The following is a 72,089-nucleotide window of genomic DNA, read 5'->3' as shown; positions in this document are numbered from 1 at the left end:
AATTTGAATGCCTAATAAGGCCTCCTACCTCTCTCCTGTGCCCTCCAAGATCCTCCGTGGTGCTTTTATATTCGGGGGTGAAGGTCTCAACCTGTGAGACGCGTCCGCAGAGCCAGTTCCAGATCTTAAACTCCTGGTCCCTGCTTACTGGTCGGGGTATTACGTACTCCCCTAGGCCTTTCTTTTGTGCGAGGCTGCAACCTGTGGCAAAAAAACCCCACTCTCTTGCGCTTCAATCTCTCACCGCCGGATCCGACATGGCGGCATGCTGGATCAGCCGCTCCAAATGGCCTTTCTCCGGCTGTGGTATGTCTCCCTGGTTCTCAGCGGCAAACGCGGCTTGTAAGCAGTTGTCTCGTCTCCACACTCTCACACCAGGAGCGCAACTACGTTGCGTGTTGACGTTGCCCACGCCTCAATTCCCCTCACAGCTACGTCTTCAAGAAACAGAGAACTTAATAACGAAATTGACCAGGAAGCCTGGATCAAAGCATTTACCTTGGCAAAACGTTCCTCAATTTCAGCCGATGTACAAGAAATTCAACTTAAATTATTATGTAGATGGTATCTCACGCCAGTAAGGCTGTACAATTTTTTCCCTGCAGGAAACTCATTGTGCTGGAGGGGCTGTGGCGGAGATGGTACGCTCCTTCATATATGGTGGTCTTGCCCAAGACTGTTGAGTTTTTGGATAGAGGTGATCAGCCTCATGTCAGAAAAAATACATGCTGAGATCAAAATCACACCCGAAACCATAATTTTCCTACATTTACCGAAATTTTATGAAACACATAAACAGGCCCTCCTCCTGATTATGCTCACAGGAGCAAAGAAACTTATTCCAAAGAAATGGAAATCAGCAAACACCCCAACCCAAGACGAATGGCGCTCATCAGTCTATTAACTGCTAACATTGGAGAGATTCCACTACTTTAAAACCAATCAAATACATATTCATGAGATGATGCTGGCCACATGGAAGGACACTCCATTATAACAGACAGCACTTCCTCCCAAAAATGTAGAAAAGGGACAACATTCTGGAATGCAATTTATTTATTTATTTATTTATTTTCTTCCCCCTCCTCTCTCGCTCCGTCCTTCTACTTTTCCAACTCCCACATGACATTAACCTTTCTCTTGAACCCCTCCCTTCTCCCTGACACAAAAAAAAAAATTGGTTGAAAATTTAGTAGTTTGTGGGTTGTGATTAGGAGTTTGAGTATTGCGTCAAAGTTGGTGGGAAGTATTATGGCAAAGTTGGTGATATTGGTATGGCATCAGCTCAGGAGAGTGGGAAGACCAAATCTGGTCGTAATGTGCAGTTCAACTTCCATCAGAATGAGTTTCTGGTAAGAAAGGTTCTGCAACATTATCATTTCCTCTTTGTCATGGAAAAATAAGATATGGATAACCATAAGGGACAATGTTTCTGCCAAGGGAAGATTTCCTAAATTGGTAGAACATTGTCACAAATGTTTCTCTGATATAAAGAGAATACTTAAGTCAAAGTTGGCAAAGGAGAAAAGGTTGGCACATACGATAGGTGGTGGCGCCCAATATGTCACTGAGCTTGCCACATATGAGAATATGCTGATGGAAAAATTTGGGGAGTAAAATGGCTCACGGTTTGGACAAGGTTGGACATGATATGGATGAATTGGCAGGTATTATACTTGTATTACATGTGTTAAACATGATGTGAATAGATTTATCAAAAAAAGAAGTTACCCACTTTCTTTTTTTAGCTAAATATATTATGTAGTTTATTTATTTCTCTTTTATCCCTATATGATTTACAGCATCTACTATTGCTGCTGCCAGAAAGGCAATACCGGCAGAAGCAGCAACCCAAATTTAAGCACCTGCCACAGTGGAGCCAGTGACAATAACAAATGAATACAGTCATAGTTTCTCCTCTGCACACACCCTGCTTGATATAATGTGTAGCACCCCTGAACTGACAGGTAGTTCTGTTAATGAAATTTTTAGTTTAATTGAAATGCTATCGTCCATATGAGTTAAAATCCATTTTAAAAATTAAAGTCTAAATGTATATTCCTTTTAGTGGAAGTAACTTGTATTTTGGGACCACCTTCAACGTCTTCAATATCTTCAGCAGGTAATAAATTACAGTATTAAACAACACTGTTATATTAAATGTATTTGTCAATCTGTGATTGGTTAGTAACTTAACCTCTACAAACATCCCGCTAATCTTAAAAATGTTTATGTATTTAAAATTTTAAAAACTGAAAATAGCTATCTCAATAGAAATAACTCAATAGGGGGCGCTCTAGAACAATAGAAAAGTAAAAAATAAAAATACTGTTAACACAATATAGATAAATAATGAATAAAAAATGGAATACAAGATGTAATATGAGATGTCTTAAATAGCAATAAAAGCCAAAAGGGAAAGTCAATTGTTGGTAACAGTCCCAAAAAGTGACAAATAGGTGGGAATCACAGGAAATATTCCATGGATATATGACGACAGCAGCACTCTCCTCACATCACCAAAGGAAGACGTCTATGCAAAGAAAAATAGAACAAAAGAGAGGCGCTTTGTGTGTACCAATACAACGGATGAGTGAGATAAAGATAAGCCCACAACAGGGTACTCACATTCTGCATGAGAACTCAAACAGTGCTATTAGGTGCAGACAGGGTACTCAACAGCAACCCAGCTTGCTGATACTTCCAGCGTGTCTCCAGGGGCAATCCAGGAACACCCTTCCAGGACTGGAAAGTTAGACTGTCCAGGTGATCAACTTCAGAAGGTCAGGTAGGTGATGCTGGTGATATCCAGAGCCCCCACAATAGGCCGGAGCAATCCCAATAATGGGAATAGAGGGGGTGTGTTTGGTAGAAATGATCAATAGCAGTTCCAAGTTAATATGTAAAAAGATATGGTTTATTAAAACAAATTTTTAAAAAGGTTTTAAAAAACTGGAACAATAGGATAGGGCAAACATATCCCTCCTATTCACATGCAACGCGTTTCTCAGCTATAATGCTGTTTCATCAGGCATATATGGCAAACTGATCATAACTCTACTATATATACCTACAAACACACCAAAAAATCAATTAAGTAATTAAGCAGTATAACAAGCACCTGGAGTTTTCCAACAGGGGGAGGGTACACAGGTTATTAACCCTTCATCTATAGCATATACTTCACAAAATATAATTAATTAATACAATGTGATTATAAATGTTCATAAAAATGTGAGGGATTTTTTTAACCATTGAAGTATTTTATAGAATTAATAATGTGATAGGATAAAAATTATGTGAAGGGATGAAAATTAATAAATATAAATAGATGCAGCAAAATGTATTTAAATGTCTAAGACAAATGTCATAAATCTAAATAGTTGATATGCACTTAAGATAGATTGATCACCTATCTATACATATTCAATAAGGTGTCAAGTGCAAAAAATAGTTCTCTGTATTGCTTACACAAATCAAAAGTCTTGTTTCTTTAAAAAACTTATATATATATTGGATAATTAAATTGTACTAAACCAGATCGCTCGACCTACCGGTAGATTACAGTATGGAGCCACTTACATGGAGTAGTCTTTTGATATGATCGTGCACATAATGATTGTGTTCCTCACTAAACAACGCTAAATGAAAGTACAGATGGTCAATGCTACTGCATAATCACAAAGAAATTCTGAATAAAAGCCATCCAATCTGAGGATACCTAACAATCATGACCAATCACTGTGTAAGACCCGGACAATGAGGAGTCGTCTGGTAAAAGGTGTGTTTGAACAATCGCAGACCATTGGTGGAAAAGAAACGCCTACCAAAGAATCACAATTTTAGCATAACAATAGATCCGTCATACTAAACAATGTCAAAATTGAGGCAGCTAGCATAGCCTAAGGAGCCAAATCTATATTGTTTAACAGATCTACGTGGATGTTCATTTTTAATGTATGGTATAGCATCCCCTTAGATATCTGATTGTTATTACTTATGATTCATATATTCCGAATATACTGATGTTTTCTTTGCTTCGATAGGTTGCATGTCACTTGGTAAGTGTCGAGCTCCCTCCAATCAGCAGGCTTATTCATCACACACCACACATGCAGTTATCATTCGCTGCTTTGTGATATTATGTATGCCTCACTTTTATGTTATATAGATTTGGCTCCTTAGGCTATGCTAGCTGCCTCAATTTTGACATTGGAATAGGTCATTTTGACACCTATATCGCTTCATATTTTGACATTGTTCAGTATGACGGATCTATTGTTATGCTAAGATTGTGACTCTTTGGTAAGCATTTCTTTTCCACCAATGGTCTGCGATTGTTCCAACACACCTATTACCAGATGACTCCTCATTGTCCGGGTCTTACACGGTGATTGGTCATGATTGTTACGTATCCTCAGATTGGATGGCTTTTATTCAGAATTACTTTGCGATTATGCAGTATGCATTGACCATATGTACTTTCATTTAGCGTTGTTTAGTGAGGAACGCACTCATTATGTGCACGATCATATCAAAAGACTACTACATGTAAGTGGCTCGGTACTGTGATCTACGGGTAGGTCAAGCGATCTGGTTTAGTACAATTTGATTATCCAATATATATATGTTTTTTTTAAAGAAACAAGATTGTGTAAGCAATACAGAGAACTATTTATTGCACTTGACACCTTATTTGTATGTATAGATAGGTGATCGATCTACCGTAAGTGCATATCAACTATTTAGATTTATGACATTTGTCTTAGACATTTAGATACATTTTGCTGCATCTATTTATATTTATTAATTTTCATCCCTTCACATAATTTTTATCCTATCACGTTATTAATTCTATAAAATACTTCAATGGCTAAAAAACTCCCTCACATTTTTATGAACATTTATAATCACATTGTATTAATTAATTATATTTTCAACATATTTCACATCTATATTAGATGCAGGCATACCAGTATGAACTTTTGTTGCCACTAGGGATGTGAAGTATATGCTATAGATGAAGGGTTAATAACCTGTGTACCCTCCCCCTGTTGGAGAACTCCAGGTGCTTGTTATACTGCTTAATTACTTAATTGATTTTTTGGTGTGTGTTGTAGGTATATATAGTAGAGTTATGATCAGTTTGCCATATATGCCTGATGAAACAGCATTATAGCTGAGAAACGTGTTGCATGTGAATAGGATGGATCTGTTTGCCCTATCCTATTGTTCCAGTTTTTTAAAAACCTTTTTAAAAATTTGTATTAATAAACCATATATTTTTACATTTTAACTTGGAACTGCTACTGATCATTTCTACCAAACACACTGCCTCTATTCCCATTATTGGGATTGCTCCTGCCTATTGTGGGGGCTCTGGATATCACCAGAATCACCTACCTGACCTTCTGAAGTTGATCACCTGGACAGTCTACCTTTCCAGTCCTAGAAGGGTGTTCCTGGATTGCCCCTGGAGACACGCTGGAAGTATCAGCAAGCTGGGTTGCTGTTGAGTACCCAGTCCACACCTAATAGCACTGTCTAAGTGCTCCTGCAGAATGTGAGTACCCTGTTGTGGGCTTATCTTTATCTCACTCATCCGTTGCATTGGTACGAACAAAGCGCCTCTCTTTTTCAAATTTTAAAAACTGTGTTCAAGAAGTTTTAATTCTTATACATTATATTAAAAGAACATTGTTGGTTATGCAAAACTGATTAATGGCTAGTCAATGTATTATATACCTTTGAAAACCATACAAAATTGAGAGTTGTCTGTCACTTTAACATACATGTGATCGAATATTTGGAGATTAGTAAGAGGAAAAAACTGTATCAGGTGTACCATATAGTTAATCTTTTGTTGTCACATGTAAAGAGTTAATAATTAATTAGAAGCATTGCAAGTTTAAATTAGAAAAGGGTGTGGTTTAGTCATTCTAAACTTACATAACAGGCTAAAATGATTGGGAAAAAAATAAGAATAAACCAACAAATTTTAAAAATGCTTTCCAATTTACATTTGAAATGTATCTGCCCCTTAAAATTACATGTGATTATAATATTGTTATTTAACATTTTATTTAGATACTGAACATGCACACCTAACAAACTCGGAGGAGATCACCCTTGCACTGAGGGAGCTGCATGAACCTGTGTATGAGGGATCAGAGGACATATTTAAAGACCTCCTGTCTCACCAATCACAGGAGCAGGAAACATCTGAAGAACCAATGACTTCAGTTCCTGCTGTCCCTGTACCTCCTGCCTCTGAACCAGGTCAGGCAATTTATCCAGATGATGCAGCAATGCATGAAATGGTGAATCTGGGGAGACATCACAGGACTGATAACCATAAGCAGCCAAGTGATCTAGAAATTGAGATGAGGAGCCAGGGGATCGGTATATGACTTCAACACGTAAAGAGAGAGGGGAGAATAAGCAAATCATGTGGGTTTCAAATGAAGGAAATGTGAGTGAAGAGATGGGATGTATGTGTTGAAAGGTGTAAGGAGAGGAAAGTAAAATACCTATACCACCTCCTTGTCTATTACCAGACCTAGGAGTGTGGCTGAAGTGGAGACCCCCATGTGACAGAGCGGCAGTGGATGCTGTGTCTAGGGGAGAGAGACAGGTTTCTGTTAGGGCCAGAAGGTTGAGGGAGATGAAGAGATCATGTATAGAAGTGAGCTTGTTGCAAACAGAGCGAGAGTTCCAGAGTGCGCAAGTGAAAGGGGTAGTGACTTTTGATTCAAGAGGAATGTTAGTAAGGTTTGCAGAGTTTTGTTTTCAGAGTCTATGGGACGGTACACATGGATGTGCACGGCTAAGCAGTGGTTGGGGACCAGGATTAGGGGAGATGTCCCCAGCGGTAAGTAAAAGCAAGAGGGAGAGGACATGAGATGAGATATGGATTTGCAGTAGTAATACTGTTTTTGAGACGAGCTGCAGGGGGGAGAGAGAGTGTTTAGGAATCGGTAAAGTTCATGAGTACAAAAGTAAGGTGAGTTTAAGAGAGATGGGTTAATGAACAGTGCAGGTGGAGAGGGAGAAGGAGTAATTGAATAATGCAGTTTGTTATAGAGACAATATATTGCAACAATGATTATGAATATATTGAGCATTTTTACAAAAGTGGGAACCAGTTAAATATATAAGACACAGGATTACAGTAGCAATTGAATAAGAAAACAAAAAGGTATATGAATCATAATATTACAAGAGTATTTGCCTTGTATCTTGCCCCTTGCCCAATCCTTGTTCAATTCTTGTATAATTCTATTTTTAATTCCTCACTTATAAAATGTTCACTTTAAAAATATTTTAGATTTTTAGTTTGTCTGTAGCTTACTTCAATCTTTGGTCCTATTGACTCCTTGAGGATATGGTCCCACTGTAGTATGTGCCAATGTTTTTGGACTATTTCAAGGACATCTTGGCTCGGTGAGTTAGGGGACAGGAGGGAATCTGTGTAGATTTTCATGTGAAATGAGTTGCTTGTAAATCTGCGTAATAAAAAACATTAATAATAATATTCTAAGTGGACTGCAAATGTATGTGCATGCCCACTGTTCACTTATAACTAGGTGTGTTGGAATGTGTAGCATTTTATATCTACAGATGTCCATTTTTGTAAGTAGAGGTGATTAACCCCTTAACGACCAAGGACGTACGCCACACGTCCTCAAAAAAAATACAGTTAATGACCAAGGACGTGTGGCGTACGTCCTTGGTCTGGAAAGCAGCTGGAAGCGATCCTGCTTGCTTCCAGTTGCTTTCCGGTTATTGCAGTGATGCCTCGATATCGAGGCATCCTGCAATAACCTTTTTTAGCAATCCGGTGAAGAGAGAGCCAATCTGTGGCCCTCTCTGCACCGGACATCACCGGCTAAATCCGTTGGTGGGTGGGAGCGGGTTCGGGAGGCGAGTGGCGGCCATCGATGGCCCTGATGATGTGGAGGGGGGCGGGATCATGGGCGGGGTGATCGGAGGTGTGCACGGACGCGCACGGGGAGGGAGCGGGTGGGAACCGCTACACTACAGAAAAATTATGTATTAAAAGTTTTAAAAAGTAGTAAATATTTATATAAAAATACATTAGTCAGGGGGTGGGGGATTGGTCTGTGGGGGGGGAAGCTACACTACAGAAAAAGAACATAACAATAAAAAAAAAAAAAATTCTCTTGCAAACTGGGTACTGGCAGACAGCTGCCAGTACCCAAGATGGCCCCCAATAAGGCAGAGGGGGAGGGTTAGAGAGCTGTTTTGGGGGGGATCAGGGAGGTTGGGGGCTAAGGGGGGATCCTACAAAGTAGCATATGTAAATATGCTAGAAATTTATTTTTATTTTATTTTTTTTAGAAAAAAACTTTTATTTTAGTACTGGCAGACTTTCTGCCAGTACTAAAGATGGCGGGGACAATTGTGGTGTGGGGGAGGGAAGGGAGCTGTTTGGGAGGGATCAGGGGGTCTGATGTGTCAGGTGGGAGGCTGATCTCTACACTAAAGCTAAAATTAACCCTGCAAGCTCCCTACAAACTACCTAATTAACCCCCTTCACTGCTAGCCATAATGCACGTATGATGCGCAGCAGCACTTAGCGGCCTTCTAATTACCAAAAAGCAACACCAAAGTCATATATGTCTGCTATTTCTGAACAAAGGGGATCCCAGAGAAGCATTTACAACCATTTGTGCCATAATTGCACATGCTGTTTGTAAATAATTTCAGTGAGAAACCAAGAATTTTGAAAATTGTAGCGTTTTTTTTTTAATTTGATTGCATTTGGCGGTGAAATGGTGGCATGAAATATACTAAAATGGGCCTAGATCAATACTTGGGGTTGTTTACTACACTACACTGAAGCTAACATTAACCCTAGAAGCTCCCTACATGCTCCCTAATTAACCCCTTCACTGCTGGGCATAATACACGTGTGGTGCGCAGTCGCGTTTAGCAGCCTTCTAATTAGTAAAAACCAAAACGAAAGCCATATAAGTCTGCTATTTATGAACAAAGGGGATCCCAGAGAAGCATTTACAACCATTTATGCTATAATTGCATACATATAATTGTTTGTAAATAATTTCAGTGAGAAACCTAAAGTTTGTGAAAAAAATTGTGAAAAAGTGAACAATTTTTTTTATTTGATCGCATTTGGCGGTGAAATGGTGGCATGAAATATACCAAAATGGGCCTAGATCAATACTTTGGGATGTCTTCTAAAAAAATATATATACATGTCAAGGGATATTCAGGTATTCCTGACAGATATCAGTGTCCCAATGTAACTAGCGCTAATTTTGAAAAAAAGTGGTTTGGAAATAGCAAAGTGCTACTTGTATTTATGGCCCTATAACTTGCAAAAAAAGCAAAGAACATGTAAACATTGGGTATTTCTAAACTCAGGACAAAATTTAGAAACTATTTAGCCTATGGTTTTTTTGGTGGTTTTAGATGTGTAACAGATTTTGGGGGTCAAAGTTAGAAAAAGTGTGTTTCAATTTTTTCCTCATATTTTATAATTTTTTTTATATTAAATTATAAGATATGATGAAAATAATGGTATATTTTGAAAGTCCATTTAATGGCGAGAGAAACGGTATATAATATGTGTGGGTACATTAAATGAGTAAGAGGAAAATTACAGCTAAACACAAACACAAACACAGCACACCTAAAAGGTGGCGAGGCAAAAATAACGAGGTGGGAGCGGAAATTGTACAAATAGATTTTTTAGTACATTCGTTTTTGGCGAGTTGGTGGTCAAATGTGTCTAATTACAGTGAAAAATGGAGAGGTAGCAAGGTTTGGCGGATAAGTACGCTCGCAATTTTAAAGATGCGAGTTTGAACATAGTTGACGACTTTGTACATATCAGTTTGCGAGTTTTGACGCGAGATTTGTTGCTGGTAGCTCGCTGACTGCTTAGTACATGGAGCCCACAGTCTAGGTCTGTATTGAATTGTGTATGTTTCAAAATCACCCTAGTTAAGCTTACTGACGATTAACACATGATTTACTTAGCTTTAACTCATTTGTGTTTTTAAGTGTGTGTGTTTTACATCTTCCAACCATTTTAAAAAAGTTATATTTTAAACAGTGTGTCTGTGTCACAATCTCATTGCTCTATACATAATATAGCCTATAAGGAATGTGAGTGCTCCCTAAGTGTACATACCATTAGTCCAGGACTGATTAAATAAAGTTTCCCCCTTGATTATAGGAATCTTCTCGAACGTAATTAATTTGTGCAAATTATTTCTGATTCTGAATGTAGAAAGGTATTTTTATCATTAAATTGTGTATATTTAATGATAATGCTTTGTGATTTGTATATACGAAACCTAAAACAACAATAGGACTATATAGGCTGATAGTACCTCATTGTAATTTAAAAAGTAAGGCTTTTTTTTAATTATCATTATGTGATTAAATACTTTGCATTTGTATGTTTACCAGAGCACAAAGAAAATACTTTACTGCATTTATGTAAGGAACAACTTATGGGCTTTGGTAAAGAAGTTGAAATAATATAAGGTATATAATATATGTACTGAAAAAAGAATTGCAATATCCCTCAAGAGATCCAAATGCATCAATTATACTTCTCTACACTTTTTTCCCCACTCATTAAGCATAAATATATATGTAGTGGGAAAGTACCTTATATCTTTAATATATATTTTAATATACCAATTTCCCTCAAAGAGAGAAGGAAAAAAAGGAAAAATATTTAAAGGACTCTTATCATGTTTAATTTCTTAATAATCTACTCACACACAAATTGTAATTACAGGGAATTATACAAATAAAACATAACTTTTTTAAAAGATCTGTTAACTTATGTTTAGTAAAAGTTAAGTTTAATTTGTACTTAAAATAACCTGTTAAATAACTTTACTTTTTTCCTTCTCTCTTTGGGGTCGATTTATGAAGCAGCGGTTGCTGCTTCCAACCCACTCCGCTTTAGTTCCGCCTGAAGTGGAAGTTAAGAAGCAGCGGTCATAAGACTGCTGCTCCTTAACTCATCCGCTACTTCTGAGGTGGAGGACAGCAATCAGCCCGATCGAATACGATTGGGCTGATTGACACACCCTGCTAGGGGTTGATTGGCCGCAAATCTGCAGGGGGCGGTATTGCACCAGCAGTTCACCAGAATGTAACCCCTCTCCCTCATTCCCCCTCCCCCTTCCCCCATCCTACCGCTCTCAAATTGTTTTGGATCACCTTTCCCTCATCCCCCCTTTCCCCTTCATGAAGCTCTCGAAAAAAATATTGTATCCCTTCTGCCTCATCCCCCTTCCCTGCCGCTCTCAAAAAATTTGGGATCCCCTCTCCCTCATCCCCTTTCTTCCTTCCTGCCGCTCTCAACATTTTTTTGGATCCCCTCTCCCTCATTCCTCCTCCCTCCTTCCCACTCCCTGCTGCTCTCAACCTTTTTTTGGATCCCCCTTCCCTAATCACCCCTCCCTGCCGCTATCTAGTGCGCATTGGTGCTGGTCGGAACTAAAGGGTTAAGGCAAGGCTTGTCTCGTGCAGTCTCTACTGTGCATCGATGCTGGTCGGTATTAAGGGGTTAAGGCCAGGCTTGTCCTGCACAGTCTCTACTGCGCATCGGCGTTGGTCGGTTAAGGCTAGGTATGTTTGTCTCTACTGCACATAATTGTGTCGGACAAACATACCTGGCCTTTTATAATATAGGATACTACTTATATTCTCAAATATTGCAATGTAAAATTCAATAATTTTATTTAAACTTTAAAATGTTACATTCAATATTATGAAATAATAAAAAAATGGAGAAATTACAAATGTCAAATGTTAATCAGGCTTTTAATATTTGTTTACAATCTACTAATGTGTTTAAATAAATTATTTTAATGGAATGGGGTAAAACAAAAGTCCTTGCTTCTCAAATACGTGTTTCAGAACCTTTTTAGCATTCAGTAAAAATCAGAAAATTAATTAGATTGTTCAAATGTGAACTGAGCATATTTTCCTACTCAGATAGCTTAAGACAACTGATACCGCATTTTGAACTGTTTAATAGTCAGGAAACAGGCTTTCAAATGGATAGAGTCATTGATAAAAAATTTTTAGCACATTTGAGAAGACTAGATCATATTAACCTATACAATAAGATAATTAACAAGACTGTACGAGACCCACAGTAAACAATGACTTTAACTCATAGTTATAAAAGTAACTAATACAATTAATGAGCTTTGGTGAATATAAAAGTTAAGAATTTTTCACAAAGTTAAAAAGGAGACACAAAAATATTATTTTCATTATATTTTTAAATACTGTACTGAGGTTATCGTTTTTTACTCTGTGTTTAAAATATGTGTAAAATAAATAAAAGGAAAATTACTATTAACACAATTTTATAAAAAACCAATTACGCTTTGTATTTTGTAATTATAAGTATACATTTCTATGTGTTTTTTGCACATACAGGGCTCCATGTACTAACAGGAGGGAAGACAGCTTTTCAATTTTTGAAGCTGTCCGCCAGCCTTCACTACATAAGGACAGCGGATCTGTTGATCCGCTGCCCCGTATGTATCATTACACAAGCTCTCTGTAATTTTCCCTCGCCGCCTCAGAGGTGGCATAGGGTGTATGAAGCAGTAGTCTAATGACCACTGCTTCTTACATTGCAGGAAGCAGGCTCGCATATGCCCCGCGAGGGCTTTGAGGCAGCTTGCGTTGCTTCGTACATGGAGCTCACAGTTTACTTAAATTATAATTTACATTGCAGATATTTAATATGATTTAATTGTATGTAATTTACTTACAAATTTTACGTTTTTGATAAAATATGATTTTTGATGAACAAATTTTTAATATTTTTGATGCACCTTAACAATACAATTTTCCTGTGTATTTTTGTGTGAATGGTTAAGTTATTTATTTTGTATGATTTTTAAAATTACAATTTTCATTGTGCACTTTTGTAATGTATGCAACTCCTTCCCATAAAAAAAATTCAGGGTAAAAAGTGGCTTTAGATGATTCCATCAGTGAAATAGAAGTAGTGTACTGGCAAACATCTTTAAATCTTGCCAGCTCAGAGATTGTTAGATCATCGAGGCCCAAAATCTAGAGCCAAAAAAAACCCTTCATGTATGTATAGATACATACATGTATAGATTGCCTAGATTTAGAGTTAAGGACTCCTAACGCTGCTTTTGGCTGCCCGCTGGTATTTAGAGTTGGCCAGGTAAAGGTGTAACGCTCACTTTCAAACTGCGACTTTTCCATACCGCAGATCCCCTTATGCCAATTGTGTATCCTATCTTTTCAATGAGATCTTCCTAACGCTGGTATTTAGAGTCTTGGAAGAAGTGAGCGTTACACCTCTACCGACAAGACTCCTAACGCCCATGAAAAGGCTGTAGTTAAGAGCTTTATGGGCTAACGCCGGTATATAAAGCTCTTAACTACAGTGCTCTAAAGTACACTAACACCCATAAACTACCTATGCACCCCTAAACCGAGGCCCCCCACATAGCAAACACTATAATAAACTTTTCTAACCCCTAATCTGCCAAACGCACATCGCCGCCGCAACCTACATTATCCCTATGAACCCCTAATCTGCTGCCCCTAACATCGCCGACACCTATATTATATTTATTAACCCCTAATCTGCCCCCCCAACGTCGCCGCCACCTAACTTCAAGTATTAACCCCTAATCTGCCAACCGGACCTCACCGCTACTCTAATAAAGTTATTAACCCCTAAAGCTAAGTCTAACAGTAACCCTAACACCCCCCTAAGTTAAATATAATTTAAATTTAACTAAATAAATTAACGCTTATTAAATAAATTAATCCTATTTAAAGCTAAATACTTACCTGTACAATAAACCCTAATATAGCTACAATATAACTCATAGTTACATTGTAGCTATTTTAGGATTAATATTTATTTTACAGGCAACTTTGTATTTATTTTAACCAGGTACAATAGCTATTAAATAGTTAATAACTATTTAATAGTTACCTAGTTAAAATAATTACAAAATTACCTGTAAAATAAATCCTAACCTAAGTTACAATTAAACCTAACACTACACTATCAATAAATAAATTAAATAAAATACCTACAATTATCTACAATTAAACCTAAAACTACACTATCAATAAATTAATTAAATAAATTACCTACAATTGTCCGGAGCGGCAGATTAGGGGTTAATAGTGTAATGCAGGTGTCAGCGATAGCGGGGTCGGCAGATTAGGGGTTAATACGTGTAAGGTTAGGGGTGTTTAGACTCGGGGTTCATGTTAGGGTGTTAGGTGCAGACTTAGAAAGTGTTTCCCCATAGGAAACAATGGGGCTGCATTGGGACCTTAACGCTGCTTTTTTGCAGCCCAAACTGCCCCATTGTTTCCTATGGGGGAATTGTGCACAAGCACGTTTTGACAGCTTACTCTACTGTAAGCAATGCTAGTATTGAGGGTTGAAGTGGCGGTAAATTCGGCTTAACGCTCCCTTTTTGGAGCCTAACGCAGCTCTTCAGAGAACTCCAAATACCAGCGTTATTTACAGGGAGCGGTAAGAAAAAAAGGTGCGTTAGCTACGCAAGTTTTTACCAACAAAACTCTAAATCTAGGTGTATGTATTTTAGCTATTTAGAGGAACAATATAACCAATATATATTTCTATATATCCAAGCTTTTCCAACAATGAAAATGTTTATGCACTTAGAATCCGGGACCATGGCCACCATGAAAAGGGACCATGGCCACCATGAAAAACAGTAACTCCACCATGGCCATGTGTGGAAGTCCACAAATCTCCATACTCAAATCTGATTAAGCAAGTTATCTCTGTTTCATCAGAGACTCTCTTTGATTAATCATTAATAGCCTTTGTAAAACACATTACACATTACTGTCTCCCTTTGACACTGTGTGTAAACAAACTAACGGCTAGATCACAAGTTTTTGTTGGTAAGGCTTGCAGGGCTAACGCTCCTTTTTTTCTTACCACTCCCTTAAGCCAACGCTGGTATTAAGAGTTTTCTGAATTGCTGCGTTAGCCTCAGAAAAGTGAGCGTTGAGCAAATGTAGCTCCACATCTCCCCTCGATACCAGTGTTGCTTACGGTAGCGGTAAGCTGTCAAAACGTGCTTGTGCACAATTTCCCCATAGGAAACAATGGGGCTGAGCTGGGTGAAAAAACCTAACACCTGCAAAAAAGCAGCGTTCAGCTCCTAACACAGCCCCATTGTTTCCTATGTTGAAATAAAAGTTATGTCTGCACCTAACACCCTAACATGAACCCTGAGTCTAAACACCCCTAATATTACACTTATTAACCCCTAATCTGCCGTCCCCAACATCGTCGCCACCTGCATTATGCTATTAACCCCTAATCTGCCGCTCCGGACTCCGACGCCACCTACATTATACTAATGAACCCCGAATCTGCTGCCCCTAACATCGCTGAACCCTACATTATATTTATTAACCCCTAATCTGCTCCCCCCAATGTCGCCGCAACTATATTAAATTTATTAATCCCTACAACGTTGCTGCCACTATAATAAAGTTATTAACCCCTAAACCTAAGTCTAACCCTAACACCCCCTAACTTAAATATCATTTAAATTAAATGAAAATTAATTGTACATAATTAAATAAATTAATCCTATTTAAAACTAAATACTTACCGATAAAATAAACCCTAAGCAAGCTAGAATATAACTAATAGTTACATTGTAGCTATCTTAGGATTTATATTTATTTTACAGGCAACTTTGTATTTATTTTAACTAGGTAGAATAGCTATTAGATAGTTATTAACTATTTAATAACTACCTAGCTAAAATAAGTACAAAATTACCTGTAAAATAAATCCTAACCTAAGTTACAATTACACCTAACACTACACTATCATAAAACTAATTACCTAAACTAACTACAATTAATTACAATTAAATTAAATAAACTAAATTACGGAAAAAAACACTAAATTACAGAAAATAAAAAAACAATTACAATAATTTTATACTATTACACCTAATCTGATCCCCCTAATAAAATAAAAATGCCCACCAAAATAATAACATTTCCCTACCATATACTAAATTACAAATAGCCTTAAAAACCCACCACCCACACACCCCTACTCTAAAACCCACCCAATCCCCGCTTAAAAAAACCTAACACTAACCCCCTGAAGATCTCCCTACCTTGAGCCATCTTCACCCAGCCGGGCACAAGTGGTCCTCCAGACAGCAGAAGGCTTCATCCAGGCTGCATCTTCTATCTTCATCCTTCCGGAGCGGAGCGGGTCCATCTTCAATCCAGCCGATGCGGAGCATCCTCTTCAAATGAATCCTATCAGCCAATCGGAATTAAGGTAGGAAAAATCCTATTGCGGGTGCTATCAGCCACTAGGATTAACCACGCATTCTATTGGCTGATTGGAACAGCCAATAGAATGCAAGGTCAATACTATTGGCAGATTGGATCAGCCAATCGGATTGAACTTCAATCCGATTGGCTGATTACATCAGCCAATAGGATTTTTCCTACCTTAATTCCAATTGGCTGATAAGATTCTATCAGCCAATCAGAATTCAAGATACGCCATCTTGGATGACGTCATTTAAAGGAACCTTTATTCTTCATTAGGACTTCACTTGAAGAGGATGCTCCGCATTGGCTGGATTGAAGATGGACCTGCTCCGCTCCAGAAGGATGAAGATAGAAGATGCAGCCTGGATGAAGCCTTCTGCCATCTGGAAGACCTCTACTGCCCCGATTGGATGAAGACTTTGCACCCTCTGGAGGACCATTTGTGCCCGACTGGGTGAAGACGGCTCAAGGTAGGGAGATCTTCAGGGCTTTAGTGTTAGGTTTTTTTAAGGGGGGATTGGGTGGGTTTAGAGTAGGGGTGTGTGGTGGTGGGTTGTAATGTGGGGGGGTAATGTATTTTTATTTTACAGGTAAAAGAGCTGATTACTTTGGGGCAATGCCCCGCAAAAGGCCCTTTTAAGGGCTATTTGTAATTTAGTATAGGGTAGGGAAATTTTATTATTTTGGGGGGCTTTTTTATTTTATTAGGGGGATTAGATTAGGTGTAATTAGTTTAAAATTCTTGTAATTTTTTTTTTATTTTCGGTAATTTAGAATTTTTTTTCTGAATTTAGTTTATTTAATTTAATTGTAATTAATTGTAGGTAGTTTAGGTAATTAGTTTAATGATAGTGTAGTGTTAGGTGTAATTGTAACTTAGGTTAGGTTTTATTTTACAGGTAATTTTGTACTTATTTTAGCTAGGTAGTTATTAAATAGTTAATAACTATTTAATAACTATTGTACCTAGTTAAAATAAATACAAAGTTGCCTGTAAAATAAATATAAACCCTAAGCTAGCTACAATGTAACTATTTTTTTTATTTTTTTTTATTGAGGTTATGCGACAATACAAAGAACATCATACATTGATATGCGTGTCACAGTAAATGCGTTTCAGTCAATTTTGAATAAACATTTTCGACCATAAAAGGACAATAGAGATCAAAAACAACAAAAATTGCAACAATGTCTGACAGCCAATTAGTTTCTCTAACCTCTAGATTTTTATATATATTAGGAAAACTGGCTGACTAGTGAGAAGGCCTCTCTTGGACCCATTAACTGCGTAGGAATGGAATAATATATAATAGTCAGATCTGCGGCCACTATTGGGCCTAAGAATAGCTTATAGTAAGAATATTATGGGTGGGGGATGAATTTCAGCGGGTAAGCACCGCTTATTTATTAGGGGGGAGGAGTGGAGTGGAGGGGCGGAGCCATATAGGAAAGACTCTCTATAAACAAGCAAAGCTCCGAAATCTTTATCTCTGGGGGTAGATGAGCTAGAGCTTTGAACCCAAAGGGCTTAGTATAAGAAAAATGTAACCTGTCTAACAGTAATACATGAAACATGGGAGGGCATTCATCATTTTATAGGTTCCAAGCGCACCGTGAGGAATTTTGGAATTGACATGCAAGATGATAAAAGACTAGGGATATATACTGGATATTTCTATAATAATTTAGCAGCCTATCTAGCTTAGTAAATATATTAAATTTTAACCTTATCTGAAACTGAGAATACATGAGAGAACCATAACAGAACAGATAACATGTAACATAAGAATAGCATAACATTTAGCCAGCAGAAACAGATACCTGGAAGCCTATAAACAGTAGTGTGTCTATATATAACATCAGGTGTGTACTATCATATAGAGAGACTTTCTACAAATGGCTAGTTAGCTAATTAACATAAAAAGAAAATAATTACTGCTTAATATCAGGATAGTGACTCCTCTGGGGATAAAGAACATATTGAGTAGTAGTTTGTAACAAAAGCTGAGGATAGCCTTTAAAAGAGCATATGTATGTAGATCTGATGTCAAGGGCATCTAAAGGGCTATTATAAACATCTAAGCCAAAGATATAGATTTTTAAACATAGGCGGAGTGGAATATGAAATAATTACTTTTAGACCAGGGGGAGCCTAATTGGATATATCTTACATGTATAGTTAGATAGAATACATAGTAAATGGAGTCTTGTGCTCAGTGATTTGGGGGTGGAGTGCCAACCATAGGCATACTCCAGAACAGCAAGACATATAGCTTATAGCCAGATAAAAGTGTACCACTGGAACAGAAGTTAGTTAAACTTAAAACACAAAACTGATTAACCCACAGGTAGAAGGGAACAGAAGTTTGTCCCAATGTAAGAATATACAATAAAACAGTGTAAGAGGATATCAGTCCTTCAGGCTCAATACATTTTCTAGGGTTTTTTAGACACTACCTGAGTTGTATAGAACAAGTCAATAGAAGCAAGCAATGTGGGCTAAATACAGGGAAATATAGATATCAAAATAAAGGTTAAATATGAGCGCAGGGTGATACACCAAACTCCTGAAAAGACCTAAAGGTCCCTAATATAGGCCAGAAAATAGTACTATAAAATAACAGAAAACAGGAGCGCTAAAAAGCTAAAGGTGTCTCTAAACGTGAATATAATAAAATAAAACCAGGTATATCCTGCAAATAAAGTGCTATCAAAAACAAAATCTAAATGAATTCAAAGTGCTATTCATTAATGGTGTGTATATACAGTAGAAAACGAAATACTTAATATTACAAGTTACAAAGGGTATCCCTTTAAACAGTACACTAGTGTTCTTAATATGTATAAGATACTGAGGTTGAAAAAAGAGACCAAATCTTACATTTAAAAAGGGACTATGCCAATTTAATATACTTCATAAAGCATAAAAGAACGATATTAGACAATTCTCTTAAAATGGTATAAATGCATAAAACTAACGGACGTCTCCGTTAAAAATAAAAATAAAACTCAGGTTGCCACCACATAAAAATATATATAGAGGAAGATCCGTTATTGTGGGCCAATGGAGCTAATAACAGTTCAAGTTGGAAAGATATCAGGAGTAAATTCCACAGTTCATACTCTAAGTTAGCGATCAACCGCAGGCTTACCCCCACACTGTGTGTGTTCTGAAGTCTCTGTGTTCAAAGTTACCGCCGTAGCGGGGTGACGTCACCTTTATGGGCGCTGTCCTCGATCGGCCTCCTGATTGGTCCTTTGTCGGAGCGGCTTTAGAAGGTAACTGAAATTTCCGCTACCAAAGTATCTGCTCTTAAGTGTATAACAACACGCAAGATACCTTTGAAGGAGTGATGTGTGAAAGAATTAGCTCTGTCCAATCCTCAAACTGAGGAGCTCTGATTTTTCTCTGCGGAAAAGTTCCGTGCAGTAGTACCCTTGTCGGATTCTGTCGACCTTGCTTGCCAATAATGTCAGTCTCTGCCGGTCCAGCTGACAATTGCAGATTCTTTGTTATATCAAGGGTAACGAATTCCAACAGCAATGCACACTCACAAGTGTAGCTCCAGCTTAGAATGTGAATAAATAACTATAATTGTGACTTCATCAACGTGTTTCTCCCTATACAGGGCTTTTTCAAGATCTTGATCTTGAAAAAGCCCTGTATAGGGAGAAACACGTTGATGAAGTCACAATTATAGTTATTTATTCACATTCTAAGCTGGAGCTACACTTGTGAGTGTGCATTGCTGTTGGAATTCGTTACCCTTGATATAACAAAGAATCTGCAATTGTCAGCTGGACCGGCAGAGACTGACATTATTGGCAAGCAAGGTCGACAGAATCCGACAAGGGTACTACTGCACGGAACTTTTCCGCAGAGAAAAATCAGAGCTCCTCAGTTTGAGGATTGGACAGAGCTAATTCTTTCACACATCACTCCTTCAAAGGTATCTTGCGTGTTGTTATACACTTAAGAGCAGATACTTTGGTAGCGGAAATTTCAGTTACCTTCTAAAGCCGCTCCGACAAAGGACCAATCAGGAGGCCGATCGAGGACAGCGCCCATAAAGGTGACGTCACCCCGCTACGGCGGTAACTTTGAACACAGAGACTTCAGAACACACACAGTGTGGGGGTAAGCCTGCGGTTGATCGCTAACTTAGAGTATGAACTGTGGAATTTACTCCTGATATCTTTCCAACTTGAACTGTTATTAGCTCCATTGGCCCACAATAACGGATCTTCCTCTATATATATTTTTATGTGGTGGCAACCTGAGTTTTATTTTTATTTTTAACGGAGACGTCCGTTAGTTTTATGCATTTATACCATTTTAAGAGAATTGTCTAATATCGTTCTTTTATGCTTTATGAAGTATATTAAATTGGCATAGTCCCTTTTTAAATGTAAGATTTGGTCTCTTTTTTCAACCTCAGTATCTTATACATATTAAGAACACTAGTGTACTGTTTAAAGGGATACCCTTTGTAACTTGTAATATTAAGTATTTCGTTTTCTACTGTATATACACACCATTAATGAATAGCACTTTGAATTCATTTAGATTTTGTTTTTGATAGCACTTTATTTGCAGGATATACCTGGTTTTATTTTATTATATTCACGTTTAGAGACACCTTTAGCTTTTTAGCGCTCCTGTTTTCTGTTAAAATATAGATATCAGCCTTAATGGTTTTACAAACCCTATATCTTTTTTGTATGCAATGTAGCAGGTAATTATCTAAGTGCCTATAAGTTCTAGAAGAGGGTCGTTAAATAAAGTATTCACATGTTTAAATTAGTAATATAGTAGTAATATTGTCTCAGACACACCATAGTAGACAACAGGATAAGATGTAATACTCTATTAGCTTTAAGTTGGACACCACTCAATATTATATACTTAAGGAAACGACTATGCCTATGTGATGATGTTGTTTTCTATATTCTCACATACATAACATGACTTGAAGGGTTTAGTGTCTAAGCGTAAATCTTCCAGCTCGCACTGGCATAGTGCAACATATCAAGGAGAAGTGTCTCTGCAATAACATCTGTAAGAATAGTCTCTATGTAGATAGGGGATCATAATAAGCCCTGGAACAGAGAGAGATGCATAATCCCCATGAGGGCATACTTAGAAAAGTCCTATTTGAGCAGTGCGGACCTTCTATGCATGAAGGGTATTAACCTGAGTCTATCCAATGCCTATTCTGTAAGAACCGATGTTTAAAAGTTTGAGAGTTGTGGGTTCCTTATCTGCGTGTAGGCGAGCACAAGCCTGTATCACAATTCCACTAAAACGATCGGTAAGGTGCAGAGCATCCACCATCTGGGTAGGCATTAACCTCATCTTATAAGGTAGCTGCGCAAATAACACCATTTCACATGTGCTGGCTAGGAGACTGTTATCGGGTGCGTTACAAACCCAGGCGTCTGAAATGTCCAGTGGTATGTACTGTTGTTGTAAAAGTATCTTTAGCAAGGACTCGGCACCTAGCGTTCTAGTATGCAGTATTTTCGGGCTTGAAGGAGAGCTACTGGGTAACTCACAATCCACCTTGTCAATGAGGGTATGAGTCAAGGTTTTCAGGTAGTTTGTCCGGCTCGTTCGCTTGACCTGCATCTGAGGTGTCTCGTACCTGCTCTCACTGTGTAGTTCAGCCAGAGGCCGGTCTGACACTGTAGGGGTGTGCCCCGCAACTGTAATGCTGTCGGGAAGAAACGGAGCTCCACATGCCAGCAACATGTCTCCCATATCTGCTGCGCAAATACTCGGCTGAGGGGAAGGGTAAGGCACTGCAATCGCTCCATCTTGAAGTAACTCGATCTGTGTGCCATCAGGCCTCTCACTAGGTAGTAAGTCGTCAGAGAAACCTCTCATCGTCAATCGTAGTGTGGTAGAAATATCAGAAAAGCAGCTTTCCATCTGCTGCTCTAAGTTTTTCAGTAGAGTATGCAAAAGCATGTTATCCTCCATGCTACTAGAAGCTTTAGGTTACAGCTAGAGTCAGAAGTAGAGATAGTAGGCCCAGACACCTTCCACTAGTATAAAGTGTAAGATATCCAAATAGATGCAGAAATCAGCTTAGGTAGAATATCCGTTGCTGACAGACTGATTAATAGTAGCTCATATATATATTTAGGTCAATCTTTGATTAGGATATAAGCATTTTTCCTGGATTAAGGTCCAGGAGCTCCAGCCATGTACATCTGCTTCGCTACAATGTAACTATTAGTTATATTGTTGCTAGCTTAAGGTTTATTTTATAGGTAAGTATTTAGTTTTAAATAGGATTCATTTATTTAATTATGTTAAATTAATTTCATATAATTTAAATTATATTTAAATTAGTTGGAGGTTAGGGTTAGAGTTAGGTTTAGGGGTTAATAAATTTATAATAGTAGCTGCGACATTGGGGTCAGAAGATTAGCGGTTAATTAATGTAGGTAGGTGTCGGCGAAATTGGGGGGGGGCAGATTAGGGGTTAATAAAATTTAACTAGTGTTTGTGAGGCGGGAGTGCGGCGGTTTAGGGGTTAATACATTTATTAAAGTGGCAGCGATGTCCGGTCGGCAGATTAGGGGTTAATAATTGTAGGTAGGTGGCAGCGATGTTGGGGCGGCAAATTAGGGGTTAATAAATATAATGTAGGTGTCCGTGATGTTAGAGGCAGCAGATTAGGGGTTCATAAGTATAATGTAGATGGCGGCGATGTCTGGTCGGCAGATTAGGGATTAAAAAAATGTATTTCAGTGTTTGCGATGTGGGGGGCCTCGGTTTAGGGGTTAATAGTTAGTTTATGGGTGTTTGTGTACTTTTTAGCACTTTAGTTAAGAGCTTTATGTTCCGGCGTTAGCCCATAAAACTCTTAACTACTGACTTTTAAATGCGGTAGGAGTGGGGACAGGAGAGGGTCTACAGCTCACTTCTTCCAAGACTCGTATTACCGGCGTTAGGCAAATCCCATAGAAAAGATAGGATACGCAATTGATGTAACGGGATTTGCGGTAGCCTCGAGTCGCGGAAGAAAAGTGAGCGGTACACCTGTACCTGTCAGACTCATAATACCAGCAGGCATTAAAAAGCAGCGTTGGGACCTCTCAACGCTGCTTTTTAAGGCTAACGCCAATCTCGTGATATAGGCGTAAGTTTCTTTTCATTTGTATCAAACTCTGGCTGTATCTAGTACAAGATTCTGTTTATTGGTTGCAGAAATCGTGTGATTTACAACCTCACAGAAGTATACCTGACCAAGGACTTTAACATCAATAACTACTCAGAAAGGGAACTAACAGATACATGACATTGGTCACTATTGCTCACGTGATATAGAACTTCATAGTTTAGTTCAAATCATGTTATATACCACCTTTGAGACATGTACCTGATTGAGGACTACAAAACTGGTTATTGCTAGACATGTGCATTTTGTTTCGTTCGAATCTCATTTTCGGACGAATTTTGCCTGATTCGGAGATTCAAATGCATCTGAATTTCCGAATCGGCACCATAATTAAAATCCCCAAAAATTCAGAAAATGAATAAATACATTTCTGAATTTTCTGATCCATTATTCATATTTGGAATTTTTCATTGTTCTAATCTAAACCGCAGTTCCCCGCAGTTTAGTTAGTGTTGGCGACGTTTGGCAATGGCGGTTTAGGTAGGGGTTAATATGTTTATTTAGTGCTTTAGTTAGTGTTGGCAATGTTTGGGAATTGCGGTTTAGGAGTTAATAAGTTTAGTTAGTGATGGCGATGTTTGGGAACAGCGGTTTAGGAGTTAATAGGTTTATTTAGTGTTTCAGTTAGTTCTGGCAATGTCGGGGAACTGCGGTCTAGGGGTTAATAAGTTTAGTTAGTGTCAGTGATGTTTGGGAATGGCGGTTTAGGGGTTAATAGGTTTAGCTAGTGTTGGCGATGTTTGGGAATGGTGGTTTAAGGGTTAATAGGTTTAGTTAGTGTCCACGATGTTGGGGAACTGTGGTTCAGTGGTTAGTAGGTTTATTTAGTGTTTCAGTTAGTGTCTGCTATGTTGGGGAACTGCGGTCTAGGGGTTAATAGGTTTAGTTAGTGTTGGCAATGTTTGGGAATGGCTGTTTAGGGGTTAATAGGTTTAGTTAGTGTCGGTGATGTTTGGGAACAATGTTTTAGGTGTTAATAGGTTTAGCTAGTGTCAGCGATGTTGGGGAACTGTGGTTTAGGGGTTAATATCTTTATTTAGTGATTTAGTTAATGTCTGTGATGTTGGGGAACTGCGGTTTAGGGTTTAATAGGTTTAGTTAGTGTCAGTGATATTGAGGAACTGTGGTTTGGGGGTTAATAGGTTTATTTAGTGTTTCAGTTAGTGTCAGCGATGTTGGTGATATGCGGTCTAGGGGTTAATAGGTTTAGTTAGTGTTAGTGATGCTTGGAATGGCGGTTTAGAGGTTAATAGGTTTAGTTACTGTAGGCGATGTTTGGGAATGGTGGTTTAGAGGTTAATAGGTTTAGTTAGTGTCAGCAATGTTGGGGAACTGTGGTTTAGGGGTTAATAGGTTTAGTTAGTGTCAGCGATGTTTGGGAACAGTGGTTTAGGGGTTAATAGGCTTAGTTAGTGTCAGCGATGTTGGGGCACTGTGGTTTTGGGGTAAATAGGTTTATTTAGTGTTTCAGCTAGTGCCTGCGATGTCGGGGAACTGCGGTCTAGGGGTTAATAGGTTTAGTTAGTGTTGGTGATGTTTGGGAATGGCGGTTTAGGGGTCAATAGGTTTAGTTAGTGTCAGCAATGTTTGGGAATGGTGGTTTAGGGGTTAATAGGTTTAGTTAGTGTCAGCAATGTTGGGGAACTATGGTTTAGGGGTTAATAGGTTTAGTTAGTGTCAGCGATGTTTGGGAATAGTTGTTTAGGGGTTAATAGGTTTAGTTAGTGTCAGCGATGTTGGGGAACTGTGATTTTGGGATTAATAGGTTTATTCAGTGTTTCAGCTAGTGTCTGCGATGTCGGGGAACTGCGATCTAGGGGTTAATAGGTTTAGTTAGTGTCTGCAATGTTTGGGAATGGCAGTTTAGGGATTAATAGGTTTAGTTAGTGTCTGCAGTTTAGGGGTTAATAGGTTTAGTTAGTGTCAGTGATATTGAGGAACTGTGGTTTAGGAAATAATTGGTTTATTTAGTGTTTTAGTTAGTCTCAGCGATGTCGGGGAACTGCGGTCTAGGGGTTAATAGGTTTAGCTAGTGTTGGTGATGTTTGGGAATGGCGGTTTAAGGGTTAATGGGTTTAGTTAGTGTTGGCGATGTTTGGGAATGGTGGTTTAGGGGTTAATAGTTTTAGTTAGTGTCAGCAATGTTGGGGAACTTTGGTTTAGGGGTTAATATCTTTATTTAGTGATTTAGTTAGTGTCGGCGATGTCTGGTAACTGCGGTTTAGGGGTTAATAGGTTTAGGTAGTGTTTTTTTTTCAGATCCTTTCATTTTTTTTGGATCCATTGTTTATTCATATGCATAATTTTATTCTAAACTTCAGAATAGAATAATGCATATAAATAAAGAATGGATCCGAAAAAACAAAAGGATCCAAAAAACGATTTAACTTAACATAACTAATTTGCCGAAACAATATTTTTTTTAAGCTTAACCAAACTAATTTGCAGAAACAAAATTATTTATGCCTAGATTTAGAGTTCTGTGTTAGGGTTAAAAAGCAGCGTTAAGGGGTCCTAATGCTGCTTTTTAACGCCCACTGGTATTTAGAGTCAGACAGGAAAGGGTCTACCGCTCACTTTCTTTCCGCAACTTGAGGCTACCACAAATCCCCTTACATCAATTGCGTATCCTATCTTTTCTATGGGATTTGCCTAACGCTGGTATTATGAGTCTTGGAAGAAGTGAGCAGTAGACCCTCTACTGACAAGACTCCAACCGCAAAAAAAAGTCAGTAGTTAAGAGTTTAATGAGCTAACGCCGGAACATAAAGCTCTTAACTACTGTGCTATAAAGTACACTAACACCCATAAACTACCTATGAACCCCTAAACCGACCCCCCCCCACATCGCAAACCCTATAATACATTATTTTAACCCCTAATCTGCCGCTCCGGACACCGCCACCACCTACATTATAGCTATGAACCCCTAATCTGCTGTCCCTAACATCGGCGAAACCTATATTATATTTTACCCCCTAATCTGCCCCCCCAACGTCGCCGCCTCCTACCTACACTTATTAACCCCTAATCTGCTGACCGGACATCGCTGCCACTATAATAAATGTATTAACCCCTAAACCACCACACTCCCGCCTCGCAAACACTATAATAAATTGTATTAACCCCTAATCTGCCCTCCCTAACATCGCCGCCACCTACCTACAATTATTAACGCCTAATCTCCCGCCCCCAATGTCGACGCTACTATAATAAAGTTATTAACCCCTAAACCTAAGTCTAACCCTAACCCTAACACCCCCCTAAGTTAAATATAATTTAAATAAAACAAACTAAATTTACTATAATTAAATAAATTATTCCTATTTAAAACTAAATACTTACCTATAAAATAAACCCTAATATAGCTACAATATAACTAATAGTTATATTGTAGCTATTTTAGGATTTATATTTATTTTACAGGCAACTTTGTATTTATTTTAACTAGTCACAATATCTGTTAAATAGTTAATAACTATTTAATAGCTACCTAGTTAAAATAATTACAAAATTACCTGTAAAATAAATCCTAACCTAAGTTACAAATACACCTAACACTACACTATCAAAAGATTTATTAAATAAATTACCCACAATTAGCTAAATTAAAATACAATTAAATAAAATAAACTATAATACAAAAAAAAACACTAAATTACAGAAAATAATAAAAAATTACAAGAAGTTTAAACTAATTACACCTAATCTAAGCCCCCTAATAAAATAAAAAGCCCCCCAAAATAATAAAATGCGCTACCCTATCCTAAATTACAAAGTAATCAGCTCTTTTACCAGCCCTTAGTGTTTGTTTGTTTTTTTTTATTATAGTTTAGTTTATTTAATTGTATATTAGTTTAGATAATTGTAGGTAATTTATTTAATTAGTTTAATGATAGTGTAGTGTTAGGTGTATTTGTAAGGATTTATTTTACAGGTAATTTTGTAATTATTTTAACTAGGTAGCTATTAAATAGTTAATAACTATTTAATAGCTATTGTACCTAGTTAAAATAAATACAAAGTTGCCTGTAAAATAAATTTAAATCCTAAAATAGCTACAATGTAACTATTAGTTATATTGTAGCTATATTAGTGTTTATTTTATAGGTAAGTATTTAGTTTTAAATAGGAATAATTTATTTAATTATAGTAAATTTAGTTTGTTTTATTTAAATTATATTTAACTTAGGGGGGTGTTAGGGTTAGGGTTAGACTTAGGTTTAGGGGTTAATAACTTTTTTATAGTAGCGTCGACATTGGGGGCGGGAGATTAGGGGTTAATAATTGTAGGTAGGTGGCGGCGATGTTAGGGAGGGCAGATTAGGGGTTAATAAAATATATTATAGTGTTTGTGAGGTGGGAGTGTGGAGGTTTAGGGGTTAATACATTTATTATAGTGGCGTCGATGTCCGGTTGGCAGATTAGGGGTTAATAAGTGTAGGTAGGTAGGTAGGTGGCGATGTTGGGGGCAGATTAGGGGTTAATACATATAATATAGGTGTCGGCGATGTTAGAGGCAGCAGATTAGGGGTTCATAGGGATAATGTAGGTTGCGGCGGTGTCTGGGGCGACAGATTAGGGGTTAATAATAAAATGCAGGTGTCAGCGATAGCGGGGGTGGCAGATTAGGGGTTAATAAGTGTAAAATTAGGGGTGTTTAGACTCGGGGTTCATGTTAGGGTTTTAGGTGTAGAAACAATGGGGCTGCGTTATTTCCTATGGGGATATCGTGCACGAGCACGTTTTTCCAGCTTACCGCTACCGTAAGCAATGCTGGTATTGAGGATTGAAGTGGAGCTAAATTATGCTCATCGCTCCCTTTTCTGAGGCTAACACAGCCATTCAGACAACTCATAATACCAGCGTTGTCTTAAGGGTGCACTGGAAAAAAAAGGCTCGTTAGCACCGCGGGTCTTTACTGACAAACTCTAAATCTAGGCGTTATTTAACTAATGATAACAGAATGAAACTAAACAAATTTTTTAGCGTTGCACATCTCTATTATTACTCAAAAGAAAACTTTTTTTCTTGGTCTCTTCTGCTTAGGTATTATAGAATATCACTAAAAATAAAAAAAATATTGTACAGACAATTATTTTTTTTTAATTATCTCATATGTTGCTAAAAGCATTTAATAATTAGTTGAGAATGTATTTATGTTATTTGAAGGGGTCATTTATACAAGATGAGTTTACTTTATAGAGCATCAATTTATGATTTTAGTTTGTACACTTACTAATGTGGAGACATTCTATTTTTTTTCCTTCATTTTCCTTCTTTTTTAATAGTTAAATTTTGTTATGAAACCATATCTGTTCCTTTAAGAAGATAGAGAGACCTGTTACTGTAAACCTTTTTTCCAATGGTGGTTTCAATATGTGGTTAATTGGTAGCTTGGCTCTTATTTTACTATATACTGTAAGTTGTGTTTGTTGATAGAAGGACATAGCTCTGTTCACACAACTTTTTATTTTCTTGAAAAAAACTGTGTTCACAATATTTTATTTATATGAAGCTGCTTTTCTGGCAAAAGCTTAATTATTGAAAAACTTCCTAAGTCGGAATTTTCAATAAACATCTGAAGTTCATCTTATATTGCTTTGTCTGTTAGTATATTCCATTTAGTAGACATGATTGTATGTATGTTCTACACCATTGGGGGCTTTCCTCTTCAGAAGACACCTTCAAGGGAGATGTCTTTGAAATTGTTAAACAATCTCTGGAAGTGGTCAGTGTATCAACATCAAACTTTCTGTATAGCTGGAGGAGAGGCTTAAGCTGGCTGCAGCCATTTTTGAAAGAGAAGTAATATTTGATTTACTTTTTCCACTTAGTTTGACCCTTGTTTCTTTTAAAAGTTTCTCCTATGATGGCAAATAATCCTGTCTTTTATGCACAAAACCTAACATTTGCTTAAGTTACTTTATTACTTGAGCAAGCAACATCAACCTGTGTTGGTTTAAATGAAAATTCAAATTATACTAATTATCCTTGAGCACAAATAGCATCCTGGCATACCACCTTTGTGTAAAACATGTGGTTAACACCTTTATTATTTATGCATTGCCCTTATTAGTATTTGCAGAATTCAGCATTGAAATGTCAAGCAATAATACCTTACTCTGATATATACTAAATTGGATTACAATTTCTAGTAAAATAGCTGGTTTCTCCCTAGTTTCACTAATACCAGAAATGTCTTTCCAGTTCATATGTTTTTCTTTACAAAAAATAATGAAGTTTGGGGAATAAACTTTATAAGGATAACAAGAAATTTACTGATGAAGCCATTATAATATTAATGAACCCAGGTTTTTTTTTTTTGCAAAAACAATATTTAATAAAACTCAGGTGAGATTTCATCAGCATCAGCCTGCCATGTCATAACTAAAATGACAGCTAATGGTTTGGCATCTTTGAAATAATGCTCCCTCAACACTAGCTTTTTCTCGCATAAGGATTATACATTTTTAGACTTAAGATATATATAGTCATAGTTTAGGATTTTTTAATTCTTTACTATAATGTATCTTATAATTTCCCAGTGTCCGAAAGTCACTGAAATTACCACATTGAAATGTATGCCAACAGCATTCCAACTGCACCATTTCTAAAGTAAATGGATTATACACAGTGGAATAACTAAAAGTTTCACTAGGTATTTTGTTCAAACAAATAATAATTAGAATGTAGGCTCACAAACTCACCTGTAGTAGACCACATCGCCTGAAAGTAGTGAACACCAAAAATGACACTTAAAGGACCATTTTTTTAAATATATTTATACTTAGTATCTAGATAATTCTCATAAGAATATATGAGCACACCAGTTTGTAATCAGACACAATAAAGTAAAAACCCAATAGAAATGCATTATTTGTGAAAGAGAATTTGATGCATGTAAAGCCATGCATCAAATTCTCTTTCACAAATAATGCATTTCTATTGGGTTTATGAAGTTGTAGGCCTAGATTCATAGATGCTCATAAGGTTGCCTATTTACTTCATTGTCAAGGCAAGATCATTTTTAAAAATTATTTAGCACCTCTTTATATTTGCCAGTGTTTTTTAGGGGTGCTCCCGTCATTGCAGTCTATAGTTGTGTGATGTGTCCAATACATGATGTTTAGCACATCAAACAAGAACAGCTAGCAACAGGTAAAATAATAGTAATCATAGCCACAACACTATGGATACACATGTGGAAAAGCATTTAGGTAACTGTTTGTATTTGTAAAATGTTTATATTTTGTTATGAAAGTTAGCACATCTAGGGAAGTATCCCCGCTTGCTTTTCCCCAAAAATAACTCATATACAATGTTACCAATGCACAAGAGAAATCTGGGTAAGTTATGCAAATTAGATATGCAAATTCTAAGTTTTTTTTGCTTCAAAATAATACTGTTTTAACACAGCTATCCTTTTAACAGGATTATTACAGCAAACCAGAAATCACTCACTAGACAGCCTGTTTCATTCTTTTTGGAACTCATCAGTAGGAGCTAGATTTCTGGTTGCTGCATTGGTGAAGCTATTTTCAAGGTTAAACCAAAATTCATTAGAATTATGGGGGAGATACAAAACTGAAATTAAAATCATCTATGTCTCAAAATTAAATCAATGTAAATATGTGCATAGGAAATTAGCACATCTAGGCAAGTATCCCCGCTTATGCAAATTAGATGTGCATTGGTAACATTGTATATGAGTTATGCAAATATTTACATTGATTTAATTTTGAGACATGGAGGATTTTTTTTTTTTTTTTATTTAAATTTTTTTATTTGTTTTAACAAGTATAACACTGTCTGGGGATTCACAGATCCCCTACACATTATAGTACAGAGTAAACCATAGAGTACTAGAATGAAATACAAACAAACAAAAGGAAAAATCCATTAGAAAGGATACAGCTGAGTCATTGAAGTATCCGAGGTAGAAGTCAGTACATTACGCGAGAAGTTATCAAGAGAGGGGGGGGGGGGGGAAGGGGGGGGGGGAGGTGGAGGGGAGGGGTTCATCCTTGTGGGTGGGGAGGGAAGGGGGGATTGATGGGTACCTATCAGAATTTGTCTAAGGTGGGAAATATGTGCATTACTATACCCTGACCTGGGGGAGCCATGTGGTGTCGTGTATTTCCGTCCAGTCTGCCCAGACCATCTCAAACAGGTCGCTTTTGTCTAGATTATAGAATATATCCCTTTCCATGGTCTGCAAATAGGCCATGTTCCTAAGGATATCCGACCAGCCAGGGGGGGAAGCTTTCTTCCAGCATCTAGCAATACAGGTTTTGACTGAAGTTAGAAGGTAGACACAAAGGATCTGTTGGTGTTTGGGGAGGGTTTGTAGGTTTAAATGTAGAAGTGCTGTGGCAGGGCTTTTGGGCAACTGTATCTTGAGAGCAGATAGAGTGCGGAAACACAGATTCCACAAGTGAGACAATCTGGGGCAGTCCCACCAAACGTGGAGCATGGTCCCCTGAGCTCCACATTCCCTCCAGCATTGTGGGGAGGACGTCGGGAACATCTTGGCTAGTCGCACTGGGACCAGGTACCATTGGGAAACGACTTTATAGTGCGTTTCAAACATTGTCACACAATGCAAGGATTTTTTGGTTAGGGTAAGAGATCCTTGCCAGGCACTAGCTGAGATTTTAGTGTGGAGGATAGCGTCCCACTTGTTCAAATGCGGGGCCAGGTCCGGGGGTGCCGTGCCCTCTAGCAGACAGTAATGTCTCGACAGAGGTTTGTAGAGTCTGCGTCCACCCTTCCAAGTAGATTCCCATGGAGTAAGTGGTCGCGAAGCAGAGGGGGAAAAGCCCCAACTAGATAGGAAACTCTTAATCCTGGTAAGCTCGAAGTGGAGGTAAGGAGGGACATCTTTACCAAGGCTGTCCCTAGACAACCTGAGATAGCCGTCTCCACTGGCCGCGGACCAGAGATCCGAAACTTGTGTCACCCCCATTCTAGCCCATGTGTTGGGGTGTGTATCCGGGAGGCCCGTAAATAGGCCAGGGATAGAGGTAATTGGGGAGGGATGCGGCGCGATCAGCTTGCGGTGCCGGATCTTATCCCAAACCGCCAAGCACTCTACAATTACAAGGTTTTGGATGTTCAAGGTTCTGCGACTGTGGACCGGGGTCCAGATTAAATCTTTTAGATAGATATCAAAGGGCAATGAAGCTTGTTCGATATCCCTCCACCTGTCTTGAGATTGCAAAACTCCCCACTGGGAGATATGCGTGAGCATGGCTCCCTCATAATACTTAATTATGGATGGGGAGGCCAAACCCCCCAAGTGAACCGGGAACTGGAGAGTTTTATGGGCTATCCTCGGGGTTTTATTCTGCCAAATGAATTTGGTGCATTCGCTTTGAAATTGCAACAGTAAGTGGAAGGGTACTCTAATTGGTAGGCACCTAAATAGATAGGTGAGCCGTGGGAGGAATGACATCTTGAGAGAGGCTATGCGCCCCATCCAAGAGATGCTCTTGTGATCCCAGGTATTCTTCAACGCTCGCAGATCTGCCAGCAAGGGTGAGTAGTTATCTTTGACCATCTGTTTCAGGTCATTTGATATTTTAACACCAAGGTGTGTTATATTTTTATTAGACCATTTAAAGTCGAATTGCCTCTGGAGGACCGAGATGTATTTTTGGGAGAAACCCCACCAGTAAATTTCTGTTTTGGGGACGTTAAGTTTGTAAAAGGAAAGAGAGCCAAAGGCCTCAAGTATATCCAGAAGTTTAGGGATGGTATGAAGAGGGTCTGCGGAGAACACCGTCACATCGTCCGCAAATAAGGCAATGTTATGCTTAGAGCCCGAGAGTGTAATACCCATCAAATCTTTGTTAGTGCGTATAGTTTCTGCAAGTGGCTCTACCGCCAGGGCAAACAGAAGTGGGGATAGAGGGCAGCCCTGCCTCGTACCATTACGGATGGGGAATGGAGTTGAATGGAACCCCACTCCCCTAACCGTAGCTGTAGGGTTGGAATATAGGGCTTGGATAGCTAGGCGTATATCAGAGGGGAATTTGAGGACGTCTAGAATCTCCCAAAGGTAACTCCATCTAACCCTATCAAAGGCCTTTTCGGCATCTAAAGAGATAACCGAAAAAGGCTTGTTCATTCTTGTTGATTCACAAACTATATTAATGAGGCGTCTGGTGTTATCAGGGCCCTCCCGGTTATGTATAAACCCCACTTGGTCCGGGTTGACCAGGGCAGGAAGAAGTTTGCAAATGCGATTCGCGATAAGCTTGGAATAGATTTTTATGTCCACATTTATAAGCGAAATAGGCCTATAGTTGGGGCAGAGAGAGGGGTCTTTATTTGGCTTCGGGATCATAATGATCTCAGCCTCCAAAAATTCCCTTTTAAAGCTTCCTTCTTGCCTGGCACTGTTAAAAAACCTAAGGAGTAACGGCACTAGTTCTTGGCAGTAGGTTTTGTAGAACTGTGCGGGGAATCCGTTAGGGCCAGGGGCCTTAAGAGGTTTGAGTCGCTGGATGACCCGTTTAACTTCCAACTGAGTGAACGGATTAGTCAAGGACTCTTGTTGTTCCGTCGATAGGGAGGGTAGGTTTAAGGAATCGAGAAATTCTCTGATCTGGTTGGTGGAGGCAGGGGCCTTGATCTCAGTACCCTCAAGATCGTAGAGCTTAGAGTAGTAGTCTGAGAAGCAGTCCCCTATCTGTGAGGGGAGCTTGTGAGTCTGGTTGTTGTAAAAGATTTGGTGTATGCGGGACGAGCTGTTCCTCTGGCGTAGTTTGTTCGCCAACAGTGTGTCTGCCCTGTTACCCTTGTAATAGAACATCTGTTTAAGCCTTGTGAGGTTCTCTTGGGTACGTCGCAATTCTAGATGGTTAATATGTGAGCGCACCGCTGAGATCTGAGAAGACAATGCTTCCGTGACTTTGGTTCTGTTAGCAGATTCCAGTAGTCTCAGTCTACAGTGGGCTTGGGCTAGGGAGAGGCCAGCTAATTTCTTAAGGCGGGCTTGCTCACGGATGATATAGCCTCTGGTTACCGCCTTAATGGCACCCCAAAGTGTGTCATCGGCGGTCTGGCCGTTATCGTTGAGTTGGATGAGATCTATAAGATCTCTTCGTAGCTCCTCCCTGAAAGGGATGTCCGCTAGTATCTTACGTGGGAGAGACCATCTGCTTTTGTGGGGACAAGGATCACTGAGTTGTAAGTCCGCAAGTACCGGGTCATGGTCAGACCATGGGCATAGAGGGATATTGGACTGGAGCACTGAATCCAGAGTCCCGGCCGAGCAAAAAATATGATCCAACCTAGAATAGGTTTTGTGGACCTGGGAAAAATGAGTGAAGTCTCTATCCATGGTGTGTAGAGAACGCCAGATATCGTAATATCCAAACTCGGACATGATTGCTTTGAATCGTGTAGAGAGGAGGGTCAGTTGGGGAGAGGGCCTATTTGGGTTTAACGTCTTACGGTCAAGGTCAGTGTCCCAAATCATGTTGTAGTCCCCTGCTATTATGACTCTGCCTTGTTTATGTTGGTCAATCAATCTCAGAATTTTCCTGAGACAAGCAGGCTGATGGGAGTTGGGTAAATAGATCGAGACAAGGGTGTGTGTGACGTGGTCTAACTTACATACTACAACTGTGTATCTGGCCTGAGGGTCTCTTAGCACCTGGATTTCCTCATAAGCTATCCCCCTGTGAATCATGATAGCAGTCCCTCTAGCTTTCTTTGTAAATGAGGAGCACTCAATGGTCGTGTACGATCGAGAGTGGAATCTGGTGGGGGAGGTTAACAGCCAGTGTGTGTCTTGCAAAAACACTACGTCAGGAATGTGGTGACGTAGCATACGGGAGAGTAAGCTCCTCTTGTAGGGGGAATTTAAGCCTCTGGAGTTATGTGTGAATAGTCGTAAATGGGACATTTTCTACCTCCTATTCAGGAAAGTAAATGGGCAGGGGAGATATTTAGGAAACCTAGATCCCCTTCTCTGTGGGAGGTGTGGGGGGGGCTGGGAATTAGGGGAAGTAGTTAGCACGTAAAAGGAAATGTACTGACAGCACAGGTGGAAATAGTCCACCTAGTTGGAACCCTGGTGTGGGTTAACCAGTGGGGGGGGGAGCTAGGAGCGAATGTGTAGCGAGGGGGGCTGGAAAGCCAGCCCCACTCCAATATCTATATAAATAAGCAATAAGAGGGTAAACAAAAGTGCAAGTGATTGAGTATCAACCTGTTCGCCCGCTAAGGGCATAACCTAAACAAAAACATCAATTTTAACATGGAAACCTGACAAGGAACAGTAAATGCAATAGGGTCAGAACACATAACCACAGTATATAGGATAGAATGGAGACAAATATGATTATACAGGTGCATGGTTAAGTCTATGTAGGCCCCACTCAGTATTACATTGGTGTAACCCCCAAGAATTGGGGGGGGAAAGAGGGATCACATTCCACCACACCACGTCCGTGTGACCCCAGGCATAGTAAATACCAATGCCGGGTATATTGCGTTAGCTGCAAAGGTAGTAGAAAGCACCATGGTCTGTAGTGAAGTGGTGGAACGCGGTCCCATACAATTAGTAGTTACAATTGCCAGCACAATACCCACCCTATTCCGTAGCCTCAAAGTATATAGGGTATTAAAGGCAGAGGCAAACATATATAGTCGTATCAGGCCTATGAAGAATGGTGGACCTGTAAATCTGTAAGAATAGAACAATGATCGTAATTAAATTTCTGAACACATAACCCTAACATACATGGGTCCATGGGGTATGGCCTAAGGGACCTTAGGAGGGGCGTGTGTGGGGCCAAACCATCTCAGTTTCTCTGCCCTACTGCAAACTTAACTGATATGCAAAAGTGGACATTCTGTAGCCTATCAGGTTCCTGAGGTGTGGCAAACAACCATAGCCACTTATCTTGAGGACCGGGTTTCCAATTGAGTAGGATCTGGAGGCTGGAGTGTTTTAAGTCTCTTTGATCCTTGTTCTTTCACCGACCACTCTGGGGCCGATACTCTCAGTTTAGATTGGGTCGCGGGAGGTCCCCTGGAGTCCACTGCCATAAGGCCCCATTGACCTAGGAGGGCAGTACCCTGAGCCAGAGAGGCCACCGTAAATGACTTATTGTCCCTTGTGATTATTAATTTGGTAGGGTAACCCCATCTGTATTTGATGTTCTCCCTGCGGAGGATCTGTGTGACCGGCTGAAAATATCTACAGTGTTGCAGAGTGTGTGCAGATAGGTCGGGTAGCAGCTGTATGTCTTTGAACTTCTCTGAGATCTGCGGTTTCTTGAAGGCCGCCTGCATGAGCTTGTCTTTGAATGGAAAACTATGAAAACAGACTATGACGTCTCTCGGTTTCTCCTGTGAGACAGTTCTAGGTCGTAAGGCTCTATGAGCTCTTTCCATGGTATCATTGAATCCGTCTGTCGGGCCCAGCAGGTCCCTAAATAGGTCTTTCAGGAAAGTTTGAAGTTCTGCTGGTTGGATGTCTTCCGGGATTCCTCTGAACCTTACGTTGTTTCTGCGAGACCTATCCTCCACATCAGCTAGTTTAAATTCCAGTTGGCTGATCTGGTCTGCAAGAGATTCAGAATATGCCAACAGGTTGGTATGGTCAGTAGCAAGGTCGTCCTGCTTTCTTTCCAGGGAGTCCACTCTGTCCCCAATCTCAGAGATGTCCTTGCGGAGTTCAGCATGATTGCGCTGAATTTCCTTAGTTATGGAAATGGTTTGATTTGCTAACATTTTTTTGAGGGTATCTTCTGTAATCAGGTGTTGTGATCGGACCTGAGGTGTAAGGTCGGGTTGAGATCCATCCCCAAGGGATTCAGAGTCACTCTGATCTTCCAGAGGATCTTCATTACGGTGTTTAGTTGGTTGTGTGAAGTGGTCTCGGACCGTCTTCTGCCCCTGGCCTGGTGTTTTCGAGTGTCTCTTAGAGTTGTTAGGCATTTTTAAATCAAGAAAGGATCCTGTTCTGAACAGGTAAGCCTGGGATTTAGAGATTGCTAGGGAGATATGCAGGTCCTACAGGTTGACAAATTGGGAAAAGGAAAATACACTTGCAAATTAGTATTACATGACTGAGTGGGGCCGGGCGTCCACTTATGACCCCTATCCCCACATGGCGGCGTCTAGGAGCAGAATACTACTCCGCAACTCTGAGCAATTAGCTCAAGACACCGACCCACACAGGAACAGGGGCCCAGTGGGGCCTACTGTTATTTACCTTTGCTTGACAAAGAAAAACATTAATTAAGCCTAGACAAGGTATTCCCCCTCGGACCCAGGGAAAAGGGGGTACGACCTATTGGAAGGGAAAAGGGATAGAGGAGGTGACCAGCCTACGTGAGCAGGCCGGAAAGGGAGAGTCCGAAGGGGAAGGTTTAGTAAGAGCAAAAATGGAGAACACTTAAGTGGATTAGCAAGCATACACTACCAGAGTCTGTGTCTCCTGTCGATCCACTCACTGGGCAGGAGGCTGGGTTTGACCCCTCCCCTACCCCGCAAACAACTTATGTGCAGTCAACAGACAGGAGAGGCTAGGGTCTGAGCAGTGTGGGTCCCCTTGTCCTGAAAGGAAAACGTACAGGTTATATTATGGCAAAGCACTTAAATAAATTGAAACACTCCACTCCGTGCAAAGGGCCACAGAGAATCATAAGCTGGCGCAGCAGCACAAACAATCACGGCTCAAGAGCAATACACTTTATATATACAGTCTGTAGTGACCTGTAGCCTGGGCTGCCTTGTGGTAGGAAGGCCACATAAGGCAAAGTAGTATCTTCACTGAGTAAGGTAGAAGGATCCCCAGGCATTCAGGTGTGTGGGAAAGTTAGGTAGCTTTATCAGCAAGGCAGGTAGGTACCTATGGACAGAATGAGCACCTTAGGCAAAAAGGGAATAGTCTCTGCTAGTCTCTTCCTATACTGTGAAATCTGAACCACTGCAGAGCCCTTTGATGAGAGCGTGGTGGATCTCTGCTAAGTAGATGTGTGGGTATGCAGGGCTATGCTCACAGAATACAGAGGGGGTCTAATTCCAGATACAGGACAGTGAGGGCCAGACACGTGGGAAAATATAGAATACTTGCTGTACTATGAACGAGTCAGTTAAGGCCTTATATGCAGAGTGATGGCTACACTGGTACACAGGACAAAAGTGGGGAAAGAGGATAGTCTGACGATCCAATGTGCTCTTACCCTGTCAGTGAGCTGGTGATCCGCTGTGTGCCGCTGCGTCAAAGCTGAAGTGGGGACTCAGTAGTAAAAAACTCTCCCTCCTTTTATTTCTAATGCCCGGTTGCAGGGGAGAGGGGCCCTTAGGCCCAAGATGGCGGATGTTTGCGCCCTTTTTATTTTTCCTTTTCTTTCTTTCCTTTAACCTGGTTGATCAGCAGTGGGGCCCAGCAAAGGCAACTATCTCCAGATCGCCCGACAGGCTCCACAGTATTGGTGGCTGTAGAAGGAGAGCACGGGGTGGGTACTCTGCTGCTGCAAGCGGTCTCACCGGGATCTCTGGGGCCTCCCGGCGCTTTCGAGCAGGGCGCTCAAGTAGAAGGCAGTCTCCCGTAGTCAGGCGGCACCCTTGTTAGCGCGCTCCAGAGCGGATCCCCGGCCCCCCGGAGCGGCGATGAGCAGTTATAAGTGGCAGCAGGCAGAGGAGGGCGACGCACCCCAGCAGACCCTCCGGAGCGGAGCCCCGACCCTCCGGAGTGGTGGATGAAGCTGCAGGCTGAGGTGGGGAAGGAGTCCGGAGTTCGCCGGGAATGGTCCTTACTACCTGGGTAGCGGCGGTCAGAGGCAGGCTGCAGGTGAGAGACAAGTAGTCTTGGGTGGCAGTGAGGGGACCCGGAGTGGATCCCCAACCCTCCGGGAGGGAGTCAAAGTAAGCCTGCTCTCTCCACAAGTGCGGAAGGCCCCGCACAAAGCACAGCAGTTGCTCCGCTCCTGGGAGACGTCTAGGTCGGGTTGAAAGAGATAAAAAGACCCCTTTAGAAGGGTTATAACGTTCTCCCCTAAAGGTACACGATGAATTGCCTTTGTATTTTAGCAAAAATTACTTTAGGCAACTGTTTTTAATTATCAAGTTCAGGAGCTCTGAACCAACACGTCTAGTCAGCTCAGTGGCTAGCTCCGCCCCCGACATGGAGGATTTTAATTTCAGTTTTTTATCTCCCCCCATAATTTTAATTAATTTTTATTTTGTTATGGTAATATAGTGTTGATAGAGAGAAAAAAGTGAGCTGTGGGCATTTCAAGGTCATTCTAAAGGTATGGTAAGAATTTTTAAACTACTCCTATAGTCACAGTAAATGATCTAGGTACATTTATAAAGACTTAAGTGCCCCTGTGAAGTATGTTGTCTCATTGATGTGTCTTGCTTACAGAAACATAGCTGAGGAGGTTATCTTGTTTTTCAATGTATTTTATTTCTTGTTAACAGTTTTCAAGCTTTGGTTATTGCATTTTTTAGAGTTGAGTGTTCTTTGTCTCCATTTGTTTGTTCTGTAACACATTTAAGATATTTTGATGCCGTTATGCAACACCAGTGCACCTCAACTCCAGTCCTCAAGTACCCCAATAGGCTTGATTTTCCTGATATCTTAACTAGAAAACATGTGAAATATTCAGCTGTAAGAAACCATGGTTACTGATCAGCTGATTATAGCTCCTGTGCTCTAGATAATATATCATGAATAGTTGGTCTGTTAGTGATACTTGAAAACTTTAGTTGAGAAGCGAAGTGCTACACAGCAGAGCTTGTTCTCTGTGTTGAGCGGTGAACAGTTATGTGGCTCCTTCAATTATAATGAAAAGTTACTTTAAATGTCCTTACATTTGTGATGAGGGTGGGTATAAATCATTTTAATTTCTTCAATATTTAAGTTGCATTGTTGCATCAGTTTTTTTGCTAGATATTGGTTTAATAAATCTAGTTTATTTTGTGTCCTGTTTAAAGCAATGCCATTGGAATATTTCCAAGGTGGTGAGTTGAAAGGGGGAAGTTAGAAAAGTTAAAGGAACATTCTAGTCAAAATTAAACTTTCATGATTTAGATAGGGCATTCAATTTAAACAACTTTCCAATTTTCTTTTATCATCAAATTTGCTTTGTTCTTTGGTATGCTTTGTTGAAAGCTATACTTATGTAGTATCATATGCTAATTTATAATCCATTAAGGGTGCTTCTTATCTCAGGGCATGTTAACAGTTTTTCACAGCTAAAGGGCGTTAGTTCATGTGTGCCATATAGATAACATTGTGTTCATGCCATGGAGTAACTTAGGAATCAGCACTGATTAGCTAAAATGCAAGTCTGTCAAAAGAACTGAAATAAGGGGGCAGTCTACAGAGGCTTAGATACAAGGTAACCACAGAGGTAAAAAAGTATATTAATATAACGTTGTTGGTTATGCAAAACTAGGGAATGGGTAATAAAGGGATTATCTATCTTTTTAAACAATAACAATTCTGGAGTAGACTGTTTAAAACTGAGTGCTGTCAAAGTTTACCACAAAACTAGAGGTTTATATTGGTAGGAGGTAAAATGATATTATTAATTTTCTCATTTGAATTTTTATTTTTCTCATTGCATAGAACACATTTAAAATTAAATTAGCTCTTAAAGGGACACTGAACCCATTTTTTTTTTATTTCATGATTCATATAGAGCATGCAATTTTAAGCAACTTTCTAATTTACTCCTATTATCAATTTTTCTTCGTTCTCTTGCTATCTTTATTTGAAAAATAAGTCATCTAAGCTAAGGAGTCAGCCAATTGCTGGTTCAGACCTTGGACAGCACTTGTTTATTGGTGCTGTCCAATCAGCAAGGACAACCCAGGTTGTTCACCAAAATGGGCCGGCATTTAAACTTACATTCTGGCTTTTCAAATAAAGATACCAAGAGAATAAAGACAATTTGATAGTTGGAGTAAATTAGAAAGTTGCTTAAAATTGCATGCTCTATCTGAATCACAAAACCAAAAATTTGGGTTCAGTGTCCCTTTAATTTATGGCTATTGATGCCTCTGAGAATTGTGGGTGCCATGACAATTGATTGTGGGTGCTTAGCAACAAACAAAGTGCATTTGAAGCATTGCTGTGAGTTGGACACTTCTACATCTATAAATATTTAAGAAGCAAATCATGTTCAAACAACTGTTTTAAACTTGTTTTCCAGTGCTACGGAAAATAAGCAGCACATTTATTGCTGGCAACATTCAGGGGAAAAATGAAATGGCAGTTTAATTATTGCTTTATGACATCCATCATATTTGAATAAATTTTTACTAAGTGCCATCATATTGATTAGTAGGTTTACTGAAAACATTTCTACTTAATTCAAGTTCTTCAATTTGCACACATAAACACATTAACACAGGAACACAAGCATTGTTATACGTAATGATAAACACATAAAGTATGCACTGATATGCATTATTGACATTTAACTCAATTTAATTTTCTAAGGTACAAAATAAAAAGTAAAATATTTCACCTGTATGGTTTAATGGAAGTAGTTTAATTAAATAGAGTTAATAATCATGCTCTGGGTAATTTTTAAAGCTTGATTACATTCAACCTCAAAATGAACAGAACTAAAATTGTTTCATTGTAGATTAACTATGAATTCAGACAAATCTCAAGACAGACAACTCTCTCTAAGGGCCTGATTCCCTAAAGCTCGCTGGTCTACAAGATTATCTGCAAAGTTTCATAAATACAGCAAAAAAAATGAAGAAATGCAAATTTTTGTGTGAGAGCTATTTATCTTGCAATTCACAGGTCAGGATGTGAAGGAAAGAAGACACCTCCATTAGATTATAATGGCCAAATATTTTTCAAGATTTGTTTCCATGCCGGTGAGATTTTGATGATTCAGGAGTTATGCAATTGAGGAGATTCATTAAATGTGCTCTACAAATTTTAGTAAATCTTACTGAACGATCTTCACTGATGACAGTGATTTGTGCCATTGGTTATTTTGTTCCCTGTAGCTAGAACATTTATTTGTCCCTCTCATTCATTAAGGCTATTGGATGTAACACAGTTGACAACATTCACTAATGCTAAGCAGTTTGATTTTTTTACTTTTTTTTGAGAGGAATACATTTTCTACTTGCAGAATATATGCAAACATTTCCAGTGTTTTACACAAGTTGAATAACCTATTTTTCAAAACTAAATCAAGAATTGTTATGTGCCAAAAACAGCAATACCAAGTGGGATATTTTAAAATATTTCATTATTAATAAATTGCATATACTTACGTGGCTTTAGCAAACAAAATTTTAATTCATGGCAAAGCATATGTTGGTTTTTTTGCAATTTTATTTATTCTGTAGCAAAATATTGCAATGTTTATGTTATTAAATTGTAATAGGGGATACTGCAACAAAATATAATCTTTTTGTCTTATGTTGAAATAGCAAAAAAAAATATTGGTGGCAAAAGCTTAAATATTTGTGACTTGCAACACATTTCTTTGTTTTATCTTCTACGCGTCTTAAAATGAAATGCAATATCTTCGAAGAAAAAAAAAAAGTTTAAGCTTACCTGCATGGCCAATACTATTTTTTCCATTCAGCACAGATCAAATATTAAATAGCTGAACTAATTTATCAAACAATGTATTCTTTGGGCGTCATGGGGAAGATTATATTTTGGTTTCATTCAAAACATTTGATTTATTAATTGTAAATGATTAATTATATAAAGCTTTTTGAAGCAAAATAATGACCTCCATAATTGTTGAGCAATCTAATAAATATATATGAGGCTAGAAGAGTTTACTGTCCAAGATTCACAAGAATTATAATAGAAACTTACATTTTAAAACTATTACCAATTTCTGCGCGGACAAGAATTCCAGCTAGGGAACCTGTCTGACCCTGTTCAAGGTTAGCAAACAGCATCTGTTGCCCGCATTTAGAATTGGAGATACAATTGCTTCTGCAGTCCTACCTTCTAATCTTGCTTAATCAATTGTGCAAGAACAGGGCTTGTCAATCTACCTGGCTTACAGGCTCATATGAGAAAATCTGTACTGCAAGGGTTCCAAGGTACTGCCACAGCTTGATAAATGGAGCTTGTAGATTCATTCATATTATATGACAAAAAGCTAATCCTTTCAATCAATGTTTTCGTTCACTTTCAAACTAAGAAAAAAAATGCTTACATGCTACTTAGAGTCTCCTAAAATATTTTTATGAAAAATATATGATATAAGAATTAGGATCAAAGAAGAAGAAAAGTCTATTGAGTTTCACAGATCCTCTTTGATTCCTTTTTTTTGAATAAAAAGATGCCAAGTGAAATGATAGTATGTCACATTTACATTGGGTTCAGGTGTTTGGAGCTTATTTTGTAAGGTGTGTTCTGACTTGAAGTTCTGTTTACTCTTTGGCATGTTATCTCCTTAGAGTTTAGACTGAGTTTATTAAAGGGACATTAAACACTAAATAAATGCTAGATAGAATGATCCATTCAAAGAAAAGATTAGTCTGAGAATAACATGTAGATGTATTTTTTAAAGTTTCATTAGCTGTTTAAATATTGATAAAATAAGTGTAAAGTTATAGTGTCTATAAAACAATGGGAGCTGCCATGTTGTAAATCAGGTTACCTTCTCTGCTATGGCCAATTAGAGACAGTTATAAATAGGTAACTAGAGTATGCAGTCAATAGCTGTGTGGAATATAACGGTGTTCTGCACTTCCATTTCTAACCGGAACTGAAAAGCTCACACATTGAGAATGGAATTACAGGAAAAGGGGACAAAATAAATAATAAAAGTATATTGCACAGTTTTTTTTATATACGAGTTATTTTATATTACCATCTCAAAGTGTTTAATGTCCCTTTAAAGAAAGATCTGTGGTGGAACAGAGAAGACAGTAATACAGGCTAGACTTTTGTAGCCAAGAAAAATGTTGTTTAGGACAAAACTTTCCTCACAAATATTCAGCAAAATTTGTTTCCCTGAATATTCTTGGCTGCACTATTTGGTATTTATTTAATTTAAAATGAAACTAATACTGAAGTTAGTTAATGATTCCCATTTGCTTTCATTAGAATTAATGTAAATGTTCAAAGCTACACCTGTAACTTTATACTGATCTTTTGCGCACTAGAGAGCGAGCTAATCCGATCCATAACATGTTTGGCTCCCAAGACCTGCACTAACTTTAGTGCAGGTCCTGGGAGCCGACTGTGTTAGCATGGCCAAGCTCTGGCAGGAGAGGATCAGGTTAGTTCACTCTCCAGTGTGCTAGGTCCTGGGAGCCGACCATGTTAACTCTCCTGTTAGCATGACCAAGCTCTGGCAAGAAGAGGATCAGGTTAGCTCACTCTGCAGTGTGCTAGGTCCTGGGAGCCGACAATGTTAAGTCTCCTGGTAGCATAGGCAAGCTCTGGCAAGAAGAGGATCAGGTTACCTCACTCTCCAGTGTGCTAGGTCCTGGGAGCCAACAATGTTAAGTCTCCTGGTAGCATGGCCAAGCTCTGGCAAGAAGAGGATCAGGTTAGCTAACTCTCCAGTATGCTAGGTCCTGGAGCCGCCCATGTTAAGTCTCCTGGTAGCTAAACTAAAAAGAGGAAAAAGAATACACTCTTTAAGCACTCCTAGGTCAAAAGGCGACAATATGGTATAATAAAATCATTAATGGAATCCAAGGATTAGGAAAGGGGAGACAAGAACTAAACTAAGGTTAAAATATAACTTTTATTGGGGTCCAAAAATTAAAATACGAAATTAAAATTTAAAAACACACTCAGGCTCCGACTGTAGTTAACTAGGCTTGGCGTGACAATAACATAATAAACACAGGTGTCCACAGGCTATACTGCTATAAGTCTCCTGGTAGCATGGCCAAGCTCTGGCAAGAGAGGATCAGGTTAGCTCACTTTCCAGTGTGCTAGGTCCTGAGAGCCGACCATGTTAAGTCTCCTGGTAGCATGGCCAAGCTCTGGCAAGAAGAGGATCAGGTTACCTCACTCTCCAGTGTGCTAGGTCCTGGGAACTGACAATGTTAAGTCTCCTGGTAGCATGGCCAAGCTCTGGCAAGAAGAGGATCAGGTTACCTCACTCTCCAGTGTGCTAAGTCCTGGGAACTGACAATGTTAAGTCTCCTGGTAGCATGGCCAAGCTCTGGTAAGAAGAGGATCAGGTTACCTCACTCTCCAGTGTGCAAAAGATTGGTATTAACCTTTGAAAAAAATAAGGAAATTAATGAATACTGAAAAATGTTTTAAATATTTATGTTTTATTTAATTTTTGTTGGAGCATTCATTTGGATATTAATTTTGTCAAAAATATAATTTTGTTTATGAATGTGTATTCATAACAAAAAAAAATGCACATATCTAATACTGGCTGAAAGGTAACCAGGTATGGGTATGGGCTGGACCAGAACATTGTGAGACCTCAGGTCACAGACTAGGTAAATAATACCGTGGACACTGGGTAGTGACTGGGAAGTGACTACCCAGAATACAGAATACAGCAGATGATGGACAAAGTCTGGACAGAACCGAGTCTGAGTAGAGACTGCCTATAATATGATTGCAGCTGAGATTGGACAGAGGCTGGATCCAGCTAAAGCTGCACAGAGCATGGCTGCAGCAAAGGCTGCACAAATGATGGAGTCAGCTGTGGATGGACAGAGAGATGCAGACACTTAAAAGATAATGAAAGCTGCATGACACTAGGAAGAGACTGGATTTTACAGACACTTGGCAGAGAACAGATTCTGCAGATACCTGAAAGATAATGAAAGCTGCATGACACTGGACAGAGATTGCTGCATTCTCAAGGTATGATCCTGGAAATCTGTCAGTCTAGCAGGCAGTATCTGCTGCCCACAGTTAACATTGCATAAGCAAACGTTCCCTACAGCCTCACCCCTACTCTTGCACAACCAATTGCAAAAGAGAAGAGGTTTGTCAATCATTTTGATCAGTTCTGATCAGGATGATTTAACTCCACCAACTCAAAGTCTTAAGACTGCAGATACTTAGCTAATGTTTCAAGCTTGGACCCAAAGCTTCATCTGTAGCTTCATAAATAGGGCTCACGAGTGACCCTGCACTGCAAGGACTTAAAAGCAACCTCCACTACTTAATATATTGTGCCCTTAGCATGCATGAACCAGATGAGTTTCTTCATTCAATATAACTGTGCTGGTATTATATACCTGGACCAATAAACATTGAAAGTGTATCAATACACAGTTTACTCCAAAATGTTTGTTTAAAATGATAGTTAATCCCCTTATTACCCATTTCTCAGTTTTGCACAACCAACACAGTTATATTAATATACTTTTTACCTCTGTGATTACCTTGTATCTAAGCCTCTGCAGACTGCCCCCTTATTTCAGTTCTTTTGACAGACATGCATTTTAGCCAATGATTGCTGGCTTATAGTTAACTCCACTGGAGTGAGCACAATTTTATCTATATAGCAAATATTAACTAGCACTTTCTAGCTGGGGAAAAACTGTCAAAACAAGTGACACAGATGCTAAGCCCCATATTCCCCCCAAAAAATAAAAGACCAATCTCCACAAGAACAATTTACAGAGTTTCAAGGTGAAACATTTAATTTGGAATACCCCTCATTTTTTAGCCCTGAAATTCCTGATTTTGCTAAGTCTGATGGAACTAATGTAGACATAACCAATTTCAATCCAGCAATATTTGTTCAGATTCTATTTTGGAAGAAATGGCTTGCCAGACTAACTTTTATGCAGAGCAGTGCTTGGCCCAGAAATCCCTTACAGATTTACAAAACTATAATTGGATCTCAACAAATATTGCAGAGTTAAAAATTTTTGGGGACTTTCTATGGATCTTATATATAAGATAAGCATGAAATTGTATTGGTCTACCCACCCTGTATTTTCAACACAGACTTAGGTTTAGGGGTTAATACATTTAGTATAGTGGCGGCGACGTTGGGGGTGGAAGATTAGGGGTTAATACATGTAGGTAGGTGGCAGCGATGTTAGGGGCGGCAGATTAGGGGTTAATAATAATTAAATAGTGTTTTTAGCAGTAATACCAGATCAAGGTATGAAACCTTACACAGTTTCCTCTACTTTATGAATAACACACAATGCCTACCTTTGACTGACCCACATTTTGACAGATTAAATAAAATAAGACCACTAATTAAATATTTAACAAATTATTTGCTGAAGTATTTATGCTTTACAAAAGAGCACATGATGGTATTAAATGTATATGGAAGGAAAGACTGCCAATTAGATCCACCTGTGCCCACCTTATCTTACAACAAGTGAAAAAATTGTCTGGGACCTCATTAATTCCTTGTTAGGACATGGGTAACCTCTTTATGTTGATAATTATTATACCAGTATCGCCCTTTTCCAAATCGTATCTTGCCTTGACACCGTGGCCTGTGGAACAATTCGAAAAAAATCATAAAGGTTTGCAACAGCAATTAGTCTGCAAGAAGCAAAAGGCAGGAGAAACAGCAGCACTATGGAGTGAAGAACTCCAAGCAGTTAAATTTGTATATTTTGTAATTTTGTGTGAGAACATTGCACAACTAACTGGCAGACATTTCCCCAGTTATATCCCCCATACAGCAAAGAAGGTTCCTAAAAATGCTGAAAAGTTTGCACTCTATGACATGCCCCTTAAAACCTAGTTTATGCATCAAAAATTGCTTTGAGATTTATCATACAGTGGAAAAATACTTGTAAAAATGCTGTGTATAAATTTACTAATCCCAAAATTTGTGTATTTTTTTAAAATAAATCATCATGCTTGCCCTAAATGCAAACGTCTGTGGCATGAACATCATATAATGGCGGGGGCTGACGCACATATACCCCCCCAGATTTCTGGGTCGAGAAATACATTGTTACTTCCGAATAGAAACACACAAAAGCTACGGCTTGATACATTGGCTTGAGGATGGAGTTTGCCGCCACATTCCTTAGGGAGCTGAGTAATGTCTTATATGGCTTCCATGTAGCATTTGAAACAACTCTGAAGATGGAGTTCTCATTGATTACCTCAGGCTTTCAAGAATGCACTCCCCAGAAAGACTCCACTATACATAAAGATTGAAGTGAAAGTGACTTGGGACCCCAAAGATCACTACCCTTTTCCAATGATTCTAGGAAGGACCTGCTTGGCATACACATGGAACTTTTGAGATCGACCGACAAGAGGGAAGTTGGCTATACGTAGCCTCTATGAAAGCTCCAATCGTGCAAGCCATGCTGCCCTGATTACTAAGACATTGACTCCGGATGCACTCTGGCGGTTCAACAATAAAAAAAGCCTAAGGGACACTTGTGGTTGCTGTCCCATTATCGCTTCCCGCTAGCTGCAGAAGCGGGTAATGTGTACTCCCTAAACCACAGCTCGTTGCGAGCCCACACTTATGCAGAGACTGGAGTGGGTTAAATGTTGGTTTGAAAGGGTCACTTTCCATCAGGGGCTGTGCAAATAGTGATTAAGGGGACTGAAATATGTAAGGTCTAGGCGGATGAATCAGACTCTATTTTCCACTTATGTAATCTTTATATGGCACTGAATAGGTTACTTACAGTGTTTTGCTGTGTACAATTAGAACCAATATTGAAATGGTTTATATGTTTAATGCATGTTCTTGCCCTCCAGCTGCGGCCAGCGGCTGAGGCCGTGGGGGGGGGGGGGGAGCAGAGCAATATGTCATATATTAAGATAAATTGCCATACTATATCCTGCTGTTTAATTGTAACTATCAGTAACATTAGCTGGTCACTAAAGGGCTATATTGCCTTATTCAGACGTGCTGCCTCATATGTAATCTTTATATGGCACTGAATAGGTTACTTACAGTGTTTTGCTGTGTACAATTAGAACCAAGATTGAAATGGTTTATATGTTTAATGTGTGTTCTTGCCCTCCAGCTGTGGCCAGCGGCTGAAGTTGTGGGGGGGAGCAGAGCAATATGTAATATATTAAGATAAATTGCCATACTATATTCTGCTGTTTAATTGTAACTATCAGTAACATTAGCTGGTCACTAAAGGGCCATATTGCCTTATTCAGACTTGCTGCCTCATAACTTTGAGGAATATTTAGGAGTAATCAATAGTTCACAATCCTAGTCATATAAACTACTACAGCTTTTGCTACCTGCTTTTCCTTTACCTGCCACTCACTATTAATAGTGTCACCCTTTCAGTATTAGATAAAATCACCTAAAAGATGATCTCTAGGCCCCAAAATGTTTAATGTTGATTTGACTTCGGCCGCAGCTCCTACAATATAGTAGCTTACCCCTTTTCTTAATTACATGACGATGGAGTCTTTATATTTAAATACCCAGAAATATATTACCCAGGCACTTACTTTTATTGTCCTACCTATCTATGAACTAGCATGTTTTTTCCTGTAGTGTATTCTGATGAGTCCATCTTATTATTGTGCTCTCCATATATCAGTCCCGTATAGGGGTTAATTACTTTTGCTATTCGTATTGGTTAAGATTTATGATAGTGTAGTGACCCCTAGTGGGAATGGAACATATTAAGGGCTGTGGTCTGGCAAGGATAGGAATGTAAAGAGAAAGATGGAGTTGCAACAATGTTGCAGCTTAATGGGAGTGACTCACCTCAGGGTTTAAGAACTGATTTTCTGGAAGGTTCTGCCTCTTTCCTCCGGTTTTCTGTTAGAAGTTGGAGCTGTTTGAGTTGCTGTCATTATGGATCGTGCCAGGCGGGTATCTGTTCCCCCCAAGAGGTTCAGGGATGGGTCCCCAGGTGGTAGTAGGGCTCCTGCAAAGGAGAAAAGAGTGAATACTGTGGAGAATCCCCTTCCCTCACAGGAGGCTATGATACCATGTGGGCAGGGTTCTAAGGCCCCCTCTCTGGCTCCCCCAGGCTCTCCATCCTTGTATGAGGATGAGGAGTCGAGTGGTGGTGAGACTGAGGTGGGGGAGGCAGTGAATTTACAGGAGGAAGCGGAGTTAGAGCAGGCCTCAGGCCATGCGCCTAGTGGTGCAGGGCTGGAGGCCTCTCTGGTGTCCTCAGTGGCGAGCAGTAATTTGATGCAGGGCATGCAGGCCTTGCCAGCCGAGGCTGCAGCAGAAGTTATGTCCCTCTTGCAGGCCTTGGTGGCAGCAGTCATGCCTGGGGGTCCTGCAGGCTCCGGGCCCGTTTGTGGGCCTGGTGTAGGAGTAGGCCCCGGGCCTGGTTCCGGGCCTCTGGGGCTGGGCCCTCTTTTGGTGTAGGAGTAGGCCCCGGGCCTAGTTCCGGGCCTCTTTTGGGCCTGGTGTTTCAGTGGGGTCCGGGGAGCGTGTCCCTTATGGGTTGTTGCTTACTAGGCCTGGGCCTATGTCAGGAGCGGCCTCCGGATGGCAAGCAGGGGCTAGTGGGAGCTTCGGTGCAGGGCAGGGTCGGCCTAGTGCCGGTGCTTACCTGGCCCCGGTTCAGGAGCGTGGCGGCGGTTCGGTCGTGCCTTCGTGCCTGGCTGGGCGGCCGGAGCTGGGTAGGCCTCTTGCCAGTAGCAGCCCATACGAGGTGGCTCGGGTGGGGACCTCACGGTTGCTAAGTGCGTGATCATTGCGCGTCATAGCCCGCCCCTTCTGGTGATGCACTTTTGGTGCAGCAAACGGAACCGGAAAGTCCCCTGCAAGGCCGCGCCAGTGATCGCGTACGCAGGGGGAGGCAGGGAGAAGGCAGGAGCGGGTCCTCGCGCGGTACCTGAGCAGGTAAGTCGTGGGTACCTGGGTTGAGGACCGGCCCTGCCGGTGGTGTTGGGGGCACTGTGGTTGCTCCGGGGTATGATGGGCCCAGGGTCCAGCAGCAAGGGCAAGCGCGGGGAGTACCCAGAGGCATGGCACAAGGGAGCGGGATGCCAGTTGGTAGGGGGCTCAGTGGGGCGCATCAGCAGGGGCAATTGTGCAGAGTGCCTGGGAGTGCAGCGCAGGTGGATGTGAGGCATGCTGTGAGAGAGCAAGGTGTGCAGGGCTCTCAGCAGCAGGGACATTTGTTTGGTGCGAGTCAGGCTGGACCGGTGTCTGGGGGAAGCAGTCAGGAGGGAGCTTTCTTGGATGGCAGAGGGCATGGTGTGCAAGGTCCCAGTGTGAATCCTTTGGTCCCTGTGGGGACCGGTGTGGGTGTGACAGTGGGGCCTCCAGGGCAGCCTGGGGGTCCACAGGTGCAGTTGGTGCAGCCAGCAGGGCAGCAAGCTATCCCACCAGTGCTGCTGCAGTGCTGCTGCAGTTATTGCAGCCACTTTTGAATGCGTGGGGTACCCTAGGAGGGCAGGCAGCAGGCGGGGGTATGCAAGTAGCTGGAGGTATGAATGCAGGGGGGGCTGTTTTCCAAGGCCGTGGTACTCCCGACGTTTCTGCTGTCTTACAGGTTCCAGAAGCAGGCTGTCGTGTGGAGGACTACAAGCAGCCAGGTCCCTTTCGCTGGCCCAGGCGAATATAGAAGCAGCCAGGATGTCTCTACGTCGACTGGCGGATCAGCCCCGTCGGGCGGAGCAGCTGGGACTTCTGGAACAGGTGAGATAACCACACTTACACTTGGGGGTGGTGGGTCTGATACATCCTCAGATGCAGGGTCAGATAGTGATCAGACTTTGGAGTTGGAGGGAAAAGACAAGCGTAGGATGTTCAGGCTGCTGAATAGGATAGCGTCTAGCCAGGGTACGCAGACAGTGAAGCAGGCGGGGGAGACTGGGCATGGGGAGCAGGAAAACTCCCTAGTGCCATTGGGGGAGCAAGTGGGCATCCCTCAGGGCAGCGCAGGGCATAAGGCGGCGCTGTACGGGGATACTTCCGCGTGTCAGGTACACTGTCTCTATGGGCATCTGAAAGCTAAGACCATGCAGCGAATACAGGCAGGCAAATTTGTTAATGTGTTTGAACTGTCGGTTGAGGCCCAGAGACAGAAAGAGAAGAGTAAGGATGGTTCTGGCCCTAAGAAGTTTAAGCGCCCAGATACATACTTGTAATGGCATCGCTGTTTCCGAGTTCTGGGGGCTTGCTACTTAGAGAAACACCCTGATCAGATGCAGGCAGTCATCAAGTACATGGATACGATTGACTGGATCTGTCGGAGGTATAAGGAAGGGGCGTGGCACGACTATGATGATGAGTATCGTAGAAAAATGGTGGGCAACCCCCTTTTAAATTTCGGTACCACCGATATGCACCTGTGGGTGAGACTGGCGGCAGAGAGGTCTACCTCCCCCCCACGCTCGCCGGCAGGAGGGCAGAGGTCCTTTGGTAAGGTTCGGCACAAGGGGCGCAAGTGTTGGAAGTTTCAGGACCGGCAGTGCAACAGGGGCACGTCTGCAAGTTCTGTGAGTGTAAACGGCGGGACCTCGGGGCAGACAGAGGGCAGGCTAAGGGAGGTGCTGGGGCGAAGAGCGCCCACCCCGCTGAGAGTGGACGTTCTTGAGCTTTGGCTGCAGCTATACCCTGACCGCCACGCAGCAGGGGTGCTGCTGGTGGGGTTGCGGGAGGGGTTTCGGATTCCCATCATGACTTACGTGAGGGGGTCGGCGACTCACGGCAATTTGAAGTCGGTTAGGGAGTTTCCTGATGTGGTGAGGGAGAAGCTTATGAAGGAGGTGTGTCTCGGGAGAATGGTAGGCCCCTTTGCGGAGTTACCAATCATTGATTTGGTAGTGTCTCCATTGGGGGTGGTACCCAAGAAAGAGCAGAGCAAGTTCCGGCTTATTCAGCACCTCTCTTACTCAGCTGGGGCGTCGGTTAATGATGCCATTGATCCCGGACTGGCTTCAGTGCACTACCAGTCGTTTGACCAGGCACTTGAGGTAGTTTTGCGGGCCGGGAAGGGGGCTGAATTGGCGAAAGTCAACATCGAGTCTGCATTTCGGCTGCTGCCACTGCACCCCACGTCCTTTTGGTTAATGGGGTGCAAACTGCAAGGGGAATATTTCATGGACAGATGTCTACCCATGGGATGTTCTCTGTCATGCGCATTGTTCGAGATGTTCAGTTCCTTCCTGCACTGGGCGGTGGTCACAGTAGCAGAGGATCATGCGGTGGCGCATTATTTGGATGATTTCCTCCTGGTGGGGTCACCGGGCTTGGGGAGTTGTGCCAGACTGATGGTCGTTATGCGTCTCCTGATGGCAACATTTGAGGTTCCACTTGCCGAGGACAAGACGCAGGGGCCATGTACGCGCCTTACATATCTAGGCATAAAAATTGACACGGAGGCAGCGCTGTGTCGCTTGCCGAGGGATAAGATCATCAAGCTCCTGGAAGCGGTTAGGTTGGCTGCTGTGGGAGAATGGTTGCGCATAAGAGAACTGCAATCCTTACTGGGGATGTTGAACTTTGCCTGTAGGGTCATACCCATGGGTAGGGTCTTTAACAGGCAAATGGAGGCTTGCATAGTGCCAGCAAGGACCGGTAAAGTCCAGGTTTCCAGAGATATTGTGGAAGATCTGCAGGTCTGGGATAGATTCCTGACTTTAATGGGGTCCGGTTGTGGCCTAAGCAGTGGGTCACCAGTCAAGAGCTGAAGCTCTTTACTGACGCGGCCGGGGCGTCTAGCTTCAGAGCCTTCTTTGAGGGCGAGTGGTGCACGGGGCCTTGGCCAGTGGAATGGCATGAGAAGGGTTTACATGTAACTTGACATTGCTTGAGTTGTTTCCTATCCTGGAGGCGGTGGAATTATGGGCCGATCGCTTCAAGGATAGGGTAGTCACGTTTTGGACTGACAACCTGAGCGTGGTGCATGCCGTGAATAACCTGTCGGCAGCATCCCAAATGGTAGTGCAGTATCTGCGAGTTTTGGTATTGCGTTGCCTACGCAGCAATATCCAATTCTCGGCACGGCATGTGCCGGGAGTGGATAATGTGGTGGCTGATGCTTTGTCGCGCTTCCAGTGGGATCAGTTTAGGAAGCTAGTGCCAGAAGCGGCGGCAGTTGGGCTGACTTGTCCCCCTTCTCTCTGGCAGCTGGCGGATCTGGGGGAACCATTTTGTCATTAGTGGGGGCAGCACTAGCCCCGGCAACTTGGGCGGCCTACGTGTCATACTGGAGAGCCTGGGATGAATTTTGCGGGAACAGGCAGGTTTCTGTACGGGATGGGTCTCAGGTAATGTTGCTGGAATGGTTAGCAGTGCTCAAAAGGCAAGGGGTGCGCAAGGCAGCTGTGCAGGCGCGTTTGGTGGCCCTTACTTATTTTTATAAGCTCGCAGGAGGTCCTGACCCGGCAGGATCGTTCCTGGTGAAACAGATAGCAAGGGGTTGGGGTCGCACGGAGATTAGAGTTCCAGATTTGCGGGAACCTTTAACTGGCGAGAGGCTTGAGAGGCTGTTGGCTGGACTGGTGGGGGTGTGTTCATCCCCTTATGAGGTTGTGCTGTTTCAGGCAGCATTTGTGCTGGCATTTGCGGGAGCATTGAGCGTGAGCGAACTGGTAGCACTGGCAGCTAAGGTTTCAGGTAAAGGTGTTCTGCTTCGGCACGTTAAGGTTCTGCTGTTTGTTCCCCGGTCTAAAACGGATCAGGAGGGTAAGGGTGCTTGGATGACGTTGGCTGGGAAAGGTGGTGGTGTAGCCTGTCCAGTACGGGTGTTGTCCGAGTTCTTAGGCATGCGTCCCGTAGGCGGAATACAGTTATTGGTGCATGAAGACGGGTAATCGCTGTCGGTCTACCAGTTTAAAAAGGTATTGAAAGCAGTGGCAGGCAGTGTAGGCATAGAGCCAAATAGTATAGGGACGCATTCCTTTAGGATTGGCGTGGCCACGTCCGCAGCAACAGAGGGGCAGTCAGCAGCTGACATAAAATGGCTAGGTCGGTGGCGCTCCAATAGATATAGGCTGTACATTAGGCCACTAAAGTAATAGCTGCTAGGGCGGGGCAGGTTCGGGCTAGCAGGTTAGTGTTTTGTTGTGGGCTCCTGCTGTGGCGTAAGTTTAGTAAGTTTATTGTTTGTTTCAGGTTCTGCAGGTGCTGTTCGTGTTTGGATCGTGGGACATTCTTATGTCCATTGGGCGGCCATTCGGGCTGCCACTTCAGTTGGGGGGCAACAATTGGGGTTTTCTACTGCTAGGGTGTCTCTTAGGTGGTTAGGCAAGAGAGGCATGCGCTGGCGCGAGCTTCCGTCACTTTTGCAGGATGCGCAGCATCGCTGGGGTAGACCCCAGATAATTGTGTTGCACATAGGGGGGAATAATGTTGGTGAAATGCCGGTGTTGGATCTCATCAAAATCATGTGATCAGACATTGCATGGTTGCGTGCCTGGTCCCCTGGGGTCCGTGTAGGATGGTCCAATATGGTGGCCAGGCTACATTGGAGGCACCTAGGTTCGTTGGGTGCTGGCTATAGGATCAGGAAAAAGATCAATAGAGAAGTGGGGAAGATGGTTTGCGTGTCACAAGGTTTTGTGGTTAAGCACCCGAATCTGATGGCTGATCAGAAGGCGTTGTATCGCCCTGATGGAGTGCATCTCTCTGATGTGGGCCTGGACCTATTTTCGGGTAATTTGAGAGAGGTGTTGGGAGCACAGCTTTAAGCTGTGCTGGGTGTGGCGGCAAGAGTCTTTTGTTGATAGGGTGGCGAGAGGTAGTGGCCTAAATTTGTAGCCTTGGGGTGGAGTGATTGGTCAGGCTGGAGGAAAGGCGACGTCACTAGGGCCGGGCCTAGGGTGCCTTTTCCTCGCAAGTAGGCAGACCAAAAAAATCATCCTAACCCCCTTGGATAACACCTGATGGGGCGGAGTAATCCAGGGGACTTATCCCGAATTATATTAGGCCGCTACCTCCCAAAGTAGGAGTTATGGATAGGGACTCATGCGCGCTGGCATATCTACATATGCTGTTGGTTACTAAGTAACCTGCTAGTGCGAGCATGCGCACTAGCTGTTTGAATAAATGCGACCTGTGGGTCTTCCTCCCAACTTGGTGTTGTGTTTTTATTTCAGGGGAAAGAGGGGAGTAATAAAGTTGGTTAGGTGTGTGTTACTTTACTGGTATTCTGAAGTAGGCCATTCAGTCCTTATGTACGTGTATATGAATTTTACAAACTTGATGTATAAATCATATCTATAATTTATGTGTTTCTATTCGGCTCTAAAGGTCCAAAAGTGACCATATATCACTGTAACCCTCCTGTTATTGTTTATGTTAGATGTGTCAGAGGTTCAAAAGTGACCTCTTCTTTGTTATGGAGGTTAAAAATGAGGTTCTATTCTACAGATACTATTTAGTTAGGTGGCTATATTACTGTATTTTATTTTATTTTACATTTATATGATTATCTCTTTATTTGTCACTTTATTGCCATGGAACTTACCCCCTGTGTATTATTCTTCTTGTTATTAATAAGGGATTCCTGTATGTTAATTTTTATGGCTCAATAAAAAAATGTATTCAAATAAAAAAAAAAAAAAAAAAAAATGTGACCTTATATGACCCATTATCAAAAATTATAAAAAAATCCCCTTTCAGAACTGTGATCAAATGGGCCCTGAACCCATTGCCATAACGTGTCTAAAATCCCCTTTTAGAACTGTAATTGACAGCTGCAATTAGCAGCCTCCTAATTAGTAAAGCCATACATGTTTGCTATTTCTGAACAAAGGGACCCTAAAAAAGATTTTAAAATCATTTACATTACTGTACATGTTTTATGTAAATAATGTCAGTGAGAACCCCAACGTTTGTAAAAAAATATATATTTTTTTTAAGAAAAGTTTTGCATTTGGCATTTAACTATGTCAGCTGTTAGCATGAAATATACCAAAATATGCCTAGATCAGGGGGCAGAGCTGGCCACTGAGCTGACTAGACGTGTGGATGCTTAGCTCCTGAATCTAATAGCTAAATAAAGTTATACTAGGTGTCTTTTTCCAGAATAAGGGAAAACTACCTTGTGTCCTTAGAGGTGGGCACTATATTTCTGCAAAAGTGACCAGTTTTACCTCTCCTACCTGATCTAAAATACACCCAAGAGTGGATCAACTGCCGTGCTGTGAGCGGGGCCTTCTTCAGTAGAGGAGTGATCAGGCTTACTTTGACTTCCTCCCGGAGGGTTGGGGATCCACTCTGGGCCTCCCTGCTATCACCCAGACCTGCCTGAACCTCTCTCGTAGCCTGATTGATCCTACTGCTGCCCCAGATGACAAAGACTGCCGCCGGTGGACCCTAAACTCCACTCCCGCCTCAGGCTAAAGCTGCATCCTTTACTCCGGAGGGTCGGGGCTCCGCTCTGGAGTGCCTGCTACCGCAAACTACCTGCCTCCACTTGCTGCTAGCTGCCGCCACCCAACACCGCTCTGGAGGGTCGGGGATCCGCTCCGGAGCGCGCTACCACCAATACCTGTTGATCCTGAGAGGCTGCCTCCTACCCGGGCGGCTTGCTTAGGCGTGTCCGGAGGCCTTAACGATTCCGGTGAGGCCAACAGTAGTGACGGATCACTTACCTCACACCTCTCTTCACATGGCAGCCGCTGCTGGGGAACAGATCGGACGGGCTGGGACATAAAAACTCAGCTGGGTCCCCCTGCTGCATAGTCTGTGTGAAAAGGCGCGAACATCTGCCATTTTGAGCCTGAGGGTCCCTCACCTTTGCAACAGCCTGGGAGCAGGGATAAATAGAGGGAGAGTTTCCTACGGTTGAGCCCTCACTTCAACATCTGCTCAGCTACTCATCGCGGAACACCATCCCACAGACCGGGTAAGAACCTGTTAGTTTACCTGGCTATCTCCTACTCCTGACACTGATGCGTAGACTGTGCACAGCTATCATTCCGCCCATAAGATCTTTGCTGGCACATATATAAAGCTGCCAAACTTTTCCATCTACCTAAGTGTCTAGGGTCCCTTTCACCCTGCTGCTGGAACTAGACTGTGTCCCCTTAGCATTGTGTGAATATAGCCCCATATATGCACGCATTTGCTTATCAGTGAGCCACCATTTTCCTACCAGGAACACCTTTTATGTGCTGCTGAGATCTATAGCTGAAACTGACACTGGCTGCACTATTCAAATCACTGCTATAGCAAACCTGTGTCCACCCTGCCACTGGACACGGCCCATCCCCATATAAAGCTAGGGGAACTACTGAGGTCTTGAACTCACAATAACAGGGGAGACTAATAGAGACAATCTATTTTACATAGGGTGTCTACATAATTCAATTTAATAGCTGCCAGTTATTTTTTCCAAAGCTGCTGCATCAGCGTTATTGTCTTCGAGAGCTAGGCACGGAGTGTAGTGTGATGCTTGTTTGCTATTTGTTGCTTGTCTAATAACAATTACTTTTTCTCAACAGCGCTGACAATTACTGTAAGACTATACACAGATACTGTTTAGAGGTTCTATGTGAGTACTGTTCTCAAGCTAATATATCCAGTTTGCTCTTAGGGGGCCTACTATAACTGCATCATCACTGTCTGCCTAACCACCTTTATTTCTTGACAGGCTTCCATCATTGTTGTCTTACTTATTACAATTGCCTAGTTACTGTTTCTTTAAGGCAGTGACCACTCAAGACTCACCCTTTCCGGCCTAGCTAGTCTAGGCTGGTCACTTCCCTTTCCCCTTTTCCCTTCCTTAGGGTCGTATCCCCTATCCCTGAGTCGAGAGGGGGCCCTGGTGACCCGGAGATAGCTCACCCAGCAATTCTAATTCTAACCATTTCTCCTTACTCTGATGTACCCTAAAGATATGTAGGTTACTTTTCTATGCCAAGGCCCCAGTCAGCCAGACAACAGCTGATCTTTATAGTGCTGTCACGTGCCCACAAATCTAACTGAAAACCCATGCAGGTCCATAAAATGCCTCAAACATTTAAAAGAAAACAGAAATCCCTAAATACCCCTAAGCGTACAGTGGTGGATCACTTCACCAATCCCCTCTCCAGATCTCAGGCTGCCTCTGATGAAGAACTTACAGATGCTAGTAGCTCAGCTGAGACCACCGGTGAGTCGACCTTGACCCAGGCTGTGGGACATTCACTACGTGCTGAAAAGGAGGTTAATAACAACCTTATGGACTCTAACACAGCGCTTCTGGCCTCACATCATGACTCCCTAACTAAGAAATTTGAAAAGAGCCACACGGATTTGAAACGCGACATAGCCTCCATAGGTGAGCACACAGACATAATAGAGTGCAAACAGGAGGATTTGATGATAGACAATTCCAACCTACTCGGGTACTCTCAATGCTTAGCTGAGCAAATATCGGATCTTGAAGTCAAATTGGCGGACCTAGAAGATTGCACCCGGCGCAACAATATCTGGGTGATCTAGAGAAATACCTCAGAGAGAAGTTTACTATGATATTGGGCCCAGAAGAAGGTCAAGAGATGTTGATGGATCGGGCGCACAGAGCACTGAGACCCAGATCTAGTGAAGGTGATAAGCCTCGGGATGTTATAGTCTGCCTACATTATTACACCTTCAGAGACAAACTCCTTTGAGCTCTTGCAGGGGGCAGAACCCTCCCGGGCCAATACTCAGAGGTACAGGTCTACCAAGATCTCTCACCCTTCAGTTGCGGCGCCATTATCAACCTTATACCAGGTAAATGAGAGATAAAGCCATCAAATACCGTTGGGGGTTCCCCGTCAAGCTACATATCACCAAAGAAGGCCATCAATACACAGTCTCCTCACCGCAACAGGCTAGAGAACTCATGCAAAAATGGGACTTCTTACCGCCGGATCCGCCTGATTCTCAGCAACCTAAAGATCCAAACAGGGGATTGAGGGCTTCAGCCCCAGAGTGGCGACCTCTCCCTCAAAGAGTGGGAAACCCCCAGAAAAAACCTCCACAGTACGCAGAAAAAACGTGCGCCCTCAGGCAGTACCTCTGCTGATCCAGGCGCAACATGACCCCACCTCGCTCAACACTCCACGCTAATCACTGGACAATGAGGCCCCCTGCTCTCCCTTAAGGTTCCAGATGTTCCTTATGGGATTTGCTACCTTTACTGTTCTCTAAAGGACCTAGCATGGATGTTTTCAGTCTCTACTGTTTTGTGGTTCCCCTTAAATCCTTCCCCTCTCTTTTTAATATATGTTCTCTTCTCAACACAGAGGGATACGCAAATGTTAATGCGTTGTAGCATTGTTATTATCACTAATGATTGTTTGTTTATATTTCACAAAGTCGAGAGACTTGTTTGTAGAATAGATTAGCCAGCACAGTTAGGTGTAAGGGCGGTTACTCTGCCAGTTTTCTAGGCATAGAGACACAGCTTGACAGTAACAACCTCTCCTTTGGTAACCATGTTCCGCCACTTTCAGGCAATGCTCCATTGAAATGTCTTAAAGTATATACCTTGGGAACAGTTACCCTGTTATCAATGTTTGTTGCCAGTTAGTAGTCTGTTAAGTAGAGAGCTATACTGTAAGAATAGATTATCTAACATATTTGCCAATATTGTTGTCTGTTCCAGTTGTTACCTAATAGTTTATGACATCGCTTAATTCCTTATGCTGTGTTCAACTTTGCTGTAACGTGTTAATATTTTGTTCATGTTAAGCTGTGTATTTGTCATGTTTGACCTACCGCACACCATATGTGAAACGATACACAGGATACTGACTGGAGAACCTTCTTCTTAGTGGTCACTTGACACATGACACAGAATGACTGACTGGGGTAAGGCTCCACCTGCTGCCCCCCCCCACCTTGATAGTTGTGACCTCTTACAATTTCTGGTAAGAGCACTCATAGCGATAGTATATCTTACACATCGATAAATACCCTGACAGTTTTTAATAAACCTAAATAGTTACTTGAGAGCAGACAGATTTACCCCTCCCTTATTTTGTTTCCCCCCTCTTCCCCGGCCTTCCAGGCAAGCACCCCACACCTACTTTGTTTTGTCCTACTAGGGGTATAGAACCTTATAACCTTATGGCGCCCATAACTGTAGCTACTCTCAATGCCCAGGGCTTAAACTCCCCCACTAAATGTAGCCTTTTATCTAATTACCTCAACTCCCACACATTACATATTGTGTTTCTCCAGGAGACTCATTGGGATACCAAATCCAAGCCATTTCACAACCCAATACACTACCCCATATGCAAAACAGCTTCCTTCTTAGAGAAAAAGAGAGGGGTAGCAATCCTGATCCACAGAGACATCTGCTGTACTATAGAACATGTAGATCGTGACCCCGAGGGTAGATATTTGATCCTAATCTGCATACTAAATGGAATCCTCTACACCTTAGACTCTATCTACACCCCAAACGCCAAACAGATCCCATTCCAGAGACAGTTCCTGGGGAGGCTAGGGGAAGTTAAGAGGAGGCACCTATTGATAGGGGGGGACCTCAATCTGGTTTGGGACCCTACCTTAGATAAAAAAACTCCAAAAGCTTACCTCTCTGACGAAACCTTAATACCCAGTCCAATGCACTGCGCAAACTTATGTACCAACATGGCCTCTATGACATCTGGCGCTGCCTTGCACCGACCGAAAGAGACTACACCCATTACTCCAAACCCCATAACTCCTACTCCAGGATTGACTACCTCCTGTGTGACTCCTGGACTTTGGATCAATTCTGTGCCCCACGAATAAGACTATGCCCCTGGTCGGATCACGACCTTGTCAGTGCTGGGTGCACCATCTTGCGTCCTCCTGATTGCAGGCCCTCCTGGAAGCTACCTGACCATTTCCTGGCAGAGGGGGAAATCCCCCAGCTAGTGGAGACAATCTCAGATTTCCTGAGACACAATGATACGGGCGACACGAGCCAGGGAATTCTGTGGGCTGCACTTAAAGCCTATCTCAGGGGTCATTTTATTAAAAAAAGTGCATTGTTAAAAGCTAAAAACAAGGTTTCCCTCGCTAAGCTGTATGCGGAACTGAGACAGACTGAATTGACTAACAAGAATACCCCCACTCCCACTCTGGGTGACCGAGTTGGCGCCATCAGAGATGAAATTGCCAAGAGAGAGCAACTACGAGTCCAGGCAAACCTACTTCAACTTCGACAGGTGTATTTCTACAAAGGGAACAAGGCTGATAGGTTGCTGGCCCATAAGCTCAGAGATCGTGCGGTTCAGGCCAGAATCCCCGCGATCTCTACGGCGACAGGCGTAGTCAACTCGCCAAAAAGTATAGGGAAGGCATTTGCCGACTACTATACTTCCTTATATAATCTTAACAACGACTCTTGGGGAGTCGGAGCCCGCAGAACAGCTGCCCAGCAGTTCTTGGCAAAGTTAGACCTCCCCTCCCTAGAAGCAGACTCAGCGGAGGATTTAATTGTCCCATTCACTTTGGAGGAAATCAAAACAGCCATATTGACCTTGAAGCCCCACAAGGCCGGATGGGTTCACGAGCCTCTTTTATCGTACCTTTGCCCATCTGCTGTCACCTATCCTGCTCCATCTTTCCGGTGAGGTTAGGGAAGAGGGAGCTTTCCTCCCCGAATTCTTGGAGGCCAGTATCTTGACTATACCCAAAGAGGGAAAGGACCTGACGCTCTGCGAGAGCTATCAGCCCATCTCCCTTATTACTGTGGATGTGAAAGTCTATGCCAAGGTCCTTGCGACTAGGCTTGGAAAGCACTTACCCTCACTGGTCCATTTGGACCAAGTGGGATTTGTACAAGGAAGGCAAGGTACAGATAACACCCAAAGGCTACTGAACATATTTGTGGAAACAGCAGATATGGGACTGCCTCTCCTCACCCTGTCCATGGACGCAGAAAAAGCGTTTGACAGGTTGGGATTATATGTTTTGCACTTTAGAACGTTTTGGGATCCCTGAGACGTTTCGTACAGCTATTGCCGCTCTCTATGCTTCCCCGACGGCTGTGATTAAGGGTATGGGTTTCTGTTCCCCTAAAATTGCGATCAGAAACGGAACCAGGCAGGGGTGCCCCCTGTCCCCACTCCTCTTCATGTTGGTGATGGAGCCTCTTGCGGAGACAATTAGAGAAAGCCCTGAGGTCCAAGGCCTTCAGATACATGACACACTTCAGAAATTGGCACTTTTCGCCGATGATCTCACTCTCTTCCTCACCAACCCAGTGGAGTCACTTCCCTACCTTTTTGAGATTATTGACGCTTTTAGTAGCATTTCGAACTATAAGGTCAATGTGTCTAAAACAGAGGCCTACATGATTCACATTGAGCAATCAGAGCAGAGATGCCTTAAGCGACTCTACTCGTTCAGGTGGTCAATAGATTGGATCAGACATCTAGGTGTCTTTCTGTCGCACAACAAAAATACGGTGTTGCAGGAAAACTACACTGTTCTTCTGCGGGAAGTTGAGGTGAGATTGAAATCTAAAAAATATGAGGAAATCTCCTGGATGGGCAGAATTGCTGCTCTGAATATGATGATTCTCCCGAAATTAACCTACCTTATGCGGTGTATCCCCATCCCAGTCCCGGAAAAGATCTTACGTGGCTCCCAAACCACATTCAATGCCTATGTTTGGGACAATAAGCGACCGAGGGTAGCCGCGGCCATGCTTCAGGTCCCAGTAGACCGAGGTGGGCTGGGACTGACCAACGTTCAACTATATCATCAAGCGGCGATGATTTCGCACGTCTCAGCGTGGGGGCCTGCCCTGCCTCTACCAGATGGAGGGAGCTGGAACAGGCTTCACTCCCCGCTCATGTCGACCTCTCGGATCTGCTGTGGGTTCCACTGCACTTAGACGCACAGATACCGATCTCCAACCATCTCATCAAAGACTGTCAATTGGTTTGGTTTGGTTCCGCCTCAGACACCACCAGTTGATAGCCCCACACCCTTCACCCATACATCCTGTCGTGTCGCTCCTACAGGGGCTACCAAATATTCGGCTCGCCCCCTGGAAAGCCCTAGAGATCACCTCTCTGAGTGACTTCTACCTGAATGAGAATCTCCTCTTGCCCCAAGACATGACGTCTAAATTCGGCATTCCCAGCCCCCTATAGTTCGACTTTATGAGACTAAGATCCCTGATGAAGGCATGGGGATTCCTGGTTGAAAAAATCAGGGCACCTACTATCTGGGAGATGAGATGGAAGGCGAACCTCCAACTGTGCAAGCCTCTCACTGCCCATTACCGATCCCTTTTGGGACCTCCCACACTGGTGAAAACTAGACATATGGCCTCCTGGGAAGCAGAATTGAGACTCACTTTTACGACACTTGACTGGACTAAGGCGATACAGTTGACTAAATCCGCACTTCATTGTGCTACAATGTATGAACTCTACTTCAAGATCATCACCAGATGGCACTTAGTGCCGACCAAACTTCGGACTCTGTACCCTGAGCATTCACCCTTCTGTTGGAGAGAGTGTGGAGAGATAGGTACCCCGCTCCATGTGTAATGGTCAGGTAACAGACTCCGACCACTTTGGTTGAAAACCTGTGAGGTCTGCAAGGCCCTAGAACTCCCGACTCCAGACACTCCAGGCCTAGCTCTTCTGCATTTGGGAGTTAAAAAACTGCCAAAGCACAAGAGATATCTGTTAGTCTACCTGTTGACATCAGTCAAGATGTTAATTGCCAGGAATTGGAAGAAACAGCAGCCCCCAAGATGGCAGGCAGTTATTGACTACCTGCAATACGTTAAAGCAATGGAAGACTATGTCTTCCGGACTAGGAAACAGTCAGACGTCTTTTGCCTAGTCTGGGTACCCTGGGAGACCTACCTAAAGCCGGCTACATGATGTTCCCTTTTTCTTCAAACCTAGCGACCCTTCTGCGACTATGTCATTTACCTCTCCTAGAGGAAGCGCCTCACTATGTCAGGCCTGAGGTGCCCCTCATTGCTCTGCCACTCCCCCCCCTCCTCCTGATGCCTCTACTTCCCCTCCAATACCCCCCCCTCCCTTTTAAGAGAGGTGGGTGTCTACCCCTACCAGTATTACTCTCAAGCATACACTCTATATAAGTTTCCTATTTTACCTCCCTTAACTGTCAGGCTCAATGGGTATGGCGTAAATGGCCATACGATACCCAAAATATTGAAAAAAAGAAACAAAATTTTTCCTATGACAAACCAATACATAACACTTGTAACGTGCGAATACACAGCTGATGCATGACTATCCTATAGGCTTGACCATTGAGTTGGGTAAACTGATTTTCTTGGAATGCCATTTAGCCTTTGAATGTTCGAATGTAACCCGTTACCTATTATGTCAAGTATAATTGTTTTGTTATGTGGTTTTGTACCATTTTCACTAATAAAAACTTATTTAAACAAAAAATATGCCTAGATCAATACCTTGGGTTTATATGGGCAGTGATGCAATAACAAATAAATCATAAACCTTTTGCCTGAACATTCCTAAAAATCCTCTTCCACAGCTGCATTTAGCGGCCTTTTAATTACCAAAACCAATGACAAACCCATACATGTATACTATTTATAAACAAAGGGGATCCCAGAGAAGCTTTAACAATCATTTTACTCGAAGCTGCACAAATTATATATGAATGGATCCATGCTTTCATGTTGTTTACGCCAAATTATGACCCTACCATCTGAATGTCGCAGCTGAAATCGAGGCTCATCAGACCAGGCAGCGTTTTTACAATCTTCTATTGTCCAATTTTGGTGAGCCTGTGAAAATTTTAGCCTCAGTTTCCTGTTCTTAGCTAAGAGGAGTGGCACCTGGTGTGGTCTTCTGCTGCTGTAGCCCATCTGCTTTAAGCTTTGACATGTTGTGCATTTAGAGACATTTTACAAGCCTAACATCAGACTCTAGAAATTTGCCAAAATATTTTACAAGCCTCACACCTAACATCAGGGGCCACATTACATATGCGGCGTCACCCGCAAAATCCGGCGACCCAGTTTTTGTGCGGATTTGGTATCCTATATAAGGTACCGCATATAAATGTGGCAAGTATATTTCATCCGTCGCCCGCAATTTTTACTTCCATAGGCTAACATGGGACCGCATCGCAAATCGGTATCCAATATCCAGCGCAAGGACTTACATGGCGAAAATGGAGAAATCTTACTCCATTTTTACCTCGCCATAAAAGGCAGCCATACCAAGCCTTGCACTGAGTATAGGAGCACCGTAACTCCTGAAAATGCCTGCAAACATAAAATAACACCTAATGCATGCGCAATGTCTATCTACCTGTCAACCACAATCCCCCACCGCAATAACTAATAAAGTGTATTAACCCCTATATATGCCATCAAACCCAAACCGCAAGTAATAACTAAATTATTAACCCCTAAATCCGCCAACCCTAACATCGCAAACTACCTATTAAAACTTTTAACCCTTAATCCGCCATTAACCCACAATGCAATAAACCCATTAAAATTATTAACCCCTAATCTGCCATTAACCCATAATGCAATACACCTATTAAGGTACGGCGGAGATCGTATGAAGAGGATCCTCCATGGCTCCGAGGTCGCCGGTTTTTAGTTCCAGGCTTGCCGGTCTTCAGTTCCAGGGTCGCCGGTCTTCAGCTCCGCGGTCATTGGTCTTCAGCTCCGCCCACCGCTCCGTGCTGGCTGGTTCCTGGAAGAAGAAATTAGAGGTTGCCGCTTGGGAGAAGACTTCACCGCCTGGAACAAGACCTTCTCTGTCGGACTTCAGGACATGTGAGGACCACTTGGGGGTTAGACTTAGGGTTTTTTAAGGGATTTTTTTTATTATTATTTTATTTAGGTATGGTGGGCAGTCAAAGAGCTGAATGCCCTTTTCAGGGCAATGGGTAGTTTAGGGTTTTTAGTGTTAGGTTATTTATTTGGGGGGGTTTGGTGGGTGGGGGTATTACTGTTAGGGTGGGTTGTGTATTTTCTTGAAAAATAGTTGATTATCTTGGGGCAATGCCCTGCAAAAAGCCCTTTTAATGGCTACTGGTAGTTTATTAGATTAGGGGGTGTTTTTAATTTGGGGGGCTTTTTTATTTTCATAGGGATTAGGTATAATTTTTGTAAAATTTAGTAATTTTCTTTATTATTTTCTGTAATCTTAGATTTTTTTATTTTCTGTAATTGTATCTTAAAGGGACAGTCTACTCCAGAATTTTGATTAGACTGTCCCTTTAATTTATACTTAATTTATTTGTATTTTTAAAGTAGTGTTAGGTTTTTTTAATTTAATAGTAACTTTAGTATTTTGTAAATTAAGTAATTTGGTTTCATTTATGGGGTGTTAGGTTAGGGGAGTTAGGTTAGGGGGGGTTAGGTTAGGGGTTAGGTTTATTGCATTGTGGGCTTTGGTGGTTTAGGGGTTAATACTTTAATAGGTTTATTGCGTTGTGGTCTTTGGCGTTTTAGGGGTTATTACTTTAATAGGTTTATTGCATTGTGGGTTAATGGCGGATTAGGGGGTTAATAGTTTTAATAGGTAGTTTGCGAGGTTTGGGTTGGCGGATTTAGGGGTTAATAATTTAGTTATTACATGCGGTGTGGGTTTGATGGCGGATATAGGGGTTAATAGTTTAATTAGGCTTATTACATTTTGTTGGGTTGTCGGTTTAGGGGTTAATACATTTATTATTAGTAGTGAGAGGGGGGATTGCAGATATAGGGGTCGGCGCCGTATATGTAACAGCCCGATGTGCAAGGTGAAAATACGGGCGGCGCAGGTTGCAGCGCTTGCGCTGAAGCCTGCGCCGTATATCTGATCGCGCCCCAGATTTGCAGAAACATTTTACAAGCCTAACATCAGACTCCAGAAATTTGCAAAAATATTTTACAAGCCTCACCCCTAACATCAGATTTGCAGAAACATTTTACAAGCCTAACATCAACAAACATCCCAACCTGCAAAAACTCATTTCAGGTAGGTGGCTTCACCCGCTACTGCACCACTATTGGACACCTTGAATCCCTAAATAAGATAGAGACTTCCCACTAAAGGCACATTTAAAAAAATGTAGCTTTATTGCACAATCACATACGACAAACCTTTTTTCCAGTGATTGTACGCTTGTTGATTGCTTAAATATTTTAGAATACAAAGTTTAATTACATGCAGTAAATAAGGTAGTATTTGTGTTTTATTTTATTAAAATCAGTGGGGGCTTTTTGGTTACTGATGCATGCTTTGAGGGTTCTATAACGTCCCAGCAACTAAAGGCATTTCTTAAAGAAACACTTTTCCAGATTTGGGCTACATTGGATCATGGTACTTGGAGTTTCAGGGAGATTGCATTCCATTTGCTGGCATCAGGGAGCCGCTATTACAATCAGGGAGACTCCCTGAACTTCAGAGAGAGTTGGGATGTCTGCATCAGACTCCAGAAATTTGCAAAACTATTAAGGTCTTAGAGGCTCCATTTACCTTCCATATACTTTTCACCCAATGACCCACCTTTTGAACACCATCATTTATTACCACCTCTGCCATTCTGGCAACCTGAAATAATGATGCAACACAGGAGTTTGGCTAAATATGGAAAGGTCACATTTAATAATCTAATTTAAATTCAAAAAAATTCTCATTGGGTAATAACATACCCTGGGTAATAACATACCCTTGGTAATAAAATACCCTTAATCAACATAACACTCAAAAATGCGCCAGCATTTGCATAACCTGAACTTGGATCCCACGTGTGGGGGGGAGGCACAAACCCCCCCTGTGGCAGAGCCGAAGGGGAGGAGCGAACCTGCAGCATATACCAGTCATTAGCTAGACCACCGAATCACGACTTAGACTGGGTATGCTACAAGATCCCCTCCACCCCTCGCAAGCCCTGCCTACGTGCCAGATCCTGATTTCACTGCAACAACTTATCAACTTTTCTCTTATATGGCTGCTTGCTTATCTTAACGCCTTTGGCTAGCTTAGACCGCTTGAGTCACCCACTAGCTTCCAGTGCAGCTTTCTCGACACCCTTTATTAGGGGGCACGGGCGGTCTTACTGCGATCCAACTAAGTAGCTGACATTGTGCCCCTAACCATGCCAATTTCTCTCGATATCTCTGGTTGTGACCTCTACGCGTAGTTGTCTTTACTTCTCTCTTGAATCTAGGGAGGGTGGGAGGGAAACAAAAAAGGTTAGTACTAACGCCACTTCCTGTTGTTTTTCCTATATGTACCCTTTCCAACCCCCCTCTCCTATCTCTTACTCTTCAGTCCCTCCTCTCCTACTTATCTTATACTTCCCTATTCTCTAACCTAACCCCTTCCCCCCCTTCTCCCTTCCCCCTTGTCCTTCCAGCCAGGAGCCCAGCCCTTAGGCCGCTCCAGTCATATGCAATCCCTGCACTATTTTTAAGGTTTTAGAGGCTCCATTTACCTTCCATATACTTTACACCCAATGACCCACCTTTTGAACACCACCATTTATTACCACCTCTGCCATTCTGGCAACCTGAAATAATGACGCAACACAGGAGTTTGGCTAAATATGGAAAGGTCACATTTAATAATTTAATTTAAATTAAAAAAATTCTCATTGGGTAATAACATACCCTGGGTAATAACATACCCTTAATCAACATAACACTCAAAAATGCACCAGCATTTGCATAACCTGAACTTGGATCCCACGTGTCGGGGGGGGGGACCACAAACCCCCCCTAAGGCAGAGCAGAAGGGGAGGAGCGAACCTGCAGCATATACCAGTCATTAGCTAGACCACCGAATCACGACTTAGACTGGGTAATCTACAGGATACCCTCCGCCCCTTGCAAGCCCTGCCTACGTGCCAGATCCCGATTTCACCACCAACAAAGAAATATTCTTTCTTCCAATCACCACTTAGCCTTTCCCGTGACCTTTCCTTACCTTGATCATTTCCACCAACATTCTCCTGATGTCTTCCAAAAACTGGTCATTACCCGTCTCGTTCAGGTGAACTCCGTCGTGCCTGAATATCTCTTCCCTTTTTGCTGCCAACAGTGGGTGTTCCAGCACCGCTCCACCTATCCCCCTTACTGCTTTTGCCGCTACCAAATTAATCTTCCGTCTTGCTCTATAGCCTGCTCTCTGTGTCAGTGTTCCTCCAAACCAACCTTGATATTATGTTTGACCATACTATATTTACTCCTTCCCATGCTATTGCCAACCACCCCATTACGCTTTTTATACTTTCTTCCAGTTCCCTCAGCGGTTATGCCCCCATATCATTCCCCCCTAAATGTATTATCATTACGTCTGGCCGCCCCCATCTTTGCCTTGCCTGCTGTATGGTGCTTTCCAACTCTTCCAACCTCATTCCTCTCTTTCCTATCCATCTAACACTGGCTTCGGTGTATCTAAAGTCCAAATGTGTCCCTTTCGCCAATGTTGCAGCCCTAACTTGCGCCCGGCCAGTACACGTATGAATGCCCTACAACCCATATCCTTAGCACTCTTCCTGTAACAATAACAAAAAAAAATGGAAAATTTAAATTCATTTCGGTTGGTTCATCACTGAAATTGACTTTACATCCTCAAATGCAATCAAATCCCCCCTTTTGACCTGATGTAGGACTTGTATGCTGCTGATTTCCACCTCCCCATTTTTTTAATCTGCTCAATTGACTACCCTCTGGTTGCTGCGCTAGTTGCTGCCCCTATTCTGAATGAGTGCGGCGCATAGTATGCACCTGACCAACCTAGCCTTTCTACCGTTCTTTCCAATACTGAAAAAGCTGGTTCCGTCCCTATGACTAACGAATTGTGGGCCCTCTGCCCTTGCTGTTAACTCATAATCCCTTACTGCTGCCACTGGGCAAGTCTCACCACCTGTCTTCCCCATTTACATCCATACCCCTTTTCCTTCCGTATCTGTTTTTGATTTTCTGATCAAAACTAGAACTGCCCGTGCTCCCCATTTCACGTCTTCTCATCTTATACCGCCGCCCACGTCATTCCTATTCCTAGCCAGCAATTCCCCTATGTGCAATGCTCCATGGAACGCCAAAGAGAATGCCACCCTGAATACCACTGCTTCATCGTCATTGAAACATACTTTGCTGAGTACTGCTAACATTTCCTCCAGCCTATCCTTCGTTATCAGCTCCCTTCTATCGCCTTGCTTCTTCTCTCCTAAACCCCACCCCTTGAATACTTTCCTCACTACAAATCTCTTTGTTACATCCTTTTTCCCATATAACTACGAAAAATATGACACTCCTGCCAGCACTGTGCCCAACTGCCCTTTCTTCACACCTCCTTGTTTCAATACCCATAACCATTCAAGAAAAAATGTTTCTTCCTCCCGAACTACAATCTTGTTAAATTCGCACCACCGCTCCCAATACTTCTTGTATACGGCCCACGTTTTTGGCGCCACGGACTTCTCTACCATCTCCCTGATTCCGTCTATCTGCTGCCAATCTGCCAAAGAAGAACAGGGCAGTGTTCGCCTTCCTTCCTCGCCCTTGGAGCCATCTTCCTAAATATTTCCCATTTAAACCTTGACAGTGCAACCGCTACGATATTCCTATACCCTGGTATATGCTGTGCTTTGAAACACATATTGTGTCTAAGGTACTTCAATACAAAATATCTCAAATACTTAATAACCGGGTTAGATGATGACGACAAATTATTCATTACATCCACTACTTCCTTATTATCGGACCAACAAATGA

This window comes from Bombina bombina, chromosome 5, assembly GCF_027579735.1.
Source record: "Bombina bombina isolate aBomBom1 chromosome 5, aBomBom1.pri, whole genome shotgun sequence".
Classification (NCBI taxonomy): domain Eukaryota; kingdom Metazoa; phylum Chordata; class Amphibia; order Anura; family Bombinatoridae; genus Bombina; species Bombina bombina.
Note: the sequence above shows the minus strand (reverse complement) of the source record.